Here is a 71,782-nt window from a genome sequence, read left to right as displayed (position 1 = left end):
AGAGGTTTGCTTGTCCTCAAGCAAAAGAAAAGAAAGGAGAGGGATAGAAGGAGAGTTAGTGTCGAATGGTGGATGAGAGGAAGGAGGCCGAAGGTGGATTTAAAGGGAGGGGGTGGGTTTTCAAAAATATTGAAGAAAGATAAGATAGAAGATATGATTTATAAAAGATAAATATGATAAGAAAAATATATAATTTAAAATTAAAAAATTGTGAATGATATTTGAAAAAGATAAATATGAATTTTTATTTTGAACAAGATTTTAAAAGATAATTGAGTTTTGAAAATTTTGAAAAAGAGTTGGATTGGATTGGAAAAAGATTTGTGTTTATGGATTAAGATACATTTGATATTTTTGAAAAAGGGTTTTTAGAAATTAGGATTAAAATTTTTGGAATTAAAGGATGAGAATTTGTAACATGTTTATGCAAGAAATCATGAATTAGAACATAAAAATTAAAAAAAATTGAAGTAAAAACGAATTTACCTCCTCCCCACCATCCTGGCGTTAAACGCCCAAACGCTGCATGTTTTGGGCGTTTAACGCCCATGTGCAACTTCTCCTGGGCGTTCAACGCCCAGCTGTTGCTTCTTTCTGGCGTTGAACGCCAGGAACTCCTTTGTCACTGGGTGTTTTTCTGAACGCCCAAGACGCTGTAAATCTGGCGTTGAACGCCCAGAAGGTGCTTCTTTCTGGCGTTCAACGCCCAGAAGATGCTCCTTTTTGGCGTTTAACGCCCAGATGGCTATCCTTACTGGCGTTGAACACCCAGTAGGTGCTTCTTTTGGGCGTTCAATGCCCAAAACAGCTTTCACTTGCTTTTTCGCACCAGTGATCTTCCTTTTTGCTGTTTTATCCTCTGGATCCTTCTGTAACTCTGTGAACTCAAGCAATTGCTATTTTACCTTGAAGATAATTGACATAAACCTGTAAAAATCAATTAATTAACAAATAAGCCCTATAAATGGCTGGGTTGCCTCCTAGCAAGCGCTTCTTTATTGTCTTTAGCTGGACTATTACTGAGCTTTAGTCAAGTCTCAGTTTTGAGCATTCTTGCGCAAAATTACTTTCAAAATAATGTTTGACTCTCTGTCCATTAACAATGAACTTTTTGTTAGAATCATTATCCTGAAGCTCTACGTATCCATATGGTGACACACTTGTAATCACATATGGACCTCTCCACCGGGACTTCAATTTTTCGGGGTATAATTTGAGCCTAGAATTAAATAGCAGAACTTTCTGCCCTGACTCAAAGACTCTGGATGACAATTTCTTATCATGCCATCTTTTTGCTTTCTTATAATAATTAATTTATTATCACACGTGTATAATCTTAATAAGAATTATTACTACAATAAATCTATTAATAACAATTAATATTAATTATTTTATTATCATACCTACACATTTTAATAACAATTATTACTACAATCTATTAATAACAATAATTAATTTATTATCATACATTCATATTCTTAATAAAAATTAATATTACATTTATCTCTAACATTATCACTATAATTTATTACTACTAATCCCTAAAATTATCATTATTATTTTAATTAAATTAAAATATTTAAAAATTATTACCACACTAATCTCTAATATCATCACAATAATAAATAACTAATCTCTAACATTATCACTATTATTTTAGTTAATCTTTAACATTATAACTATTATTTTAATTAAATCAAAATGTTTAAAATAAAAAACTTACATAATTAGAATGATCCAGATAATTAGTAATGTAGAACTCTGGACGATTGACGTCTTTTATTCTCTTTCTTGGCATTATTAAAGACTAGTGGTCTAATTTTTTTTCTTCAAAAGTCCAATTTCATTTCATCAATGGAGGAGAATGAAAGTGAAGGTGAGGTTGGAGTATGAAGGTTGGAACGAAAGTGAAAGGTTGGAGAATAGGGTATTTAGATTGGAGTGTATACAAGCAAGAGGGGTTCGGCAGCATGCATGCTTAACGCGTCGCTGGGGGCGCAAATTGGACGGTCCGATTTGTGTACCTGCCCAGTATCTAATCGGACCGTCCGATTATTGTGCTTCAAATCGGATCGTCCGATTTCTTGATCACAGCCATCACATCCGCGTGAAAGCCCTCTACACTTTCATAACCCGGTTATACTCTATGTTTCTCCCAATATCAAAAATAAAAAAGTATATTCTCAAATTTGTATTTTAGTATTAAAAAAAATTTAAATGTGCAAATCGAACTCCTTAATTTATTTTATAATGAAAAAAATTATTTCAACACAAATCAAACACTCCAATTTGTGTAACATAAAATATAATTCTCAAATTTCTTTACAAAATTTATTATTCTTTAAATTTGAGATGTTTGATTTGTTATTTAAAATTAAAAAAAAATAAATTCCATATCAAAGAAAACTACACTAATTAACCATTATAAAGAATTACACATCATCTTCTTCCATTTCTAAAAAAAAATTAGTAATAGAATGTTGTGATATACATATATAAAAAATCGGATATAATGAAATCCTCTAGTTTATAAAATGACCAAATATACCTTTCATTTTCGTAAATTTTATTGGTCTAAATGTTATTAGCCGATTTAATATTATTGATATGTGCAGTTAAGTGTTAACTTAGCTACTTACTGAAAACTGACATAAACAAACAAAAAATTTAACTCAGATTAGTATCCTAAATTTATTTAAAATATCCAAATTAATCCATACACAATTATAAAATCCCAACTCTCAAATCCTCATCATTTGTTCTTTCTCCCCTGTTCTACGTTGTCTTTCTGGAAGGGCTTTCTTCCTCTCTGATCCAATCGAGAGCGGAAGGGAGAGGACCCACCTTCGGCACGGGTGTTCCTTTCTTGGCGTCGCTGGACGGGTTATACGTGAAGAAGTGGAAGAAGGGGATCCTTGGACTTAGGAAGGAGTTCCATCGGAGAAGCCTCTCGGAGATGAAGCGGCCTTGGATGATGCCCGTGCTGAACTTCGTCTGGAGGAAGGAAGATCCGTCGGAGATTGAAGGAGGGAGCGTGGCTGCAGCAGCGGAGGTGAGGAAGGGCGAGAGTAATGTGCAGAGGGCGCTGGAGAGGGCAGGGGAGGATCGTGTGCACGTGGTGGTGTCAGAGGAGCGGGGTTGGTTGTTTGTGACGATCTACAATGGCTTCAACGGCTCCGACGCACCGGAGTTCTTGATGGGTCATCTCTACCGTTGCTATTCACAATGAGCTTTAGGGGTTGTTTTGGGAAGTCGAATTTCTTGCCTTAAATTTTGTTCTTGATTCTGTACACAAGAGTGTCGCCTTTAATAGTAATAATACAACCACTACACAAGTCAGCAACCATTTCAATGTTGTTTAAGTTAGCCCTTTGCTACCAATTTCTACATGCAAACTTTCTTCTGAACAAGGTTGGTTTGAACTATGGACCTTGTTCCCCAAAGAACCATGGAAAAGTGAATGCTCTATCTATGCTTGAAATCCTTGAAAGAGACAAAAAAAAGAACAAGTTTGATGGTGTTGAGGCAATGCTATAGCAAGAACCAAGTTCAATTCAGGTGATGAAAATGAGGAAAAGGACAACATGGAACAAGAGAGGAAGAACAAATAAGAAAGATGAAAATTTGAGAGTTGGAGTTTTATAATTGTGGACGGACCAATTTGGATATTTTAAACAAATTTGGGACACCAATCTGAGTTAAAACATTTAGACCTTAAAACAGCTAATAACATTTAGACTAACTGGAAACTCACGTTTTTAAGAGTGCAAAATACATTTGGTCATTTTATAAAGTAGAAGACCATTTAGGGCATTACCTCTATTATATATATAGCATGCAACTAAATTAGCTACCAAACTAACTCCAAGTGTCATCCAGCTCTAACGAACTTCTTACCCCTCTAACTGCTATACTATCTTAACCTGTGATACACATAGCTTACTAACAAGGTCACAATATAACCCATGAATAGATGAAAGGCAAAAGGGGCTAACCAGTGAAGGCCATCTTTCAATTGATAAATTATCAGGCAAACAATGTTCCGTAAATCAAAATGTAAATGTAAAAATGGTTCCAAAGTTGGTTACCATTTCAAAACAATCATCACAAGTTTTCCTAACTACATCTTCGATCTCTCACTATGGATACATGGGTGCCTTATGATAACAAAATAAGACAAAAAAGCTATAAATTTGTGGAGCACCAAGAGCATTCTTGTTCTCCAAAAGGAACCCAAATTAACAGGGAAATAGCAATTACTAATAACCCATGCCACCCATTCCCCCCATTCCACCCATGCCACCAGCCATTGGAGGAGCCTCATCTTCCTTTGGGAGTTCAGCAATAACAGCCTCAGTCGTTGTCATCAAAGAGGATACACTGCATAAAATTGTGATGAGCATGTGTTTATAAAATAAACATATACACTATATCAAATAGATTTATATCCTAGGCGATTTTATTAATATCCTTTACCTGGCTGCATCAACCAAGGCGGTTCTGATCACCTTCAATGGATCAATAATTCCGGATTTAACCATATCAACATATTCACCTGATCATTGAGGTGAGGAAAAAAATGATGGTGGAATAAGTTAATGATCTCGGAGGGGCTTATCTTTCAACCTGTAAGCAGCGCTTATAAGAAAGCAATCAACACTGACCTTTTGCTGCATCATATCCAAGATCAGGATTGTCCTGTTCCAATAGTTTTCCAACGACGACAGCACCCTCAACTCCAGCATTTGATGCAATTGTGTGGACAGGTGTCTGGATAGAAAAACTGTTAGTCATAAAGTGATCAAATAAAAGTGAAATTCATGGTTTTTTTTTTGGATTTAAAAAAGTGAAATTCCTGTTGGAGCAAATTCATGTTAAATTCATCTCTTGTCTAGGCAGCGAGTGGCGTTCGAATTGCTGTGGATGAAGAATGATACAAACCAAAAAAATAAGCGCAAAAGCTGGGGAAAATAATTCATACCTTCAAGGCATTTTGGATAATTTGTACACCTATCTTTTGATCGAAGTTGGCAGTTGGAAGCTTATCTAATTCGTTTGATGCATAAAGAAGAGCAACACCACCACCTGTGGGAACATAAACGTATTGTAATGTAAGTCTAATTTAGGTTGTAAAATTGAGCAAATCAGCAAGTGCTATTGTGCTAATAACTTACCAGGTACTATGCCCTCCTCTACAGCAGCCTTGGTTGCATTCAAGGCATCTGTTACTCTGTCCTTCTTCTCACCAACTTCAGCCTCACTGGCTCCTCCAATCTATAAAATGCAAGTTTGTTATAGTAATCTTATCATTATAGAAATTCAACACGTTCACCAATATAATGAAATCACTCCAAAACAAGATCAACAAAAAATAAACTTACCTTGAGCACTGCAACACCCCCAGAAAGTTTGGCCAGGCGTTCCTGCAACTTTTCCTTGTCATAATCTGAAGTGCTATTTTCAATTGCTGACCTAATCTGCAAGTCGAAGCTCATTACACAAAACAAGTCAGAAAAAGATAAGCTAGTATTAACAAAGAAAGGTAAAGCCAAATTTATGAGGAAATTCACTCAGACCTGATCACATCTTTCCTCAATTGCTTTCTTGTCACCAGCGCCATCAAGAATGACAGTGTCATCTTTAGAAATTGTTACCTAAAACATTAAGAACCTTAGTTATTAACATCAACTAAAATTGGCCCAAGGAAAATTTATTTTGAGTAAACACTAGTTTTAGAATGTGTGTAAATTCACCGCCAAAAAACTATCATGTATATTAAATTTATATCACAAGTACAGCTAAAATGTTACCTTTTTACACGTGCCAAGCATCTCCAAATCCACTTTTTCAAGATTCAAGCCTAGCTCTTCAGTGATAAGCTAAATGATAGATAAATGTATCATTCAGATGTTTGTAACGTAAGATTTTTAGTCTATGTTAATAATATTCACAACACAATCCACTTACATCACCTCCCGTAAGAACAGCAAGATCCTGAAGTCCAGATTTCCTGTTTTCACCAAAACCAGGGGCTTTGATGGCACATACCTGAGGCAATCCAACAAACCCACATTAGCAAAAACAGGGATCAAATAATTGAGGTAAATAACAAAAGTTTAATTTATAGAATGAAACAAACCTTGATTCCAGCACGAAGTTTATTTAGAATAAGAGTTGCAAGGGCGTCACTTTCCACATCTTCAGCAACAATCAACAAAGGTCGTTGTCTCTGATGACAGAAATGTCAATCGTATGAACATTTTAAAAGTCAATCCAAAAATAAATACGATTAAAAAAAGCTAATGATATTGCACACCTTTAAAGCCAACTCTAATACTTTGACTATAGCATTTATACTTGAGATTTTCTTCTCATGGATTAGAATGAGTGGATCCTCAAGTTCCTGTAGCCACAATAACACTACAATGTTACAAATAACATTAAAAAGGGCATATTTTAGTAGCTATAAAGTAAAGAGGTAGAGAGGGAACATACACATTTCTGGTTCTTCTGGTTAGTTATGAAATATGGAGAAATGTAGCCCCTATCAAGCTTCATTCCTTCAACAACTTCTAACTCGTTATACAGTGTCTTACCATCCTGGAACAATTTAAATTTAGAGCTGATCAGATGCAGAAAATTATGGACACTAAAAATTTGGAGGCTCCCCTCGTGAAGAAACTAAAACCCAAGCAAAAAAAGGAAAAAAATTTACAAGTTGGAAACAAAAAAACTTACTGAGATAGTGATTACACCCTCTTTGCCAACTTTCTCCATAGCCTTTGCAATTAACTCACCAATTTCTCTTTCCCCATTAGCTGATATTGTCCCAACCTATCATCCCAAATGTAGAAATAGGTTCAGTTTAATGTCAAAATCTTCTTGCAGCTGAGATAATATCCCATCATAAGCTCTAACAGAACCTGAAACACAAACCTGAGCTATTTCTTCAGAAGTACTAATCATCCTTGCTCTGCTTTTCAGGTTTGTCACCACAGCATCAACAGCCATATTTATACCTCGCCTCAGGTCCATTGCATTCATTCCAGCAGCAACTGACTTGCACCCTTCCGTGAAAATTGCTCGAGTAAGAACTGTCGCACATGTAGTACCTGCAAAAATTCACTACATCATTATTAGGTTCTGTAACAATATTAAGATAATAACTGAACAACAACAGTATAGCAATTGTAACAGTATTTAGCGGTCAAACATAGAGAAACCGATTTCCAACCACCAGCGAACCACAAAATCACACATTCCTTAAAAACAAAAGAGTAGCCAATAGTGAAGAATTAACAACTTACCATCACCAGCGACATCATTGGTTGCATTTGCAACCTGCTTTACAAGACTAGCACCTACATTTTTTACTTTATCCTTGAATTCAATGCTCTTGGCTACAGTGACACCATCTTTTGTCACTTTAGGGGCACCAAAACTTTGCTCAATCACCACATTACGCCCCTAATAACAGAAGATATTTTGCATCAACAATCAAGACCAATGAACCAATAAATCTGTTGGACTCAAACTGATATCTTCAATTCATGCTTCATTGTGGTAACCATAGATTCATATGAAAAGTTTCACTTGCTCTACCAACCTATATCAATCACAGTTTGATAGAACATAAGTTATGTAATTACCTTAGGACCCATTGTAACTTTCACAGCATCAGCAAGCTCTTCAACACCCTTAAGCATCGCAGCCCGAGCCTCCACACCAAATCGAATATCCTTGGCCGCATAATTCCTGCTCCAACTCAACCTACTTCCAATCTGTATCACACAACATTAAACAATAACAATTATCAGAGGAACAAAGGGATCATTTTTAGTCAATACATTTTCTCCATTAACGAAGATAATTCACCTGTTGACTGCTGTTCCTGGCAATCCTGCAACCAATAAAAATAACAAAAATTCAGCGACAATGAATCAAAAGCAGTGAAACATTGCATCAAAATACGACACGATACTCATACTTAAAATATGAAAAAAGAAATGAGAATATGCACGAGGAGACACTGCCATGGGTGATGTACCTGGCTTTAGAAGCTAGGGAAGTGGCAAAGCGATACATGGCGGCTGATGATTGAATTGAGCAAAGAAATTGCAGAGACTAGTGGTGAAGATGAAGATTGAAGCAGGGTTGCTTTTGAAGTGGTGTGAGAAGGCTCTAGAAGAAGTAGCTACCACTACTAGGGTTTATGGGTTTATGTCTTGTGTTTTCATGAGAACTTTTTTTTATTTTTCTTCATTTTCATTTTTTTCAATATTTAGTTTTATTTATTTATTTATGTCCTGTGTTTAAAGATAAGCTACTACCTTCCTTGTTTTGCGGCTATTTCGGATTTAGTCCCTGCATTTATAAGTTTTGGCACTTTAACCCCTTTAATTTGGATAACTGAGACTGCTACGATAAAACTCTGAAACAATAATCGTCAAGAATGACATCATCACATCAACAAGGAATTCAGATTAAAAAAAATAAATAAATCACTTGAGACTTGATAGTTGAGAACATGCAATTTGCTTCACATGTCTAGGAAAAGGAAAAGGAAAAGTAAAAAGAAATCTCTTAATTAAAACAAATTATTATTATTATTATTATAAATAGAATAAATAATAATAATAATAATAATAATAATAATAATAATAACAAAACCCTAAACCCTGCTGGTAGCTGCTGCTTCTAGAGGCTTCTGTTACCATCTCAAAAGGAAGTGTGCTCCATTGTTCATCTCAACCATTAAGCCCTTCAATTTCTCGGTGCATTTCTCAGTTTTACTTTGCTAAATTCAATCCACCACCATGTACCGCTTTGCCGCTTCTCTTGCCTCAAAAGCTAAGTAAGACACCAATGACAGTCTCCTTTTTCAACTCACAAAGCTTTTGAATCTTGCTAGTTGCTACATTCATGTGTTTTCTATTTTCATTTCTTGAGTATTGTTCACAGATAGATCCTGCAATGTTAATTACTGTGTATATGTATTTTGATTTGATGTAATGTCTCACTGTTTTTGAATGATTATTCTGTTGCAGGATTGCTAGGAGCAGCAGTCAACAGGTGATTTTCTTTACTTTAATGGAATTTCAAATTTTTTTTTTCGTGATTTTTTTTCTTTTTTTTTGCTGATTGGTGTTGTGTACCGTTGTGTGATACAGATTGGAAGTAGGTGGAACTGGAACAGGAACTATGCGGCAAAGGACATTAGATTCGGTGTGGAAGCTCGCGCTGTGATGCTTAAGGGTGTTGAAGAGCTTGCCGACGCTGTCAAAGTTACAATGGGTCCTAAGGTAATTTACAAGCGGATTATTTCTTTGATTGTTACAATGGTATTAGTATAGATTGGTAGAATCAGTGGAAGGGGTTTGGAATTAAACTTAAACATGTATGAATGAATGCTGATCCGGGACTTTTTATTCAATCAATATTTGTTCTCTTGCAAAGGAACTGCTTTTTGAAGTAGGAATGGAAAATATCAATTGTCGTCTCTTCATTTTATATGATTACAAGCTATGATTCATGGTCATGGATACTTCAACGTTGCTATATGTACCTATACTAATATTTGTATTATGCTCTGCATTCTTATTTGTTTTTATCTCTCTAAAGGTTTTGTTTTTATTAAATATTCTTACAATGGAAGTTCATTAGTTGAAGTATTTAAGATAAATTTGTCTAGACTACTTATTTTCTTTAATTGTATCTTTATTTCATTTTTATGTTTTTATGAATATGCCGTGAAAGTTTATCTTTTCGTACGTAGTTATAACATTTTTATTTAATGTATATTTCTGTTCTGTAACTCAAATTTATTTAAATTGTCGTATTTGTATTTATTGTTTTCAATATTCATATTGATTGTTGATATGAAGTATCTTCTGATGTTAGGGGCGTAATGTGGTGATTGAGCAAAGTTTTGGTGCCCCAAAAGTAACAAAAGACGGAGTAACCGTTGCAAAGAGCATTGAATTCAAGGATAAGGTCAAGAATATTGGTGCTAGTCTTGTGAAACAGGTTGCAAATGCAACTAATGATGTTGCTGGTGATGGTAAGTGAAGTCTTCATTCATGGTTATGCATGGATTTTTGACAGTTGGTAACTGGTTTGTCTTTATTCCTAGGACATGGCACATTTTCAAAATACTGTCATATTTCTTATGCTGATGTTGTGCAGTTATTTTGGTAATGTTGCTAGTGTAACATAATAACAAGGGCCTATTCCTTTTGGCAGGAACCACATGTGCTACTGTTCTTACTCGAGCCATTTTTATGGAAGGGTGCAAGTCAGTTGCAGCTGGAATGAATGCAATGGACCTGAGGCGAGGTATAAATATGGCTGTTGATGCTGTGGTGACAAACCTGAAAAGCAGAGCAAGGATGATTAGTACTTCTGAAGAAATAGCCCAGGTTTGTGTTTCAGGTTTCGTTAGAACTTATGATGGGTATATTGTTGCAGCAGCAGCAAATATTTTGAGACTGAACGTTCCATTTTAAAATTTATAATGATAGGTTGGGACAATATCAGCAAATGGGGAGAGAGAAATTGGTGAGCTAATTGCAAAAGCTATGGAGAAAGTTGGCAAAGAGGGTGTAATCACAATCTCAGTAAGTTTTTATGTTTGCAACTTGGGTACTTTATTTTTTCTTTGGTTTCTAGTTTCTTTTTGTCTGATGGTTTTGGATATTTATGCCCATGATACTGCATCTGTTCAGCTCTAACTTTAACCTGTTTCAGGATGGCAAGACTTTGTACAATGAGTTAGAAGTTGTTGAAGGAATGAAGCTTGACAGGGGATACATATCTCCATATTTCATAACTAACCAGAAGAACCAGAAATGTGTATGTTCCCTCTCTACCTCTTTTACTTTTAAGTTTATAGAATAGCCTCTTTTTAACATGTTATATGTAAATTACGACTACAGGAACTTGAGGATCCACTGATTCTAATCCATGAGAAGAAAATCTCGAGTATTAATGCTATAGTCAAAGTATTAGAGTTGGCTTTAAAGGTAAGCAACAACAATTTCCTTTTGGTATTCCTTTTTTTTAGTATCAGCTTTTATAGTATGTAATTGGTTGACATTTCTTTGTTATCAGAAACAAAGACCTCTGTTGATTGTTGCGGAGGATGTGGAAAGTGATGCCCTTGCAACTCTCATTCTAAACAAGCTTCGTGCTGGAATAAAGGTTTGTTACACTAGCCGAGAGATTTACCTTTTGCGTTCAAGTCAGATTTAGGATCCTTTTATGCTTATCTTGTGTGGTATTTGCTGCATTGGCTCAGGTATGTGCCATCAAAGCACCTGGTTTTGGTGAAAATAGGAAGTCAGGCCTCCATGATCTTGCTGTTCTTACAGGAGGTGAAGTAAGTGTTCTGTTATTGAGGTTATTACTTATTATTATAAAGTAAAATCCTATGTTAAAAAGCTTATGAATGATACACTTTTTATATCCTTTTAGCTTATCACTGAAGAGCTTGGCATGAATCTTGAAAAAGTGCATTCGGAAATGCTTGGCACTTGCAAAAAGGTAACCTTTCTTTCTTGCTGGATTTGTTATATAATTTTAATGGACAATAAAGTTTTGTTAGAGCATGTACACCATAATTCAGAAGGTAGTGTTTAAGCTCAAAATAAAGTCTTTGGCTTAATTTTAATTGATTTTGACAACTAAAGTTCTTAATAATCTAGGTGACAATTTCTAAAGATGATACTGTCATTCTTGATGGAGCTGGTGACAAGAAAGCAATTGAGGAAAGATGTGATCAGGTTTGAGTGGATCTCTTCTTAAATTTGGTGCTACCTTTAATGGTGTTTACATTACTCGCATTGTATTTTTTTTTTTTTCCTGACTTGATTCTTATGATCTTATCAACAAGCAGATTAGGTCAGCAATTGAAAATAGCACTTCAGATTATGACAAGGAAAAGTTGCAGGAAAGACTGGCCAAGCTTTCTGGGGGTGTTGCAGTTCTTAAGGTGGGCTTATTAAGTTGATCCAGATTCTCAGTGGTCTCTTACCTGGTAACATGTTAAGGTTCTACACTGATAATATTAGTTATTAACATAAGAAACTTGCCTTTCACAGATTGGAGGAGCTAGTGAGGCTGAAGTTGGTGAGAAGAAGGATAGAGTGACAGATGCCTTGAATGCAACCAAGGCCGCCGTAGAGGAGGGCATAGTACCTGGTAAGTTATTAGCACTTGCAGTTGTATACTCAGTTTCACATCCTAAATCAGACCTGACATAACTACATATTATGTTCTGCACAGGTGGTGGTGTTGCTCTTCTTTATGCATCAAGTGAGTTAGATAAGCTTCCAACTGCCAACTTTGATCAAAAGATAGGTGTACAAATTATCCAAAATGCTTTAAAGGTTAGATCAACCCCAACCCCTCCCCCCCCCCCTCTTTCTTCCCCTTTTTCTCTTTTTCTGCTGCACTTTGTCCTTAAACAAATTGCTCGTCTTTATCGTAACTTACTGTTTCGTTTGAGGCCTCCTCCTCCATTACTTTGGGATGTAGTATGTTTTATCACAAGTTCCACTCTTATTTACTTGCTATACTATTAACTGAATTGAAAAACATTCCAGACTCCTGTGCACACAATTGCGACCAATGCGGGAGTTGAGGGTGCTGTTGTTGTTGGCAAACTTTTGGAACAGAACAACCCTGATCTTGGGTATGATGCAGCAAAAGGTTAGTGTTCCTTGCTTTATTTTTAATTAATGTTTACATGTCAAAAGATAAGGCCAAGCAGCATCACTGATTTTCCTATTAATTTCTTTTTCTCATGATCAGGTGAATACGTTGATATGGTTAAAGCTGGAATTATTGATCCACTGAAGGTTATTAGAACCGCCTTGGTTGACGCAGCCAGGTAAAAGATGCTAGGAAATCCGACCTGGATATAAATCTGTTTTTGTTTATGTTGAATTGTTTATTATATAGTTTTGCTTATCAAAATTTGTGTGCAGTGTATCATCTTTGATGACAACAACTGAGGCTGTTGTTTCTGAACTCTCAAAGGATGACGAGGCTCCTTCAATGGCTGGTGGCATGGGTGGTATGGGTGGCATGGATTATTAGTTTGGCTTCCTTTTGATTATTAATACTTGAAAAAGAATGGTGCTTCACTAATTTATAGCCTGTGTCTTATTTGTTATCACAAAGCATCCGTGTGTATTCATAGTGAGAGATCAAATAGATAGTTAGGAAGGGTTTTTTTTTTTTGTTGTTGCAATGATAACAAATAAGATAGTTGGGACATTTTTACAGTGTGATCTACAGAACGTTGTTTCCCTGTGAAATTGTCAATTGAAAGAGGTCTCTACTAATTTGACGGTTAAAGTTAACCCCTTTAGCTTTACATGTACTAAATAATTGTTTTTACCATGAATTTAAATAATTTGAGATGTCCAAAAGTGACAAATTTTGTAATAATGTTTCTTCTATTCTTTTCGTATTCATCATGTTTTTGCTAATACAAATGTTCTTCCTTAGTAAAATTGTTTCTTACAAAATATTTTGTAGTCAGATTGCTTACATCTCTTCCACTAGTGTATACAATATAGGGATTTTTTTATAAAATAAATAAATTAATTACTGATGTATGTTCTTTAAAGATATTTAGAGGTTTTTTTTTTGGGTTAACAAGATATTTACTCATATTTTTTGTCACGGTCAACAAGACATATAAAAAATTAAGCGTATTATTTTTAATGCTTTACAAGTTATTTTTAGTTAGTGCAAGTATTGATTTTTAAATGAAATATTAACGTAATCTTTTCACATTAATTCTGAGAGCACACTAATAAGAAAACCAATCTCACAGGTTGAAAGGAAATATAAGGAGAGGATATCGTTAGAAAATCAACAAGAAAAGAAAAACATTTTACAGCACTTAAATTTAATGTTATACAACATAATAGGCAGCAAAACCAATCAAGCTATACCAATATTTCAATATTATATTCAATACCAAGCTGGTTTATATACATGATATGATGATATGATATTATGATATAAGTAAAGAATTATACCTTGAGATAAATGGTAACAAGATGCAATGTTAAGTTTTTTTTTATGGCGTTTAATCTAATGATATAATCTTTGTTAGATTATGATGATTTATATAGTGTAAACTAGTAATTAATTTTTTGTGATACTTAAATATATATTATTTTATTAGTTATTCATCTCAAAATCATAATTTTTCATTTTATCCAGGTATAAAATTTTATTAATATTTAAGTATATACATTTAGTATTTATTCACGGAAATCTTATGTATTTGGATTTTTTTTTTTGAGGTCCAAATCAATATCGATAAAATCGGACTTTATTTGATTGATCATTTTGGAATGTTTATTCCGATTTAAAATGTTCTAAAGAATTAATATAAACAATACTGAAATATAAAATTATTTATAAATTATTTTATGACAAAATAGATCCAATTAAATATAAGTTAAACCATTTCTAATAATAATAATAATTATCTTTATTATTATTTGTTCATACCCTGGCCCAATGCAAAGGCCCAGGTCCAACTAAAAGGCCTAACTTGAAGGATTAGAGCCTAGCTAAGTACCGACCTTCACATAAGAAGTCGGTATCAACCACGACTTGGTCTGAAGAAGTCGGATATGAGATTAAACTGGCAGATAAATACTCAAATGAGTAACCGCCCCTAAAATCTCTCTAACCGCTTCATAAAGCCATATCTTAACCTCCCCAAGATAATAGGGACGGTTAGCACCCTAAAGATACGGCACTACTCCAACGGTGGTTATTGGCTCACCACTATAAATACACTGACACCCCTCAGGTATCTCTAAGCCCAATACTCTCTAGACCTGCTCACACTCTTGCTAACTTAGGCATCGGAGTGTCTTTGCAGGTACCACCCCCCATTCACTCGCGAGTACAAGTCGGACGGAGCCTCCCGAGTTGCAGGTCACCCGGAGTTCTCCTCCTTCACGCACTTGGGCCGCCAAACGCCATCTACCTATTTAATCTCCGGTTACCTACCGTAACATTGGCGCCGTTGCCGGGGACCCGAGAGATCATCCATCGATGGCGGATAGATCCCACGAAGAAGGCCATGTGGAAACAAATTCTGAACAAGAGAATCTAGACATGGGTAATGACAATGAAGACATGGCCCAACAACAAGATAACGACCAACACAGAGAGGGTACCTCCGGAGTGAAGAATCCGAAGGTAAATTCCTCAGATGGACGTGAGTCAGAAAAGGGCAGACCATCCCACATAACTGAATTAATGGGATTAGTCCATAGCCGCCTGGAACAATTGGAGCAAGAGCAGGAGAAACAGAAGGAAACCGAAAGGTACCTTAAAGAGGAGATGGAACGGCGAAAAGAGTTAGAAAGAAAACTTTTACAGCTAGAGTCCTCCCTCAAGAACTCCCGCGATGAACAAGAAGACCAACTCCCGGGCGGAGAAGATCCTTTCAGTGAGGACATAATGAGGGCAAAAGTTCCGAGGAACTTCAAAAGCCCTGATATGGACCTCTACGATGGAACCACGGATCCGAAGCATCATCTAAGCAACTTCAAAAGTCGGATGTATCTAGCTGATGCCTCCGACGCTACGAGATGCAAGGCTTTCCCGACCACTTTATCGAAAGCAGCAATGAAGTGGTTTGATAGCCTGCCCCCGAGATCCATCACCAGCTTTGAAGACCTCTCGAGGAAATTCTTGATGAGGTTCTCAATCCAAAAGGACAAGGTAAAACATGCACCGAGCCTCCTGGGAATAAAACAGGAGGTCGGAGAGCCTTTACGAGCCTATATGGAAAGGTTCAATAAAGCATGTTTGGAGATCCAAGACCTGCCCACAGAGGCAGTCATAATGGGGTTAGTCAATGGGCTTAGAGAAGGTCCCTTCTCCCAGTCCATATCTAAAAGACATCCCGTTTCTCTAAGTGATGTACAGGAAAGGACCGAAAAGTACATCAACATGGAAGAGAATGCAAAATTAAGAGACCTGAGTTGGCGACCTGGACCCACTTCCTCATCTAAGGAGAGGGAAAGGGAAGTCAAGAAGAAGGAAGAACTCGGTCTCGAGAGGCCCAGGAAATATCACTCTTATACTCCTCTAAAAACCTCTATAGTGGACGTATACAGAGAGATTTGCCACACTGAAAGGCTGCCACCCCCTAGACCTATTAAAAATAAAAAAGGGGGAAGCCGCGGCGATTATTGCGAGTACCATAAGATATATGGTCACTCCACTAACGACTGCTACGACCTTAAGAATGTGATAGAAAAGCTGGCTAGAGAAGGTCGGCTTGATAGATATCTCATGGAAAGGTCGGACGGTCACGGAAAGAGAAAGCGAGATGACATGGATAGAAGAGATCCACCACCACAGACCCCAGAGAGACATATCCATATGATCTCAGGAGGGTTTGCGGGAGGTGGAATCACCAAATCTTCTCGCAAAAGACATCTCAAAAGAGTCTATCAGGTCGAAGAAGAGACACCCGACCTCCCCACTATCTCATTCACAAAAGAAGATGGGCAAGGAGTAATCCCCGGGCACGATGACCCCGTGGTGATAACCATGATCCTAGCCAATGCCCATCTCCACAGAACCCTAGTAGACCAAGGAAGCTCGGCGGACATCCTTTTCAAGCCCGCCTTCGACAAGCTAGGGTTAGATGAAAAAGAGTTGAGAGCCTACCCCGACACCCTATATGGGTTAGGGGATACGCCAATAAAACCACTGGGATTTTTACCCCTTCACACCACTTTTGGAAGAGGGGAAAAATCAAGGACTCTGAGTATAGACTTCATAGTCATCGACGAAGGGTCAGCCTACAATGCCTTAATCGGCAGGACTACCCTTAATCGCCTCGGAGCAGTGGTATCCACTCCCCACCTTTGCATGAAATTCCCGACTCCAGGAGGAATAGCAACGGTGAGGGGAGACCAAAAATTGGCGAGAAAGTGCTATAATGAAAGCCTAAATCTGAGAGGAAAGGGCAAAGAAGTCCACACCATAGAGCTAGGCGGCACAAGGACTAGAGAAGAGTTGCGACCCCAGCCGAGAGGAAAAACCGAGGAGATACAAGTCGGTGAGGAGGAAGGAAAAAATACTTACATAGGAGCCCACCTAGGGGAAACCCTAAAACAAAGGTTGGGTGAACTCCTAAGAGCTAATTCCGACCTCTTCGCATGGAAGGCTTCCGACATGCCCGGGATTGATCCCGAGCTAATGTCCCACAAACTTTCGGTTTACCCAGGGTCCCGACCTGTACAGCAAAGAAGACGCAAGCTCGGCCCAGAACGAGCCTCAATAGTAGAAGAATAAGTACAGGCACTTCTGGAAGCCGGCTTTATTAGGGAGGTCAAATACCCAACGTGGCTAGCCAATGTAGTGCTAGTCAAGAAACAAAATGGTAAATGGAGAATGTGCGTCGACTATACCGACTTGAATAAGGCATGTCCTAAGGACCCTTATCCCCTACCGAGTATTGATACCCTGGTGGACTCCAGCTCGGGGTACCAATACTTATCATTCATGGACGCCTACTCGGGATATAACCAAATCCCGATGCATGAATCCGACCAGGAGAAAACATCGTTCATCACGCCAAAAGCCAACTATTGCTACGTGGTCATGCCATTCGGACTAAAGAATGCAGGAGCCACGTATCAAAGGCTGATGAACAAAGTGTTTTCCCCCCATCTAGGGAGCCTAATGGAGGTATACGTCGACGACATGTTAGTAAAAACCAAGCAAGAAGTCGACCTCCTAACCGACCTCTCCCAAGTCTTCAACACTATAAGGTCGCATGGGATGAGATTAAATCCCGCAAAATGCGCCTTCGCGGTAGAAGCAGGAAAATTTCTAGGATTTATGCTAACACAAATAGGGATTGAGGCCAATCCCGACAAATGCAGAGCCATCCTAGAAATGAAAAGCCCGACTTGTTTGAGAGAGGTTCAACAGCTCAGTGGCCGACTTGCAGCCCTCTCCAGATTTTTGGCGGGATCGGCACTGAAATCCCTTCCACTATTTTCTTTATTGAGAAAGGGATGCCAATTTGAATGGACTTCGGAATGCGAGGAGGCGTTCCAAGAGTTCAAAAGATTCCTAAGCCAACCTCCTATCTTAACCCGACCAGTACCGGGAAAAGACCTCGTCCTGTACCTATCCGTGGCAAACAGGGCTGTCTCATCAGCCCTGGTCAGAAAAGACGAGGTCGGGCAACACCCGGTCTACTTTATCAGTAAGGTCCTACAAGGCCCTGAGCTAAGGTATCACAAACTAGAGAAGTTTGCCTACTCCTTAGTGATAGCCTCACGAAGGCTACGACCTTACTTTCAGGCTCACACAATAAGAGTCCGTACGAACCAACCCATGAAGCAAATCCTCCAAAAGACGGATGTTGCAGGGAGAATGGTTCAATGGGCAATAGAGCTCTCCGAGTTTGATCTGAGATATGAAACTCGGACAGCAATTAAAGCCCAATGCCTCGCCGACTTCATCGCAGAATATGCAGGAGAGCAAGAGGAAAAATCGACTACCTGGGAACTCTACGTGGACGGATCCTCCAACAAGACAGGGAGCGGCGCAGGCATAATATTGGTAGATGGAAAAGGAACCCAGATAGAGGTCTCCTTAAAATTTGAATTTCCGGCTTCAAATAATCAGGCAGAATATGAAGCCTTGATTGCCGGATTAAAGTTAGCAGAAGACGTTGGCGCTACAAAGGTGATGGTCTACAGCGACTCACAAGTGGTGACTTCCCAAATAAGTGGAGAGTATCAGGCAAAGGACCCCAACATGAAGAGATACTTGGAGAAAACCTTGGAGCACCTTGGGCGCTTTGCGGAAACCAAGGTTAAACACATAACTCGGGATCTAAATAGCAGAGCAGATGCCCTATCCAAGTTAGCAAGTACCAAACCAGGAGGAAACAATAGAAGCCTGATCCAAGAAACTCTTCGAGAGCCCTCGGTATCGAAAACATAAGATGAACAAGAGGTACTTGAAGTAGCTGGTCTAAACCTCGGATGGATGAATCCCTTAGTCGAATACCTGAAATTCGACATCCTCCCCAAGGAGGAGAAAGAAGCTAAAAGGATCCGAAGGGTAGCACAACATTATACTTTGGTGAGAAATGTCCTTTACAGAAGAGGGATATCAACACCATTGCTGAAGTGCGTACCGACCTCAAGAACCACCGAGGTGTTGGAGGAAGTGCATAGTGGAATCTACGGAAACCATCTCGGAGCCAGGTCGCTGGCCAGGAAAGTAATCCGAGCAGGATTCTATTGGCCGACCTTGCAGAAAGATGCCACAGACTTTGTGAAAAAATGCCAACCATGCCAGATGCATGCAAATTTCCACGTAGCTCCACCAGAAGAGCTCATTAGTATAACTTCCCCCTGGCCTTTCGCAAAATGGGGAATGGATTTGTTAGGTCCTTTTCCCCAAGCGCCAGGACAAGTCAGATACTTGATCGTGGGAATAGATTACTTCACAAAGTGGATAGAAGCAGAACCATTAGCCACCATCACCGCTCAAAGAAGTCGCAGGTTCCTCTACAAAAACATCATCACGAGATATGGAATACCTTATTCCATTACCACAGACAATGGAACCCAATTCACCGACGCCACCTTCAGAAGTTTGGTAGCCAGTATGAAAATCAAGCATCAGTTCACCTCGGTGGAACACCCACAAGCCAATGGGCAAGCCGAGGCAGCTAACAAGGTCATACTGGCAGGATTAAAGAAGAGACTACAAGAAGCAAACGGAGCTTGGGCTGAAGAGCTCCCTCAAGTGCTGTGGGCTTATAGGACAACCCCCCAATCCGCCACAGGAGAAACACCCTTCCGACTAGTCTACGGCGTAGAAGCCATGATTCCAATAGAAATCAATGAGCAAAGCCCAAGGGTAATTCTCCATGATGAGGTCGGAAATATACAGGGGCACAAAGAGGAGCTCGACTTGCTCCCCGAGGTCCGAGAAGGTGCCCAAATAAGAGAAGCGGCATTAAAGCAAAGGATGACTACTAGATACAACAAGAAAGTCATTCGAAGAGCTTTTGTCCTGGATGACCTGGTCCTCATCAGAAACGACATTGGAGTCAACAAATCAGGAGAAAGAAAGCTCGCCGCAAATTGGAAGGGGCCATACAAAATCAAGGAAGTGTTAGGGAAAGGTTATTATAAAGTAACCGACCTGAATGGCACTGAGCTACCAAGGTCGTGGCATGCTTGTAATATGAAAAGGTACTACAGTTAAAAGCGAACTCTACTCCCTGATGTACTCTTTTCCCAACTTCATGATTTTTTCCCAAAAAGGGTTTTTTCTGGAGAAGGGTTTTTAACGAGGCATCATAGTAGAGGCTAAGGGAAAATAAGCTATCAAGACCCTTAGTAGCAAAAAGGTACCTTCACAATCAATAAAGATCTTTTTCATTTACAATATCTCTCTTAAATATCCTCCTTTATTTTTTATAAGTCTTTCTACGAAACGCGCCGACTTAAGCTCGACAAAACATGAAAATCCCATGAACCGACCTAACATGGTCGTCAGGATGAAACGACGAGGCACAAGTCGGCGTAAAGAGGTTGTATAAGTTGATCGTATTAAACTCGGGAACAGTCCGACTTGTAAGTCGAGACAAGAGCCCGAGTAGACAAACTCGGGAACACTCCGAGTAGATGAAAAACGCATCACAAAAATAACCTAAGTCATAAAAACTCACTAAAGCAAAGTTGAGTATGAAGGATAACAAAAGAAATAGGAAAACTTGGAAAAAAAGGCTGCACAAAAGCACTTAAACGAAAAAGGCTTGAGAAAGCGATGCAGGCCAACAAAAAGGTTTTCCCGAAAAGATCAAACATATCAAAAATAGAAAAGCATGCACGCACAAGGTAACTTAAACCCTTATCCAAAAAAGGGCATTTACTTTGTTTAAAAACCCTTATCCAAGAAAGGGCACAGATCAGAATATTTTGTTTACGGCCTTAAAAGGCCAAGAAGAAATTGTTCACAACCACCAACAAATAAATAAAGTTTAAAAAAGGGGGGACCCACAGGCCGGGCCCCCATATAGCCATAAAAATAATAAGAGTCATTTCTTCAAAGGAGTAGAGGAATCATCACCCCCAGACTCGGGAGGAGCGCCACCAGGACCAGGAGGAGGAGCTGTAGAGGAAGTCGGATGAGCAGCTGAAGAACTCGGAGCATCTCGGGAATGAGGAGGAGACTCAATAATCCTCTGTCCCCGAGTCTTCAGGTCTGACTCGGAAATGACCTCGGGGACAGGAGGATCAACGATGGCGCCATCAATAACTACTTTGTCAGGATGTAGTGGAGAAAGATCCAAGTCGGGGGCTATAACCCTGACCTGCTCCAAGAAAATTCTCCAAGACTCCTCGGCGCCCTCGGCGACAGAGTCCTCCAACTCAGTATAAGCATTCCAAGAGTTCAGCAAATCCTTCCTCACAGCCACCATATCTTTAAATAAGCTTTGATAACTCTCCTGGGCTGCCTTCCTCAGATTTGCCTCCATGGTACATTGGGCTTGCAGCTGGCTCTCCTTCTCCCGGAGGTTATCTCTCTCCTTCCTCAATTTATCTCTTTCCTCCTTCAACTCCCTCTCATGTTTTTCAAACATAAGAAGCCTCTCCTCCAACTCCTCAACCTTCGAGGAAGTTCCCAAGGAGCTGAGGGGAGTCTTCTCAAAAATGTCCAAAAGTTTACCATAAACTCCCACCGCCCTAAAACTCTCTTCGGCCAGAGCGGTAAGGTGGTTCCGAACAGAAACATCATCCATACTTATAAAAGGATAAATGTTCTTTCGGACGAATGCAAGAGCATCCGCCTTAACCCCACCATCCAAAGAAGAGCTAGACTCGGAAGTCTTGCGCTTCTTCTTCTCTGGCTCGGAGAGAAGCTGGGCAGAAGGGAGTGGTCGAGACAAACTGGAGGAAGAAATAATAATTGGTTGAGAGGGAGTACCGACATTCTTAGGGGGAGGAGGAGGAGGAGGAGAGATGACTGCCTTGGCACCTCCGGCCCTAGCCCGGGACTTTGCTTTGGCCTCCTGCACCCTTTGAATGCAAGTCGGCAGAAGCAACTCGGAAATAAAGAATGCATGCACTACCTAGTTGAGATTGAACAAAAGTCGGCGTCCCCTGGAGGATTTTCCTCGTATCCAAGTATGGGGCTCTCCCCCATGCTTCTCGGAAAAACCCCACAACGGCCGCCTCCACCTCATCTAGGTCATCAAGACCATACTTTTCGGGAGAGGAGGCCGCCAGCCAATAAAGGGGGAAGCGGGGGAAAGAGTGCTCATCAAGGAAGAAGTTTTTGAAGTCATGAAAAGATTCGTCGAAAAGGGTAAAAATCCTCCGACCTTGTATGGCTCGGAAGGATACCCATTGTTGCTTGTTGTTTAGCCCACTAAAGGGCTTAGTCATATGAAAAAGGAAAAAGAAAATCCTCAAAGAGGTCGGGAAGTCCAGAGCGTGGCTGATAAACTGATAGATCTTCAAAAAACCCCAAGAGTTGGGGTGAAGTTGAGTAGGGGCAACTCTACAGTGTTGCAAAACAGATATCTCGAAATCTGAGAAAGGAAGAAAAACACCCAAGCGGGTGATCATGCATTCGTACATAAAGAAAAAATGAGGGGCCGCCTCATTTTCTCTCCCAAAACAAACCCGGTCTTCCGGACCCGGGATAATCAGTTCATATTTTGGCTCGTCCTCCTCCGAAGTACAGAGCCTGTGATGAGTACGAAGATGAGTGATGAACTCAGCGTCGACCAACGGTTCCTCCCCAAGGACCGTAACATCTACCCACTGAGAAAGAACGTCTACGGAAGCCATTTTTTATATAAAGAAAAGTGGCAGAAACCTACAAAAGGGAAAAAGAAAAAGAAAAATCAAAAAACACGGCCCCTAAAGAGGAGAGATGCGAAGCTAGAATCTATAGGTCAACCTACCCACTCACAAAACATGCAAACATAAAGGATGATATGGAAGAAACAAAACTAACCTTTATCCGAGAAATGAAGGTCGGAGAAGAACAGAAATCTTCGAACACAAGAATGCAACACGAACAAGGAAGGAAGAAATTTGAAAGATTGCAGAAACGGAAAAATGAAAGAGAGGGAAAGTATTTATAAATACGCTAAGGGGCATAATGGTAAAAGCGGAGCAGTCATTAATGAGGTTGCACCGTTACCAAAGCCCTTAACGCTTCCCCAACGGACACGACGCTTGAATTGACGTAACTGTCAGAAACAAAAGGTCGCGAAAATCACGTCGGTTTCTAAGACCCGTGTTTCCCTCGAGCAAGTCGACTACGAACCCGAGTTAATACTTGAACCCAAACTTTAAAGAAAATTTGGGCTCAAGTAGGGGCACTGTTCATACCCTGGCCCAATGCAAAGGCCCAGGTCCAACTAAAAGGCCTAACCTGAAGGATTAGAGCCTAGCTAAGTACCGACCTTCACATAAGAAGTCGGTATCAACCACGACTTGGTCTGAAGAAGTCGGATATGAGATTAAACTGGCAGATAAATACTCAAATGAGTAACCGCCCCTAAAATCTCTCTAACCGCTTCATAAAGCCATATCTTAACCTCCCCAAGATAATAGGGACGGTTAGCACCCTAAAGATACGGCACTACTCCAACGGTGGTTATTGGCTCACCACTATAAATACACTGACACCCCTCAGGTATCTCTAAGCCCAATACTCTCTAGACCTGCTCACACTCTTGCTAACTTAGGCATCGGAGTGTCTTTGCAGGTACCACCCCCCATTCACTCGCGAGTACAAGTCGGACGGAGCCTCCCGAGTTGCAGATCACCCGGAGTTCTCCTCCTTCACGCACTTGGGCCGCCAAACGCCATCTACCTATTTAATCTCCGGTTACCTACCGTAACATTATTGTTGTGACATTTTGATTGCTACCTATACTTTGCCTTGCATTCATGCTATCTTATTGATTTATACGAGGTAAGCATTAAAGTAGTCTCTAAAGTTACCCTCGAGCCTCAAAGTAATCCCTGAAGTTAAAAATTAGTCGTAATCGTCTCTGAAGTTGATCTCCGGTACTCATAGTGGTCCTTCCGGTAAATTTCGTCCAACTGGCGCAACCGGAAAACTGACCTGGCGTCGTTGGTGACACGTTAGCAGCGCAATGGGTAGCTGACGTGGCGCAGTAAGCATTTTGGACTCAATTTGGTCCCTAATTTTAGGTTAAAAACTCTAACCCCAATTGACTCTCTTCTCCTTTCTTCTCCATCGCACACGTTGTTCTCCTCTACTCTCCGTCACACCAGAGGTGAGTCTTCAGTGTCTTCTTCATCTTCGAAAACCACACGTTATGGCTAGCGCTAGCAATGCAGTTGGGAGCTCCAACAACCCACGATCATTTGAAAGCATCATGAGGACACATTTGTATGATATATCTATGAATGTTACAATCTGAAAGTTTCACCTTTTTTCACAAATTGCTTCTCCTCCCGTATAACAGTGCAGATAGTACCCAAGGATAGCACCAGAATACTCAGACAGTATTGCTCTGAATTAGTAAGAAAGAGAATAACTATGTTAAGTTCATAAATAAAAAATTAAAAATCTGATTTCAAACATCACTCAACATGCGCAATACTAATATAATGAAGAAATAACTATATAATGATGGCAGCTGCAACAATTGGTCAATGACAAACTGTAAATCAGTTATCCGGGTTCTATGCAAATGAATTTCATTCAAGATGCTGCATGAGTAAAAAGACATAGTTAAAGACTAATAATATGGCACACTAATCTTACAAACTAAAATTTTCTACAAGCATACTAAAACCAACCTAACTGGTCCACATGATCTCAGTCCCTTTTCCCGCAAGACAAAATACAGTGCTGTTATAGCACCATTTATTATAGATAGCACAACCTGAAAAACAAATGGTACTAGTCAAGAACTGTTTATATCACTAAAATCTTTAGATATGAATGTATTGGTTTGTATATAGCACTCTGCCCTAAGATGAAAATAGTTAAATTTACCTGTGTATTAGAAAGTGGCTTGCCCTTTCAAGGCTTTTGCAAAATCAAAAAAAGGATTGCTGCAGGAGCTATGCAGGCAAACAAGAAAAGAACAACTGAAGCTCCACTTTGGGTTAAGTAGCGATACATGAAGTATATCGACCATATCCTCATGAAATTTGCAGTAACATGAATAATTTGCAATGGTGTTTATCTACAAACGGAAGATTATCATCAGCACGCTAAGAACAAACCCAGTCACTAATCAGTATGGCATAGTAGAATGTCACGAGACTCAGAAATTCCTGAGTACAATAAATCTTTTCCCTACTGCACCACATCAACTACATAAATCAAACAATATCTTTGTATCTTACCAGAAACCATATCCACAAACACTGAAACAAATCATCTAAATCTAAGCTCTTACTAATTTTGTCTACAAGTTAGAACCGCCCATTTTTAAATATTTTCCTACCAAACATCCAATATAATCTTCTTAATCTAGCATCCACTATCTTGTTCTCTCAAGACCAGACCACCCAAGACTTTCTTATATTATCATTATTAATTGATAAGTCACATAAAACTAGATAGTCATGTTTTTCCTACAGTAAATGATACACCAAATTTGTCCACAATACACACTGATTCCTAATATTATCTTGTCTACTATGTCAATGTGTCACAGTAACATACTAGCACTGAGCCAACTACAAACACAAATCAAACTAATTTAATACATATTAGACAGCATGGTAAGGTAGGAAAATCATCATAAAAAATTTGAACCAGTGGCTACAACCGAGTTCTTAAAACAACTCAAATACTAAAACATTGGCGCACTAAAAACACCATAAAGCAGAAATCTCCTATTCCATTGTCACAGGATAAAACCCAATAATAATAAATATTGCCACAAATTAGAAATAACAGTTTAATAATGTGCATATCCAAAAGGAAAATATTAGAAAAATGGGGAGAATTTTAAGTTTTTCTCTTGAGATACAATTTTACCTTAGAGGTTGAGGAGGAGAGCCTCGATCCGCCGAAAATTTGTTCGAGGACATCATCGTTTATAGAATCCAATAGACGTAGAGAAAGATGATTATCGAAGGGAGAAATGAAGAGTGAAGAGTGTGACGAAGAGTAGAGGAGAACAACGTGTGCGATGGAGAAGAAAGGAGAAGAGAGTCAATTGGGGGTTAGGGTTTTTAACCTAAAATTAGGGACCAAATTGAGTCCAAAATGTTTACTGCGCCATGTCAGCTAGCCGTTGCGCTGCTAACGTGTCACCAACGACGCCAGGTCAGCTTTCCGGTTGCGCCAGCTGGACGAAATTTATCGGAAGGACCACTATGAGTACCGGAGATCAACTTCAGGGACGATCTCGACAAATTTTTAAGTTCAGGGATTACTTTGAACCTCGAAGGTAACTTCAGGGACCACTTTGATGCTTACCTCGATTTATACATATCAACCAAACTTTGGATACTGGGGTTAAATTAGTCCGTAATCCGTGAGAACTTTCAGGGAGAAAAAAATATTTTTTTTAATTTTTGAGGTTGTAACACAAGCTCTAATTTATAGAGGAAAACTATTTAGAGTTGTTTAGTTTAGCGTTGGAGCATCAAACATGTTTATTCTTTTTGAAAGCTCTTCCGGCTTTTGTTTTGTTATTTTTTTCTTCTTCTAAATGCAAACGTAATTCTACTTTTTAATCTATATCTATCTAAAACAAAAAATTCTAACTTTTGCATTCACTTTTTTTCCTTAGATCAAAATTTATTTTTTACCTACTAATTTTGTTTTTTATTGTTCATATGATAAATTTTGTTTTTTTTATAATGTTCTCTTATACATATTATTATTTTTGATAGAATTCTTATTATTTTTTGTTTATAAAGGTCCATGGAGGTGGTAGACACCATGACAAGGAGGAAGATTAACATTATGTGTCTACAAGAAACAAAATGGGTTGGTGCGAAGACTAGGAAGTTGGATACTTCTGATTTCAAACTTTGGTATACAAGAAAGGTGAAGAATAGAAATGGTGTTGGAATTATTATGGATAAGCAGTGAAAGAAAGACGTAATGGATGTAAGAGGGTGGGAGATCAGATCATCTCTATCAAACTTGTGGTGGAGGGAGGTGTTTTCCATGTGATTAGTATCTATGCACTGCAAGTGGGTTTGGACGAACAACACAAGATAAGGTTTTGGGAGGATCTAGAGAGTTTGGTTCAAAACATACCTTTGGGAGATAAGATTTTCTTAGGAGGGAATTTAAATGACCATGTTGGGAAAGAAGTGACTGGATATGGGAGTATTCACAGAAGCCATGGTTTCGGGGTGATCAATGGCATGGGTAAAACTATTTTGGACTTTTCCTTAACCTTTGATCTTCTCATCACAAATACATGTTTTAAAAAGAGAGACGAACATCTTATAACCTATAAAAGTGGCATGACAAACTCTCAAATCGACTTTTTGTTGAGGAGAGTCAACCGAAAATTTTGCATTAATTGTAAAATTATCCCGAGAGAGAGTTTGACAACACAACATAGGGCGCTTGTCATGGATTTTCGCATTGAGCATAAGTTGAGAAAAAGACATTATACGAAGAACCCAAGGACGAGGTGGTGACGGATGAAATGTGAGGAATAAAGAAGCTTCCTAAGACAGGTAGGAGAAGATGCAAAGTGAGATGGGAATGGAAGCGCGGAAGAGATGTGGAGGGAGATGGCAGAAGTTATTAGAAGAACAGCAAAAGAAAGCTTTGGTGAATCTAAAAGAATAAGACTAAGAGACAAGGAGTCCTGGTAGTAGAATGCGAGTGTACAAGAAAATATAAAGATAAAAAGGGAGTGCTTTAAAGAGTGGTCTTTATGCCACAACGCAGATAAGTGGGAAAAATATAAGACGGCTAAGAAAGAGACAAAAGTGGCTGTAAGTGAAGCAAGAACAATAGCATATGAGGGTCTCTACCAATCTTTGGGCACGGAAGAAAGAGAAAAAGGTATATATAGAATCGCAAAGAGCCGTGAAAGAAGAACAAGAGATTTGGATAAGGTTAAGTGCATAAAGGATAAGGATGGAGAGGTGTTGGCTCAAGAGGAGAAGATTAATAAAAGGTGGAAGAGCTACTTCTACGAATTATTTAATGAGGGACAAAAGACTCTTCTGAGCCTTGGTCGGTTATGCACAAGGGAAGAAGATCAAACTATCAAAGGATTCGAGACTTCGAGGTAAAAGAGGTTCTAAAGCAGATGAAAAATGGTAGGATAGTAGGACCTGATAATATTCTGATTGAGGTTTGGAAGGGCTTTGGAGAAAAAGACATCAACTGGTTAACCAATTTTTTTAGTGAGATTTTAAGGTCAAAGAAGATGCCTGATGAGTGGAGAAAGAACACATTTGGTACCTATCTACAAGAATAAGGGGGATATATAAAGTTACGAAAACTATAGAGAGATCAAACTCATGAGTAACAGAGAAAAGAGACACAAGTAACAGAAAATCAATTTGGATTTATGCCAAACAGATCTACCACTGAAGTGATATACCTATTAAGAAGGATGATGGAGAGGTATCGTAGTAATAAAAGGTATCTACATATGGTGTTTATTGATTTGGAAAAAGCATATGATAGGGTGCCAAGGAAGATCTTATGGAAGGTTTTAGAAAAAAGGAGAGTAAGGATCGCATATATTCGTGCAATTAAAGACATGTATGATGGGTCACAACTAGTGTGAAGACTCAAGGTGGTGTGACAAAAGAATTTTCTATTGGTATAGGATTACACCAAGGATCATCGTTAAGTCCATACTTTTTCACATTAGTCTTAGAAGTACTCACAGAGCACATCCAAGAGCATGTGCCATGGTGCATGCTTTTTGCCGATAATATCGTCCTTATGAGAGAGTCAAGGAAAGACTTAAATAAGATGTTGACTTATGGAGAGAAGCTCTAAAAGTGTATGGTCTACGCATAAGTCGTAGTAAGACGGAATATAAGGAATGTAAGTTCAGTCTGAGAAGGAAAAACACTAATATAGAGGTGAAGATTGGAGAAAACATCCTATGAAAGTTAAAAGTTTTAAGTATCTTGAGTGCATCATACAGGATAATGGAGAGATTGAATAGCATGTAAATCATAGGATCCAAGCAGGTTGGTCAAAATGGCGGAGTGCATCTAGTTTTATATGCGACAAAAAGTGTCTTTAAAACTTAAAGGTAAATTCTATCGCACTGCTATAAGACCGGCTATGCTTTATGGTACGAAGTGTTGGGCGGCCAAAGGAGAACACGAACATAAGTTGAGTATGGCAGAGATGATGTTGAGATGGATGAGTGGTCATACGTGATTGGATAAAATAAGAAACGAAGATATAAGGGAGAAAGTTGGAATAACACCCATTATAGAAAAGATGGTTGAATCGCGTCTCAGGTGATTTGGACATGTGAGAAGAAGACCGATAGAACACCCAGGAGGGTGGATGAGATGAAAGATGGACAAGGGGCGAAAGGCAGAAGAAGACCTAAAAAGACCTTCCATGAGGTGGTCAAACGAGATCTACATGTAAACGGTCTCTCTTTAGACATGATATATAATATAACACAATGTCGTCGTTTGATTCATGTAGCCGATCCCACCTAGTAGGACAAGACTTTGTTGTTGTTATTATTTTTGTATTACGAAGTACTCAGAACACTAAAGAATACCGAAAATACTAGAAAAAAGTATTAAAATTTATTTAAATATTTAAAATAAAATTATAAAATAATATAAAATAATTATTCAAATTTATATCTTTTTTAATAATTTCTCATCTAAAGATGATTTTTGAATAATATAATCCAAACAACATTTAGTTTATTATAATATATTTTAATATAAAAATTATCAAACATAAACCACTTTAATATCAACTCACTTTTAATTAAAATCAATTTTACAAAACAATTTTATACAAATTTCTGTTTACAAACTTTAATTCAAGCACCCACTTAGTTGAATACATGAATACAAAATTTTTCTCATACTATATTTGTACACCTTCGGGTCCACCAAGCCAAGCCACCTGTCACGACCTTAGACACACTCCAACGCTACCGTGTCGGCACTCGAACTTACTCAACCTCTTGAGCTAAGACCAAGTCAGTCTAACCCTCAATACTTAGCAAGAAAGCTAGGAACACAAGAGAAAGGAAGCTTGGTGGAAAGAACACTTTATTACTCAAGTGTTGGTTACAAATGATTCACACACCTTACACTAACTCTCACCTCCTGTTTATAGCCATCCACCTCCTCAATGGATGGTTAAGATTAAATCTAATCAACGGTCCAGATTAATCATCCAGAACCTTCTTTACAAATATCTATCCTACCACAACTTTTCAAATGTTTTTAGATTATTCCATACCACTCTTTATACTTCTATATACATCTACACTCTTCTAGAATACTCTATGACCTTTCAGAGTCTTCTAGAACCTTCTAGGATATTCCGGGACCTTCTAGGACATTCTAGAATGTTCCGGAACCATCTAGAGTATTCTCAAACACTCCAAAAAACTATATAAACACTGTTAAATCTAACCTTCTAAAATTTACAGTGACATTCTCCCCCACCTAATGCGCAGACGTCTTCGTCGCGTTCTGATCATGATAGCGCCGTAGGTGTTCTTGAAATTGCCACAAATCTTCATGAGTTTCCCAGCTAGCTTCAGTTATCGGGAATCCTTTTCACTTGATCAAGTATTGGATACTTGGTGGTACTCCTCTTCGTCGCACGGTGCGATTAGCTAAGATCTCTTCGATTTCTTTATCAAAGGATCTAATCACCACGGGTGGAGCACGACTCGAGTTACCTCTACTCGGTTCGTCTTGGTCTTCATGATATGGTTTAAGCATACTCACATGGAAGACCGGGTGGATCTTCATATAGGGAGGGAGTTGTACTTTGTAAGCAACCTCCCAGACACGTCCAATGATCTCAAATGACCCTTCGTATTTGCGGATTAAACCCTTATAAACTTTGCGAAAGGCTTTGAATTGTTGTGGAAGAAGTTTGATCATTACCTTGTCTCCCACTTGATAGCTTGCATGCCTCCTCTTCTTATCTGTCCATTTCTTCATCCTCTTGGCAGCTTTGTCGAGGTAAGAACGAGTGTGACATCTGCTTGTTCTTCCCATGACTTAATCATATGATAAGCTCCGGGACTTTTTCCTGAGTAAGAGGAAGAAAGAGAGTAAGGTGAAAGCGGCTGTTGTCCAATCACAATCTCGAATGGACTCTTCCTTGTGGACTCGCTTCTTTGCAAATTATATGAGAACTGAACAATGTCGAGGAATTTTGTCCAGTCCTTCTAATTAGCGCTTACAAAATGCCTCAAGTAACACTCGAGTAAGACATTCACTCTCTCAGTTTGCCCATCGGTTTGAGGATGGAAGTTTGTTGAAAAATGAAGCTCCGACCCAAGGAGTTTGAACAACTCTGTCCATATTCGTCCTTTGAAGCGTGTATCTCGATCACTAATGATGCTCTTAGGCAATCCCCAATACTTCACCACATTCTTGAAGAATAGTCGTGCTGTTTTCTCTGCAGTGCAATCAGTAGGGGCAGGTATAAAGGTAGCATACTTCGAAAATCGATCCACTACCACGAGAATAGATCCAAACCCCTCGAACTTCGGTAAGGCAGAGATGAAATCTAGAGAGACACTTTTCCACGGTCGCTCTAATGGAGGCAGAGGTTCCGACAACCCACTTGGTGTCTTGTTTTCAATCTTATCTTGTTGGCACACAAGACAAGTCTTCACATAGCTCTCCATTTCATCTCTCATTTGAGGCCAATAATAAGAAGATTCGATGAGTGCTAAGGTCCTTCGCTGACCTTGGTGACCAGCCCACTTGGTGTCGTGGCATTCTCTTACCAACTTCCTTTTCAGATTTTCCCATTTAGGAACGTATAATCTTCTCCCTTTTGTGTAGAGAAGGTCGTTTTCTAACCAAAATCTTTTGGTCTTACCTTCTCTAGCCAACTCCACCAACTTCTTGGCTAATGGATCATGATACAACCCTTCCTTGATGGTATGCATAATATCTCCTTCTACCATAGAAATGGCTGCCAACTCAGCCTTGCGACTCAGTGCATCTGCTACCACATTAGTCTTGCCTGACTTGTATTCGAATTCGAAATCAAACTCAGCCAAGAAGTCTTGCCACCTAGCTTGTTTGGGGCTTAACTTCTTTTGAGTTTGGTAGCCACATTGTCTGTCTTGACGATGAAGTGTGAACTAAGCAAGTAGTGACGCCAAGTTCTAAGATAATGCACCACCGCGGTCATCTCCTTCTCTTGGACAGTGTATCGCCTCTCTGTATCATTCAACTTGCGACTCTCAAAGGCAATAGGATGTCCTTCTTGCATTAAAACTCCTCCAATAGCGTAGTCAGAAGCATCAGTGTGGACTTCAAACACCTTTAAGTAATCGGGTAGTGCTAGTACTGGTCCTTCTGTGATAGCAGCATTCAACTCATCAAAAGTCTGACACTCCTTTGACCATTCCCAAGAGTGATTCTTCTTGAGAATATCAGTTAATGGTGCAGCCTTGGCGGAGTATCCCTTGATAAACCTCCGATAGTAATTAGCCAACTCAAGGAATGACCTCAATCCAGATATCTTGTTTGGTGGCTCCCACTCTTTGATAGCCTTCACCTTTCCTTGATCCATACAGAGAGTTCCACCTTTAATTATGTGTCCCAAGAAGTGGACTTCGTCCCTTGCAAAGGAACACTTTTCCTTCTTCACATATAGGTTATTCTTTCGCAAGATCTTGAACACGATTCGTAAGTGTTCTACATATTCCTCCAAAGTATTGCTATAGACAACGTCATCCAAGTAGACCACTACAAACCGATCAAGGTAAGGTCGAAAGATCTCGTTCATCAAGGTACAGAAGGTCGCAGGAACATTGGTCAAGCCAAAAGGCATCACCAACCACTCATACGATCCATACCTCGTGACACATGTGGTCTTAAGCTCATCACTATCAGCAATTCTCACTTGGTGATATCCTAACCTCGAATCTAGCTTTGAAAACCACTTGGCCCTACCAAGTTGATCAAACAAATCGGCTATCAAAGGAATGGGGTATTTGTTCTTGATGGTTACCTTGTTCAGTGCTCGATAGTCGATGCATAGTCTCAATGAATCATCATGCTTCTTTTGAAACAAGACTGGTGCGCCATAAAGTGCCTTTGATGGACGGATGAACCCAGCATCTAGCAAATCCTTGAGTTGCTTCTTCAACTCCTCGAGTTCTGGCGGTGCTATCCTATAAGGTGTTGAGGCGGGCGGCTTTGCTTCTGTCTCCAATTCAATCTTGTGGTTCACCTTCTTCCTAGGTGGTAGTTGTTTTGGCAACTCGGGAGGCATCACATCCTTATTTTCTTCAAGGACTTCTTTGATTTTGGGAGGAACGTCTTCTCTTTCGGATGTTGACTCCTCTTGTAATAGAGCCAAATCTGTAATCTCTCCCTTCTTAAACCCTTTCTTGAGTTGCATAGCAGACAATATCGGTGGTCCGCCAACTTTAGAGACTGTAGGGACCATGCATGGAGACCCGTTCTCCATGACGCATACCACGTCGTAGTATGGCATAGGTATTATATTTGCTTTCCTTTGCAAATCGAGCCCGATGACTATTTTAAAATCGTCCATGGGTGCTACTGAGAAATCCACAAGGCCCTTCCAAGAACCAAGAGTTATCTCAACCCCTTTTGCTACTCCTTTAAGGGGTTCACCCTTGGTATTTACGGGTTTGAACCAACCATTCTTTTCGGTGATCTTCAACCCAAGCCTCTTTGCTTCATCAGGCGTGATGAAGTTGTGTGCGGCACCAGTGTCGATCATAACCATGACAGGTTTTTCATTGATAAAGACTTTTGACATAAATCAAGCCTTTCTTTTCTGCAGTGCTTGCCTCTTTGCCCTTCACAGCATTTATGTGTTGGATAGATCCAACACACTCGGTCACTTGAGTTTGGACCTCTCGTTCCTCGGCGATAGATGCCAAAGTCCCTAACTTGAGATAGTCCTTCATTTGGTGTGATCCCTTGCACACGAAACATCCTCCTTTAAGCACGAAAGCCTTCTTCTTTTTTTCGTACTCTTTCTCTGAAGAGTATTTTTCTTCTTTTTTGGTTGAGAAACTCTTCCCCTTGTCTCCCCCACCTTTAGCAGAATTAGGCTTGGAGGAAGACTTGGGTTTAGAGTCTCCTTTATGATACTCAGTGAGTGATTCGGCCACCACGATGGCCTTATCGACATCCTTAACATTCCTTCTTTGTAGTTCTTACTTTGCCCAAGATTGGAGTCCAACAATGAAGAAGAACAATGCATCCTCTGATGTTAAGTTGGAGATTTGAAGTATGAGAGTAGTGAACTCCTTTATGTAGTCGCTAATCGTACTCTTGTGCTTCAACTCCCTCAACTTCTTCCTTGCTTCATAAACCACATTCTCAGGGAAGAATTGTCTTTTCAACTCCCTTTTGAAATCTTCCCATGTGATTATGTTGCAAGTACCCTTCTCCATATCTACGCACTTTCTCCTCCACCACAAAGTAGCATTATCAGAAAGATAGAGAGCTACAGTGCGTACCTTTATTGCTTCTTCGACCACCTCTTGGCCTTCAAAGTACCTCTCCATTTGTCATAGGAAGTTCTCCACCTCTCGAGCGTCCCTCACGCCCTTGAACTCCTTTGGCTTTGGGAGATCAATCTTTGTCGTCTCCCTTATAATGGTTGGTCGAGATTTTGCCTCCTTGAATCAAACTCGAACTTCCTCAAATAGCTTCAAGGAATTCTCAAGATTTTCTTCGATTTGGAGCAAGCTTTCTTTGAAAGCATCTAGTTCTACCAACACGTGAACCTCGAGGGTCTCCTTGTCATGTTCTATCCTTTGAAAACGCTCATCCATAGAGGATAGAACATTTTCCGACACAGAAACTCTCTTTTAAGAAGTTAGAGTCCTTGCCTCTAGGCTCACTTGAAGAACGAACCTTCTTGCCTCCCCATTGAGAAGGAATAGCATCCCTTCCCCTTTGAGACTCAACATGCTTCATGGTGATATTAGAAGCCATACCCACAAACCACTTGTGCTCTCTCTCGAATCTTGCTCGAATACCAAATTGTTACGTCCTTAGACACACTCCAACGCTACCGTGCCGGCACTCGGACTTACTCAACCTCTTGAGCTAAAACCAAGTCAGCCTAACCCTCAATACTTAGCAAGAAAGCTAGGAACACAAGAGAACACAAGAGAAATGAAGCTTGGTGGAAAGAACACTTTATTACTCAAGTGTTGGTTACAAATGATTCACACACTTTACACTAACTCTCACCTCCTATTTATAGTCATCCACCTCTTTATGGATGGTGAAGATTAAATCTAATCAACGGTCCAGATTAATCATCCAGAACCTTCTTTACAAATATCTATCCTACCACAACTTTCCAAATGTTTCTAGATTATTTCATACCACTCTTTATACTTCTATATACATCTACACTCTTCTAGAATACTCTATGACCTTCCAGAGTCTTCTAGAACCTTTTAGAATATTCCGGGACCTTCTAGGACATTCTAGAACGTTCCAGAACCATCTAGAGTATTCTCAAACACTCCAGAAAACTATATAAACACTGTTAAATCTAACCTTTTAAAATTTACCATGACACACCGCATACTGCATGTATTAAAATATACAGTTGATGCACCATTAACCTTTTCTCCAGTAATCTATCTCCGTTCAAGCACCACCAACTCTGGTTTTATTTCTACAAAAATAAATAAATAAATAATTCATGCTATGACAAATAGCGACACCAAGTGTTTAGATCTTAAGGTTTATTTTCAACAATTATGTGGCAGCACCAGTTCAATTTATATCAATTTTGCTGATAGTGCACTTCAAAGTAGCAACAAGAATTAATAAAATGGAGGGTTTCCTATTACAAACCCATGTCTGTAGTCTTGTTTTGATCACATCAAAAGGAGTTGTGAACAAAGCAGCAGTAGATCCAGCTAATCCTCCACAGATTAACTACAAAAATTTGTAAAATGATCATAAACACATGCATCTTAGTGAGACAAAATGAAAGACTATGAAAGCACAAGTAACACAAGAACTTACAGTCTGAAATGCGTTAGGTTGAATAGTAGATGACAACGATGGCATCACTTTTTTCAAGCTTTCATATCCATAAAACTATAACTGTTCACAGAAAATAGCCATAAACAAAACCTTATCCCAAAGAACTCAGAAAAGCAATATTGCAGAAGAATACTAACAGCAGAGTTTAGAAATGAAAAATCAACAATCATACGAAGCTTCCTCTACACTCATATTAAGACATGAAAATGTCCAGGGTCAAAGTTGGCAACAAATATAGAAAATAGCAAACCACCAATTCCTGACACCTGATACTACAGACAACATGTAATGAAAGTTGAAATGCCTATTATTAACCTTGATAATTGAAGGTGGAACATTTCGCCACAGTATAGCTCCCCAACCTGCATAAATGGATGGAAAACCACCATTTCTGAATATTCCAACCAAAGCATCCCTGCATAGATTATATTCATAAGCAGGGAGACATAAAATCAATACAATATATCTTTTGTAACAGTGAATATAGATTGCAATGATTGAATAGATTCAGAAAACACAAAAAGCCAAGGCATCCTCAATCAGATCAAGAAGTGATGACAAGTAGAGATGATAAAAAGGGCTGAGGCATACCAACAGCTGCGATAATGACACCCAACTTGCATCTGCTGCTTAATTGGTTCACTAGGAGTGAAAATGAAAGAGGTGGCAATACTTGCAGAACCACCACCCACACAATGAAAAAAAGAATAATACTCTTGCAGATAATAACCACCACTCACTCATTCACATGGATTTCTCTTCAAACAGCTGTTTATAAAATATGTATATATGTCTGGTCATTGCCAGAGTTGTATTAGCTTTATGTTTTTGATGATTACTTAATCAATTCAAACCCCGTCGCTCTCTTCATCATCTAGATTCCTTCTTCCCTGGTAATTTCTTTTATAAAATACAAATTGTCCGATTCTCTAGTTAAATAGCATTGTTCTTACAAATAGCAAAAATAGGATGATTTTACAACTGAAGAGCTTTTTACCATGCTTGTTCAGTAAGTCTGATTTACAACTCTATATTCAGAGGAAGTAAGAAACTGAGAAAATATTTTTTATCGTAGTTCTAAAATACCTGAAGGGTAATGGCAAAGTGCCAAATGATATACATGTAGTCACGGACAAAGGATGTGTCCATTCTGTAAAGGCCCTTCAAAACTTTCTTTTGCTCATTGTTCTGGTAAGCAAACATAACAAGATCAAAATCAATAAATAACAGAATTTCTCTATGATGGATGGGGAATCAAATAATACCAACAAACTAAAAATTATGGTTAAGGCCCTACAGCTTTAGCTTAATAGCTGTACATTTAACTTGGCTTTGAAAAAAGTTTTGGAGGATCCTCATCCTGAGTTTCTGGCCCATACCCTGATTTCAAGAAAGAGAAAAGGTTTAATGTCCGAAGTGAAGGATGCCAGAAAGCATTTGCCATAAGAAATTTCATACTCTATCCAAGTGCAGCCTCTACTGGCATTTCCATTTCACAATTCAAGTTTAAAAGTTCAGAATCACTTTCTTCCTCACACATCTCTTCATCGACTTCTGGCATGTAGCCATCTTGCTTCATCTGTTCTGTAAGAATTTTCAGAACTAAATAGATGTCCTTCCTTCGAGGGTGACGTTTATCTTTCACCATGAAAACATTCATGCAACTCTGAATTTCGATCCAACTGCAACCAGGTTGCTTAATCACTCCCCGTTGCCTCATCTGTTTCCTGATCCTCACCACATCTTTCCATCTACCAAGTTCAGCACATATATTTGAAAGTAAAACATAAGGTCCAGAGTTCAAGGGATCGATTTCTATGAGCTTTCCCGCCACATATTTTCCTAATGAAATGTTTCGATGAACCTTGCAGGCCCCAAGTAACGATCCCCAGACAACAGAATCAGGCTGCATTGGCATTTCTTCTATCAATTTTATCGCTTCATCAAGGCAACCAGCCCGACCAAGCAAGTCAACCATGCATGTATAATGGTCCTTTAATGGTGCTAAACCAAACTCAATCCTCATTGAATGGAAGTAATGACGTCCTTCTTTAACAAGTCCTGCATGGCTACATGCAGATAGAACCCCAATCATAGTTACATGATCTGGTTTTTCTCCTGATACCAGCATTTTCTTGAAAATTTCAAGGGCCTCTATACCATAACCATTTTGTGCATATCCGACTATCATCGCATTCCATGAAACATTATCCCTTTCCATCATATGTTCAAAAACTAGGCATCCTTCTTCAACCAATCCACATTTCATGTACATGTCAATGAGAGAATTTCCGACAAAAATATCAGATTCATCTACGGACTTGAACCAAAATCCGTGCTTCAAAATGTGAGTATGAGCCTGTCTGCCAAGCTTCAGATCAGAAAGATTTGCACATGCATTGAGCAGGTTCCCAAAGGTGTAATGAGTTGGCCAAATGGATTCCCTCTTGAGGAGGAGAAAAAGTTTAACAGCCTCCTCATTCTCTCCATTTTGTGTATAACCCGCTATAAGGGCATTCCAGGACACCACATTCCTCTCCATCATGGTAGAAAACATCAACCTCGCCGCTTTCACGCTTGCCATCCTTGCATATCCACTAACCATAGAGGTTTCAGACACCACATCCCTAAATGGCATCCTATCAAAAACCGTTCTAGCTTCATTCACTTTCTTGCACTTTGCATACATATCAACCAATGCATTGTTTAACACAAGATCACTCCGGAATTTGTCCTGTTTCATAACACGAGCATGAATTTGCAATCCTTCCCTAATTGCTGACAAGCTCGCACAAGCACTTACTACACTGGCTAGAGTAACTTCATCAGGTTCAATCCCACTATTCATCATTCTTACAAAAACCTCTAGAGCTTTTTCAACAGGACCATTTTGCTCATAGCATGTAATCAAGCTGTTCCAAGAGACAATGTTCCTTGTGCTCATGCCATCAAAAGCTCTCTGAGCAGAGGCCACAACCCCACACTTAGAGTACATATCAACAAGAGCAGAATCCATATAAACATCTGATGAGTAATGATTCTTTGACATCAAAGCGTGGATTTGAATCCCCAAATTCAAATCAGTTAACCCTGCACAAGCACTTAGCGCACTCCCAAATGAGTACTCGTTAAGCACAAAATTCTCACGGTGCATGCCAACAAAGAATCTCAAAGCTTCCTGGAAGCAACCGTGTTGGGAAAAACCTGACACCATAGCATTCCACGAGCACTGGTCAGGTTGCGGCATTGAGTTAAACATGTTCAAAGCCTCATCAAGACAACCGGGCTTCGCCAACGTGCTTAAAATTGCATTCCAACTGAAAGTGTTCCTCTGGGGCATATGGTCAAACACTTTGCGCGCGTCCTCCAAACAACCGCATTTTCCATAAGCATCTATGAGCCTGTTCAGAATGAAGATCTCCGACGAAAACTGCGACTTAGTAATTCGAGCATGAATGCGACGCACGTCATTAACGAACTTTGATCGAACGCACGAGTCTAATAGCTTCGCGAAGGGAGTAGAGTCAAGGAAATTGGCGTCACCCACCAACTTTCTGGCCCAACCCATCTCTGCCCATTCGAGAACCTTCCACAAAGACCTTTATTTTGGCAAAGGGGGTCCTATTATCCGAACCTGTGGCACTTGCACCCTCCTCTTTCTTCCTTCAAATAAAGCTCCGTACTTCGTAACTAAGTTCACAAGACAAGAACAAAAAGAGTCAGAAACAAGTTTACATCTTGTAAGCAATTTACCTATTAATATACAACTAGAAAATGGGAAAGTGGTAAGCATGAAATGGTCACGGAGCACATCCCTGTCTTTGGTTATTGGGTAATCTAATTCATCAGCAACTATCAGCCTATTACCACAAAGACATATACATGTCAAACTTTGCGGACATCAAATATATACACAACAAACAGAAATACAAAGTCATCTATATTACGCCCACCATTTATTGCCACCAAGGGAGGTACATATTAGCAAAGTCTAGAACAAGAATTACCCTCAAATCATATTCTTGGTAAAAGTTTCTAACTTTCTATGAATACATGTTTTGTAATTTGAGGCGTTATGCATTATTTAATGTAATGCCTTTTGAAAAAAACTAAGACTTTGGACACATAATAGCTACTCATAAGCATTCTTTAATCTTGACACATTTCAAGAAAAGCAAACAGTTAGAATGGAAACATTAGCGGAGGGGGCTGAAAGTCTGACAGAGTTAGTAATTAGGAGCCGCAATGTCATTTTCTAATTGATGAGAGACAGAATGGAAATTCATAAAATGGTTAAGGATTGGGGTGGGGTTTTCCTCTTAAAATTATAAACTTTTAATTTAAATGTTGTAACGGTAGTTGAATTTTAAATTTTGACAACTAAAGTTCTTAATGATCAAGGTGATTGACAATGTCTAAAGATGATGCCATCATTCTTGATGGAGCTGGGGACAAGAAAGCAACCGCAAAAAGATGTGATAACGATTGAGAGGATCTCCTCTTAAATTTTGGTGCTACCTTTCTTGGTGTTTACATTACTCACATTGTGATTTTTTTTCTGATTCTTGTGATATTTTCAACAAGCAAATTAGGTCAGCAATTGAAAATAAATAGCGAGCCTTTTCCTCTAAATACAAAGAAATCCTATGACCCATTTCTTAAAAGCAAAATGATTTTACATTTTTACAGCACTCACAAATTTAATGTTATACAACATAATATGCAGCAAAACCAATCAAGCTACACCAAGAATTCCAATATTATATTTCATACCTAGCTAGCTGGTTTATATACATGATATGACATAATATGCAGCAAAACCAATCAAGCTACACCAACAAACAACAACAAAGCCTTGTCCCACTAAGTGGGGTCGGCAATCAAGCTACACCAAGAATTCCAATATTATATTTCATACCTAGCTAGCTGGTTTATATACATGATATGATGATATGATTTAAGTAAACAAAATTCTGCAAAATCTATCAAGGTCTTTGCAGATGACATATCTATTCACTATCACAATCAGAATCAGAATCATCATCTACTTCAAGAACACTTGAAAGTGCTGAAGTCCATGCCTGAAGACCATGGGAAGAATCCTTTTTCATCAACATTTCATATTTTCTAACACTTTCCCTTGACACTCCATATCTCACCAAAAGATTTCCAAGTGATCTAAAACTACAATCATCAGGTTTAATGGCAGCTCTTACCATTTCCCTGAAGGTATCTATCGTATCCTTGGCTCTCCCAGCAATGATATACAAATCAAGCACACTATTGTAACTTTTCGGATCCTTCAAGAGCTGCAATTTTCTCATCTGCATTGCAATTTCAATGGCTTCATCAAGCCTCTCAAGTTTCTTGTACAAACTTAGCATCATTGCAAATGTGAATTCGTTTGCAGCTCTCTTTCTCTTCAATGTCTCGAATATCCCCTTCGCTTGGTCGATCATAGATTGCTTAGCATAAAGATCAATCATACAATTACAAGACCATACAGCAGCACCTCCTTCTGATGATTGAAGCAACTTGAATGTTTCTTCTGCTTGTTTTAGGTTGCCAACTTTTGTGTACAACTTGATCAAAGAATTGTAAATGACAGTATTTCCTGGCAACCCGACTCTTTTCATTTCATCGGCATAAGCAATGGCTTCTTTAACCCTTCCAACATCAACAAAAGCATTGATTAACACCCCATAAATTATGACGTCTGGCTGCACACCGTACCTAATCATTTCCTTATATGTATCATCTGCCATTTCCAATTGCCCTAGTTTTGCAAAGCTGGAAATCACAGCACTATATTGGACGCAATTTCTCACTAATCCTGCCTCCTGCATTTTTTTCAGATATGACTTAGCAATCTGCGGCTTGTCGGCAGTGACTAAAATATGTATGAGAGAGCTATAGCTGCATGTGTCTGCAACTACCCCATGTCTCTGCATGCTATCAAACAATTCACATGCTTTATCATAGCGTTTCCCTATGCCATAAGCTTTAATCATCACATTAAACTCAAGAACACTTGGACTCTTCCTTTCTTGGGATCGAATGAAGACTTCCTCGGCTTCTAAAGTATGTCCATGCTCTCCATATGCATCAATGTTGGCAGCATAACACTCGGATATCATATTGCCAGCGAGATGAAACCTCCAAAACCAAAACATGGACCTTTCAAGCATTCCTGCTTCTATGTACATCCTAGTCAACGCAGATTGGGTGAATTCATCTATTTCAAGGCCCCTCTTATCCATATCTGATATAAGCTCTTCAGCTTCATGAACCATTTTCCTTATTGAGTATGCATATAAGAGGGTACGATAACTCACACGATCTGGCTCAAGGCAAGCCTCCTTCATCCTTTTGAAATATTTCGTTGCACCAGTTATATCATTATGTTTGGCATGGATGGAGACAAGAATATTGTACGTCCTTGTGTTAGGTGAGCATCGAAGTTCTTCCATTTTTCGCAGGAGTAAGCTTACTTCCTCTAGTTGTCCATGGTTTCCACAAATGTGAATCATTGTATTGAATGTCACAATGGTTGGTGCTATGCCTTGTTTAAGCATCTTAACAAAAGTTTCTGATGCTTCTTTAAGCCGGCCAGACTTTCCGTATGTGTCAATCAAGGCATTATAGGTATGTGAGCTCAAAGAAGTATTAGAATATGCCACCCTCTCTGTTTCCGGTGCAGCCACTGCATTCTTATTATTTGGCCTCAAAGGTTTACCTAATGACCATTTCTTGAAAAACTCTTCAGCTTTCCGAAACTCTCCCGCCTTCTTGTATAATTGGACTACAGTTACCATAGTGACCTCATCAGGTTCCATTCCTTGACCAAGCATCCTCTCAAGCCAAAAAAGTGCGTCCTCTTTTAGCCCACCTTTGCTATATACATCAATCAAAGTTCCATAAGTAGAATTCGTTGCTGTGATCCCCCTCGCATTCATCTCATTCCACAAAATCTCCACACGGCTCCACTTCAGCGCCTTGCCAAGGGTCCTAATCATGATGTTGTAGTGAATCACATTCAATTCATGGCCATTCTCCTTGAACCACTTGAAAATCTCTAATGCTCTGTCCCACCTCCGTTGCTCCTTCAAGATTATGCTCCTCTCCTTGTTGTTGATCCTCTCCTCCCACGGACTCAATGCCTCACCCACATCCCGGAAAGTATCCAAAGCATCCAGAATGTCAGGGATACATCCACCATAAGAAGCCCATTTCGTTGAACACTTGGTGTGCCCCTTCAAATTCCCACCACCACTACCACTCAGCTCATCGCATATTTTTCTCTTTTCGAGAGCCCCATCATTGGAATTCTTCTCCAAACCTTGTTTCCTCAACTGGGTCTCGCAATTCACACGTCCTGGAGAATAGCGCTTGACAAAGGTGGTTCCTTTGCTGCCATTATTGCTTCTATGAGGAACTTTTTCAGCTTTCTCTGGTGGAGAAACCAAAACAGCGTTTGAGTTTGGAAAGATGGGTCCATGGAAACAGAGGTTGGTGGTGTATAATAGTTGCAGCTTCATGAACATTGCTGCAAACAGAGAAAAAAGAACACAATGGTGAAAGGTGTAAGGCTGGTGCTGGCGAAGTAAGAACTAAAGCATCAATTAACTGATGGAGTAAGCACAACAGATTCAACAATTGTTGAACAAATTGTAATCTACGTTTACCTGCGAGTGGATGACTGGGTTGACGGCGTAGTGAGAGCAGAACCGAATATTGATGTGTGGGTGGATGACGGCAATCATAGGCGGTGAACTGTGGTGGACCGGTGACAGAAGAACCGCGAAGGCGGAGACAAAGCCACAACCCACAAAGAAGAATGGCAATTGGGGGGGGGGGGGGGGGTGAGTCACTGAGTATAGCACCAAGAAGTGGAGAGACCGTGAGTGAATGTAGCTCTGTTATTTTGTTCAGTATTCACTTTTCAGTGATTTGTGAGAATGTGCGACTGTGGGGGGATTTTTGTCTAAACGGCTGCGTTTGTTTAGATTGCTTTTGTTTTGCTGTACATGTCCATCAAGACATGGATACTATGGTACATGTCTAACGTTTGTTTCCTGAGAGACAAAATTATGAAGGACATGGTTACACACAATCACCCGTAAAAAAACATGTATTTTGTGAAGGACACGGTTACAACTTTATCCCTTAATATTTCAATAATTCCAACCATGCCCCTTTCATCTTCCATCTAATTTCTCCTCCAGCCTTTCTTCAGCATCTTCTCTCTCACAGGTAGCTTTCTCTGCTTTCTACCACCGCTCGCTTCAGGCATCGACGCCGCTACCCTCCAACCTCTCTCTTGCTGTTCGTCTTCTCCAAGGAGAACGTCCCCTCTACTTCGCCCTATCTCATGCGTCTCTGTAGTTCTTGTCCTCTTTAAGATCTTCGCGATGATGGGAACACCCACTAATTCAGCGCCAAGGAACCACCACAGATCTATGGCAACAAAGAAGAGGACTCGATGCCACCAGAGGTAGATCTATACCGTATGCATCTGCTTCGTCTTCCTTCCACATCACGTCTGCCTCTCTTTCTCTCTGTGCATCTTCGTTGTCTCCTCCAGTCCTCCTTCCCTCAACCTGTAGTGCGCATCTCATCCTTGTGCTCTGATGTGGTCTTCTCTGCCTTCTTCTGCCTCCTGATTCACTTTACATTTGTTTGAATTTTTTATTTTGATTTTTTATTAAAAAAATTAAATCTGTATTTTTTTTATTTGAGATAAGATTGAAAAGTTTTTGTTGATTTTATACATATTGAATTTAATTTGAATTTGTGTATTTTTTTTCATTTGGGATGAGATTGAAATTTCTTTTTGTTGATTTTATAATATTGAATTTAGTTTGGATTTGGGTTTTTGTTAATTCTGGATCAGTGTTTTAAAATATCGGTTATGGCGGCGCCATGGCGGTATGGCGTGGCGGAATTTGGCCTCGCCGCCATACAAAGGCCACCGCAACGTGGTTTTCACGGCAGATGAAAAGGCGGCCGCAATTGCGGTGGCGCCATAGCGGAACGCCATTGAAATGGCGGAAATGGCGGTGTTTTTCGGATTTTTTGAAAAAAAAATTGGGGGTAATTGGGTAATTTAGGAAACCCTAAGTGATACCTGTAACCCTAAGTAGCCTCTGTTATTCAAAAACTTCTCTTCCTCTCTTATTCACGTCAAAAACGGCTCTCCGTCTCTGTTCTCTCTTCTCTGTGCCTGCCGTCGGCGCCGATCATCGCTGCTGCCCGTCGCTGCCCATTGTCGCTGGTGGTCGCCCCCGTCGCCGCTGGTGGTTGCCGCCGCTCATCACCACAGTTCCCTCTCTTCCTGGTTCGTAGTTACATACATTCCCTTTTTTTTTCTTCGTTCGTTCAGTTCGTCTCCTTCACTTCCCTCATAAACCTCTCTTCCTCCAATTTTTTCCCATTCAGTTTAGTTCACTATGTCAACTTGCAGACCAGCCCCTGATTCTAATACCCCTGCCCCTGTCCCTGCCCCTGTCTCTGCCTCTGCTGGTCATGCTGCTGGCACTGCTCCTGCTCATCCTGCAGCTGCTGTCCGTTCCAGTAGAATTGAACCAATGGGGGGAAATGAGCCTACGGCAAATACTAGAAGACAACAAAATAGAAAAAGGAAACAACCTGCAGCTCCAAAGGGGGAACCAAGTTGATGAGAGCTAGAATTTAGATAGTTTATTTCATCATTCTTTAGTTTAAAGACATGATGAGACAATAGCTTTGGTCTTTCTTTTAAGTTTTTAGCTTTTATGTTCTATGTCTTATGTTTATTTGCTGAATTTTCTATTATATTTGCTGCATTAATTGGATGTCTTATGACTAGAAAAATGATTATATAGGTTAGATTTTATAGTTGATTATTTTTGCAATTTTTCTGCATGTTTTTTTTGTACATATATATACAATTTTTAGGTAATCCGCCATTTCCGCCATTTTCCGCAACGCCATCCGCCATTATTTTATGGCGGATTTTTGGCTCACTGCCATGAGCCGCCATCCGCAATCAAAAACTATGTTCTGGATTTGATTTGAAGATGGTGGTAGTTTTTGATAACTCTGAAAGAAGAGTGAGAAAGGTAGAAGTGGTGGTAGTGGTGGTGCTGCTGCTGAAATGATGAGGGTAAAATTGACATTTTAGTATAAGTATGAAAAGTGTGATCTGTTTTGTCTAAGGTACCAAACAAGATGTAAAATTAAGTGTCTTTTTGTGTCTATGTACTTTTGTGTATTTATTTGTATGTCTCTGTTATGTTGAGACAACAGCCAAACACAACCTTAGGCACCGGACACTGAGATGACAAGGACACAAACACAAAATTATGTTTGAACGAATGAAACATGGACAGAGACTAAAGAGATATTGAATTAGTATATTTTGTGTATAGTCAGAACCAACCCGGTGATCGAACTGGTCAGACTTATGAGTTAAACTAGTTAACCCAGTCTTATTTACAGAATGTTTTCCCCAGATTCAACTACTTGTTTACAATGGCCCCGTGCAGGATCAGTTTTTCCTCTATTGTTATTTTTTTGGGTTACAATTGTTGTATCAAGAGTTGATCCTTGTTCTTGGGATGATGGTGTTTCTGATGAAGCCATCTTAAAATCCCATAAAAAAAATCAATCAACTAAGTAACTATTAGCAAAACCAACTAGCATCTTTACAACAGCAACAATCAACAAAATTCATAATCAGTAAAACCGATTCATAAACCAATTCAACAATTAACATAACCACTGCATATTCAACAATTAAACCCTATTCATAATCAGCAAAAAATTAATAATAAAATTCATCACAGCAATAAACCAATCAACAATAAAATTCAACCTTTCTTCAATTCAATCACTGTCATATTCATTTCTAAACAGCATCCTAAACCAATCAACAATAAAATTCATAGCAATAACATCAATGAATCAACATGGAAAAAAACTGGAAGAAAAAAAATAAATGTTCACCTGTTGTTCACAGAAGGTGGACGTCAAGCAGCAGTTCAGGCAGCAACAACCACGGAAGAGAGGCGAGGGAGGGACAGAGGCGGGGCGAGACGCGAGCACTCACCAGGAAGCACAGCTTCACAGCAGGAAGAGAGGCAAGACGCGAGCAGTGGAGCACACCAGGCGTTGGGTGCAGTGATGGCGGACGACGACGATAAGCTGCACGGCTGCAGGAAGCACAGCTCGAGCACTCACCGGCGGAGGCGCGGCGAGACGCGAGCTTCCGAGCACACAGCACAGTCGGAGGAGAGAGGCGAGACGCAATTCGCGAGCACACGATGCGGAGGATCGGGCCAGAGGCGCGGCGACGGCGGTGACAGCGGCGAGCGTGCGGTGGCGATGAACCGAGGTGAGCTGAGGTGAGTGCCGTTTTCGAGAGTGAAAGTGAGAGTGAGATAGCTGGGCGTGGTGTGGGTTCCGAAACAAGGTTCTGAGAACCGAACCGGTCATCAAACCGCTGGAGTCACTGGTTCATTGGTTTACTGGTCCAATCGGTCTAACCAATGGTTCAACCAAAAAAATCGTTTTAGAATAAAATAATAAATAAATTATAAATATGCAAGTATTAAGTTGAGGGTATAAGGTAATATGAAGTTTTTCCAATGGAGTGGTGAACTACTCTTTTAGGATTTTCCTTTTTTATGCAAAATTGCCAGATGAAAGTATGATACCAAGCAAGTACAATTCCTCATCAATACACAAAATGTTAAAAGAAATATCTGACAAGAATAGGAAGAATATCAAATGAATTATCATAAATCCAACTGAAAAATAAACATAGTACTTGGATAAATAAATTTGATAACATTATTAATAAAAAAGTTGGTAGTGGACTAGTGCTAGAAAGGCTTCACCAAATGAAGGTGCATTCAGCACCAAACATTACAAAACATTAACCAATAATCACACTAAACCTACAACCAGCAATTACAAAACAGCAACAAATATTAGTACATTATAAAACATTCCAAAACAGTGATGGCACTAAACCTGCATAGTAAATAATCTCAAAAGTCAATGATCACCAATATCCAGCAAATAAACAATAAATACACAACAACAATTTAGCAAATAAACAAGAACAAGACCTAAATAGAAAATCCAACAAATTAAGTCGCAGCAACCTAACAATTTGGCAAATTAAAACAACAGCAGCCCAACAATTTGGCAAATTATCAACTTAACAAGTTCAAGAACAGAAAATCACAACAACAACAACAACAACAAAGCCTTGTCCCACTAAGTGGGGTCGGCTACATGAATCAAACGACGCCATTGTGCTCTGTCATGTATCAGAAAATTAGCAAATTAACAAGTTCACAATAACAGTTAAAATTTACCAGAAGAACACTAATGCAAGTGGAATCATCATGCTAATATGTTTTCTGCAAAGATGCTATTTATGCAGCTAAAATTTCCTAATTATTATGATCCAATTATTCTAATTTCACATGCAATCAATTTACTAAGTTTCTAAAAGCTAGAAATTATAAAACCAACCAGAAATATAGTTAAAGCATTTCATCAAACATGTTGAGTGTGGTAAAATTATAACGAAATAAGAGAATTCAAAGCTTAATTTCAATGTGATAGAGAAGAGAACATAACTATGTAACTTTAATTCAGTCTATGAAAAAATCCAAAGCACTACCAAATCAAATAATTACTTATTGTAATAGAAATCAGAAGTTGCAGAGTTTGAAGCATAGTATTGGTGTTGTGTGAGTGTATTGTATGGTGGCGGGTTTAGGGAACTCACGGCGGCGACAAAAGAGAGCAGTTCGACGGCTGGGTGGAGCGCCCGGTTTGGTCGCAGAGTTTGAAGCAGAGCAACGTGGCTTCCAGACGAACGCGAACTCGAACGGTGAACAGCGAGTGAACGCGAACGGTGAACGCCGAGTGAACGTGAACGGCGAAGAACACGAACGAAGACGACAGCTGAACGAAGACGCGAACGTGAACGGCAAACAAACGGCGACGGAAGCGCGGCTGAGCAGACAAAGACGACGGACGCCGAGCTCGAGGAAGCAGCCGCGATCGGTGACAGAGAACAGGGGTTGAAGAATCGGAGCACGATGGAAGCTAGATGACGGATGGCGAACTTTGAGTGCGACGGACGGCGGCAGTGTGCCACTCCTTGCGGCGGCAGTGTGCCACTCCTTGCGGCGGTGGGGTAGGCTTACGGTGCTAGGGTTTTGTGGTTGGGTTTGTGGGATTTCTTTCTGAATGAAAGAAAAAGAAAGGGAGAAGGAAAAAAAAAACGAAAGAGCTTCCCTGTTTGTGTAAACCGGCCGGGTTCGGTTCGATCCAACCAGCCGATCTTTTGTCCGGTTCGACGGTTTTTCACCGGTTTTTTATGACCGATTTTACATGTCTGATCGGATCGTTAATGTTGTTGGTTCGTGGTTGAAGCGGACCAATTGGCCGGTCCGATTCGGTTTTCGAAACAACGTCAAACTGCCTTTTTTAATATTTTGAAACTGGTCCGGGTATCTCAAGCCCGTCAGCTCATTGGTTTTCGCAAAAATTCGGCCAAGTCAAATCGTTTCTCAAACCTGCCGGTTCATTGTCCAGTCCAACGTTCAATTCGAACCGGACTAAAGGCCAGGTGGTCGGTTGTTTGGTCCAACTGCCCAAACGATCCCGTTTTTTAACTATAATTTTTGTGTCCAAAAACATTAATAAAAAATGCAACTTATTTTTTATTTTTTTATTTTTTATTTTTTTATCTATTTTTTATAATTATATTTTTTATCGTTAAATTTTTCTTCTTAAAATTTATGAAAAATATAATAAATTAGACTTTTATAATTTTTTTATATTTAACACATCATTAAACAAAATACAATAACATTAATTTTTGTGTCTCACCTAGATTGTGTAGACTAGGTCCAATGAGAGTGCTGATCCAGGAAGGCTAGCTCAATATGTAGATAAATCGAGTGAAAAAGCTACAAACTAGTAGCAAATCGGGATAGTATTTTGGACCCACATATAGTTAGCATTATCAATTCTAATAATCTAATAAATAAGTCATTATTACTTTTGATTTAGAATTAAATGAGAATAAAATCAGAGATATTATTTTATTTGGCCTTTTGGATTTAATGGGTTTTGGTCTCCAACACATCAAAGCCACCTTCGTAACTCTTTTTCCATAAAAGGAATTGCAATTCAACTCTATCAAGGATACAGAAGGTTTTTAAAGAACAAGGGAATGGTCTGAATTTACACGAATTCTAAATATTCGAATTGAACTTACGATGTTGTTTCAGTCGGTTGTCGTTACGACAATGACTCTAATCTATACACATATAAGGACTAGAATAGATTAAATGTTATTTAAGTAATTTATTTCTAATATTGGTATTTGATTAAATTAGTTTTAGAGAAATTTAAATTGTTGACTTAATTTATATATTACGACTATTCTTTTTTAATATATTATTTTTATATTTTTTAATATAAAAATTCTTTTTTTCTGATTTTTAAGTTTTTTTTTCCTTGGATATATGTATCACTTTTTTTTATTTTATATTTCAGATTAATAATGTAATTATTAAGAAAAATGTATTTAAAAAAAGAAAAAAATATTAAAACATCACTATTTAAGAATAAAAAGAAAGATACGTGAAAAAAGGATAACGAAAAATTAAAACATCACTATTATAAAAAAAACTGTTAATTATGAATGGGACTGGAATTGAGGAATATATAGGAATATAAAAAATAAAAAAATATTGCACGATTGTAGAATAAAAAATAATCATATATATAAAATAAAATAATTATAACAAAAAAATAATTAATACATGTGATTTAAATGTTTTTAATAACCAGTAACATAGAATTTATCAAAATATAATTCATATATTTTTTATTTATTATATGTATAGAATTATTTATATATATATATATATATATATATATATATATATATATATATATATATATATAGAGAGAGAGAGAGAGAGAGAATTATTCAATAAAATTAATATATAAGATTATGAAAAGTAGTTCCATTTAAATTTGACAAGAACAATACGACTTACATAGAAATGGTTCTCATGGATAATAAGGTAAGTTTATTATTTTCTATAATTCTTTCAAGTGATACTAGGTCCATTTTTAAGTTTATTTGATAAGTAAACCCTTGCATGAATTAAAGACAGTGCGATTTTATGGATTTATAAGTGCTAATAACATTTATATTTAAATTTGTTTTATAGTGAGATAATAGCTAATATATTTGTTGGTGAATTTAACTATTACTATATTATTTATGATCATATTCAGTATATATATCTGATTTATTAAAAAAAGTAGATTATTAAAACTGATTAATAGCTATTTTAAAGTTAATCCAATTAATACTAAATTAAAAAAACAAACAATGCATAACATGTTATTTTTTTATTAATCAAATTATTATAATTCAAAATAATTTTTAAAAAAATTTAAAATTATAATTTCAATCTTATCACGTGCATGGCACGGATAATTATACTTGTTAATTCTAATAATCAAGTATCGCTTGATTTGATATGGAGTAGGGTAGATCGAGAATTTGACCCGATCATAGTGTGATCCAAGAGCGGAGTCTTGTGCAGCCTAAAGATGTCCTCTCCCAAATTAATTACATGTGAAATTTTTTATTTTTACCCCCTTAATCTTAGTTTTTGACCTCTTATTTAGTTATGTTTTTTTTATGTTGACTCTTTCCAATAAAAAAGTATAGCTCTATCCCTAGTGTGATCCTTCTTATAAATGTAAGAAAATTTTCACTTGTTCCTAACATCACGTTTAACTTTCACTCCTCTCTCTCTCGCTTTTAAGTCATTTCACTCGCTACTTGTCGTCAAAAGGTAAGTTCTAATTCTTTGTCTTGTTTTATCTTTTATTTTTATTTAAGATAAACTACTATTTTTACTTATGAATGTTTAGAATGCTAATAAATTTACTTATATAAAAAAAAAACTAATTTTATACCTATAAAAGATTGACTTTTTTTTTCGATAAAATTATTCCAATTCTAAAAAATTATTCAAAATTCTTAACTTACCCTCTAACATAACCTAACCTAACATAATCCCAATTCTATCCCTATTCCACAGCTAACACCTTCTCTACTTCTTGTTGTCCTTCTCCGTCTCCATTTTTTTTTTTGGATTTTTCTAATCCTTCTTCTTCACATAATCAATGCTTTCTCCTTCTACCAAATCCATTTAGTATGGCTACTATGCCTCCTTCTTATGACCTTATTTTCTTTTATGACCCTCATCACCATCATCATACATTGGAAGAATTAGGTTCTTATGATGACCTTACTTTCTTCCATGATCCTCATCGTTATCACATCTTAGAGGAATTAGGTTCTTGTTCTTCTTATAAAAAGGTTGTAGCAGCAACGCCATTGTTCTTCAATAGATATAAAGTTTTAAGATTTTTTTTATAATTCTCAGCCTTTATCTGAGACACAACCAACACTAATTTAAAAGAGACGCGCACAATAAAAACATCATCATGGCATCATCATCCTCATTACACCAACAAGAAAAATAAGTTAGTAGTATTTTTTTGAAAAAGTGAATAATAATAATAAAAAAATCCTCTAAAAGTAATAATATTAATAAAATAATAAAATAATATTTTAATCATTTTTAAATTTATAATATTTATTATTTATAAGTTCTACTATCTTATTCCAAAAATGATTAGTAATGTATTTTTTTTAAATGATAATATAACTTTAAGAAAGACAAATCCAATAATAATAATAATAATAATAATAATAATTTGAAGAGAAAAGTGATGGAGATGGAAGATAATGGAACCTTTAAGAGTCATCTGGTGTATTCAACTATGATTCATGTGATGACTTTATTGAAACCTACAAGAAGAAGATAGAGGAAGATTGGAAATTGAAAGTGAAATATGATTAGATTAGGTTAGGTTCAGTTAAAGGGTAGTTTAAAATTTTTTAATATTTTTTAAAATTTGGGTAGTTTTGTTGAGAGAAATACATTTTTTATGGATATAAAATTTGTTTTGTCTTTTGGTGGATAAATTTATCAATGTTATGAAAATTTGTGGATAAAAAATGTTAGTTTATTCTTTTATTTATTTTAATTTATTTTATTAATTTTGTTCTTATATTTTTATGTCATTTATATTTGTATTTTATTGTAAAATTAGTACAGAAATTTATATTTTACATTAATATATGCAAAATCAAAAACATAAGAGTACATTTCATATAGTATTTTTTGTATACATATAAACAAAGGTTTTCACGTATAGAAAGTCTAAGAGATTAGCATTTTTATTAAAATTTTAACATCATTTAACTAATAAAAAAAAAGTAAATAATCTCATATTATTAGATATAATTTTATATTATTAAAAATACTAATAATAAGTAATTATTAACTACAAATCATAAAATTTATGAGATTTTAACACTTTTTTTGACATAGATGCATAATAGCGTACATTTCACAATGTTATACTGTAGTTAAACGATTCAAAGCATTTTACGAGCTGTAGTTAAACAATTCAAAACATTTCACGAGGCCTTGTTACAAAATGAAATGTGTATATATAGATAATCACTCGCATCAAAGTGTTACAAATATAATTATGTAAGTGAATTTTTTTTTCAAATTCTCAAGTAATTTGAACCAGATTATTAGAATTTGAGGCATATAGAAGTTACCCAATTTTTCATAGAAGCGTTGTAAAATGTATGTATTTTCTAACTCACCATTGCAAAATATTTGAGAAAAATATGTAATTAATTCTCAATGCTCACCATTGTATATAGGACAAGATGTTCATCACTTGGAACTCATGAAAAAATAATGGCCAGATAAATTTATGTTAAAAAATTATTTAATTTCTTAATTTATTTGTGAACAATATATATATATTAATTATAATTACAAATTATGTTATTTTAAATTAAATAATTTATATAATGGTAATTTCATTTATTGTTATAAATGCTAAATTAAATAAATTATAATTACTTTTGATTTAGAATTAAATGAGAATAAAACCAGATATTATCTTTTGTTCTTTGGATAATTATCTTTTGGATTTTAGATATATTATCTTTTGGACTTTAAATACTATTTTATTTGGACTTTAGAGTTTAATAGGTGCCATGCTCAAATATAAATAGTGCCTTCAGGGTTTCGGTCCTCAATATACCAAAGCTGCTTTTGTGCTCTTTTTCATGAGTTGCAATTCAGCCGCTTAGAATATAGAATGTTTTGGTTGAAGAAGATTGAAAGAACTACAAAATCCAAACTCTCCCGATGGTATGATTCATGTTTATGAATTCAGGTACACTTCCGCATTCAAATATTTTATTTGTTAATGATTTAATATGGATAATCTTTGGGTTAGAGAATTTTGTGAAAATTTCAACAAGTGGTATCAGAGTCATCTATGATTAAATCATTAAAAAATTATAAATTTTTTTATTTGAATTTGAATCTTGATTTGAGTTTGTGAAATTAGATTCAAATATGTGCTGCTTTTGAATTGTGTAAGACGTGTTAATAAAACTGAAAGAGTACACAAAGAATACATAAAGAATACACAAATAATATATGAAGAGCATACTTGCTGTAAAGTTTTTTTTATATGCAATATGATTTAAATTCAATTTTTTTTAAGAAAAAGGAAGGTTTTTCGTTTGTTTATCTTTTTTCTATACCAGTGTATATGAATTCATTCTTTTGGCAAAATTATGTTTTTTTTATGTTTTGCATATATTGAATTATAATTATTGATTTTGATTTTAACGGATCAAAAATTTTTAGCACATGAATTATAATCATGCTTTTCTTTAAGGTCTCAAAAGACACCATTAGATTTAATTTTTTTTGGAATTTAAGTATTTTTTGTTGTTACATAAGGAAATTGGTAACAATTTGAATTATTATACCATCTATTTTATAAAGATTTGATTTTGAAATAAATTAATTGAACATTATGCTGTCAAAGTAGTCTCTTTTGTAAAAATTGATTTATTTACAACATTAGGAACATGTTGATATGTAATTCATGCGAATATTGGTCTGCCCAAAGAAAGGTCTATATTTGGCCGAATTACATACACATATTGATGGTAAATACATGTTTGGGTAACAAATAAAGAATAAATTAATGCTTATTATTTATGCGGACAATAATCGACCTAAACAAAGTTTATTGTTTGGCCAAATAATAACTATTGAACACTTTTGTTTATTTTTTATTAATTATGCAGTCAATAATCGGCCCAAAGAAAGGTTATTGTTTGGCCAATTAATAGAAAATATATGTGGTAATAAATAGGTTACAAAGTTTAAGTTTTCATGTGCGTATTAAGTCGGTCTAAAGAAAAGCTTAATGTGTGACAAGAATTTTGACAATATTTGATTACTGCAATGAGAGTATCACTTACAGTTAATTTTTCTATCCAAAGATTGAAAATTAATGTTGTTTTAGATATTTCAATCTGAATTTTTTTCCCATTATTTAACTAATGTTTACTGCATATTTTTTATTCTAATCTAGAAACTATGGCTTTAGCTACCAATGTTTCTGCACGAATTAGCAGTATTCCTATGCTGAATGGTTCAAACTTTAAAGTTTGGAAGGATACCGTGGAGATTGTCCTCGGTTGTATGGATCTAGATATAGCTCTTCGAGAGGAGAAACCCACCTCCACTTCGAAAAACCTCAACGAGGTTAAAATAGAGAAGTGGGAGAGATCCAATCGAATGAGTATTATGATCATGAAATGTTCAATTCCTGAGACGTTTCGGGGCTCAATTACTGAGGATAAAGATGCCAAACAGTTCTTAAAGAATGTTGAAAAAATTCTTTACTAAGAATGAAAAGGCGGAGGCAAGTAGTCTTTTGAGCAATCTTGTCTCTGTGAGGTATAAAGGTAAAGGGAACATAAGGGAGTACATTATGGAAATGTCTCATCTTGCTTCAAAATTGAAAGCACTAAAGTTAGAGTTGTCTGAAGATTTACTCGTGCATTTCATTTTGATTTCCTTTTCTGTACACTTTGGGCAATTCAAAGTGAGTTATAACACTCTAAAAGACACTTGGTCCTTAAATGAGCTTATATCTCACTGTATGCAAGAAGAAGAGAGGCTACAGCAAGATAAGACTGAAAGTGCTCACATGGCTTTATCTTCTCAGTATAAAAGAAAGCGTGATACTACTGCGGATGTGTCTTTTCAGCAGAAAAATGCTAAGAAACAGGATCAAGTTTCAACCCGTTTCTTCTGAGGCTAGTTTACGTTATGCACCTATTGATACTTGGTGGGTAGACTCTGCTGCTACTACTCATGTAAGTGTTACTATGCAAGGTTGCCTATGGAGCCAATCGCCAAGTGATGTTGAAAGATACATCTATGTGGCAGATGGCAATATAGTTGCAATCAAAGCTATAGGAACCTTTAGATTATGTTCCACGAGTGGATTTTACTTGGATTTATTAGAGACATTTTATGTACCGTCATTTAGACGGAATTTGGTTTCTGTTTCTTGTTTGGACAAATCAGGTTATTTTTGTTCGTTCGGAGACAATAAAGTCAGTCTTTTCTATAATTCAAATAATATTTGCTCTGGTCATTTGGTGGATAATCTATATAGACTTGATTTAAATTCCTATAATAATAAAATACTGCAAATGGGTAAAAACGAAAACTAAATAAGAATTCGGAACTATTATGGCACAAACGCCTATGTCACATCTCTAAACAGAGAATTCAGAGGCTCGTGTCAGATAGAATTCTTGAAGTCTTCATTGAGTGCATAAAATGGAAAAAAGACAAACGAAAGAAAATTAGGTGCCGATAGAGCTAAAGATGTCTTAGAACTGATACATACAGATATATGTGGCTCATTCCCTACTGTCTCTTGGAATGGACAATGGTACTTTATTACGTTCATAGATGATTACTCTCGTTACGGGTATCTATATTTAATTCATGAAAAGTCTCAAGCCTTGGATGTTTTTAAGTCTTTCAAAGCTGAAGTTGAACTTCAACTTGGAAAGAAAATTAAAGCTGTCAAATCTGATCGTGGTGGTAAATACTATGGAAGATATGACGGTTCAGGTGAGCAACGTCTCGGGCCTTTTGCTCTTTTCCTAGAAGGGTGTGGTATTGTTCCGCAATACACCATGCTAGGAAAACCTAGCATGAATAGTATTGCAGAGCGAAGGAACCGAACTCTTAAGGACATGGTAAGAAGTATGATTAGTCATTCTTCCTTGCCTGAATCACTCTGGGGAGAAGCCTTAAAGACCGCAGTATACATCCTTAATAGGGTGCCAAGCAAAGCAGTCAATAAAACCCTTAATGAAATTCGGACTGGAAAAAGGCCCAGTATAAAGCTTTTGCATATTTGGGGATGTCCAGCTAAGGCACAATCTTATAGGTCACATGAAAGAAAATTGGACTCAAGAACAATTAGTTGCTACTTTGTTGGTTACGCTAAGCATTCACGGGGTACAAGTTTTACAATCCTGCATCAAGGTCTGATTTTGAAATGGAAAATGCGAGATTTCTTGAGGATGTTGAGTTTGGAGGAAAGAAAATATTAGGAATATTACTTTTGATGAGGATTCTATAACTGATAATGATAAGGTCTTTGCACCTATTATTGTTCAAGATACGGTTATAGCACAAGAGCACAATGAAAATCCTATTGTAGATCTAGTTACAGTACAAGAGAACAATGAGAATATCATTATTGCTCAAGATACTGCTACAGCACAGGAAAATAATAAGAATCTTCCTCAATCCCAATCCATACAACAAGCTCAACAACCTCAAGAAGTGTCATTAAGGAGATCCAACAGAGAAAGGAGAAAATCCATCTATGGTCTCAAACAAGCTTCCTGTTAATGGTATCACAAGTTTAATCAAGTCATTATCTCATATGATTTTGAGGTAAATATTATAGATGAGTGTGTATACCGCAAGTTCAGTGGGAGTAAATACATATTTTTAGTTTTATATGTTGATGACATTCTACTTGCCAGTAACGATATAGGCTTGTCGCATAAAACTAAGAAATTCCTATTGAACAAATTCGAAATGAAAATTCTTGATGATGTCTCTTTTGTATTAGGAATCAAGATACTAAAAGATTGCTCTCAAGGTATTCTTGGATTATCACAAAAGGATTATATCAAAAAGATTTTAAGTAGATATGGCATGGAAAATTATAGACCAATGGACACACCCGTAGCTAAAGGAAACAAGTTTAGTCTCAAGCAATGCCCTAAAAATGATCTTGAGAAGATAGCAATGCATGATAAACCTTATGCATTAGCACTAGGAAATTTAATGTATGCTCAAGTCTGCACATATTCTGATTTATCATTTATAGTGGGAGTGTTGGGTAGATACTTGAGCAATCTAGGCATAGACCATTGAATAGCTGTTAAACGCGTAATGCGTTATCTAAAGAGAACAAAGGATTACATACTTACTTATCGGAGATCAGAAAATTTGGAGATCATTGGGTACTCTGATTCCAATTTTATGGCATATGGTTGCGAAACTTTGTCATTGAGCTTCATATAGTAGATGGCATTGAAAAATCATTAAAGATATTTTGTGAGTCAGCAGTACTGTACTCTAATAACAATAAGAGTTTGACAAAATCGAAACATACAGACATCAAGTTCTTAGTTGTCAAGGAGAAAGTTTAAGAAAAATAGATTTCTATAGGACATATAGGAACAAAGTATATGCTAGCAGACTCATTAACCAAGGAATTGATCCCTAAAGTCTTTCATGAGGACACTGCTCGGATGGATGTCAATATTTGTGATGCGTTGGTTTAGTGTGAGTTTATTTTATGCTATATGTCCTATGACAGATATTGAGTTATTTTTTCTGTAGAATTAAGTTTATGGTTTATTTCATGTTATGAGAAATGTTCATTTTGCAACATTTCTTTTGTGTTTGATCTCAATAAAGTTTTAACATTGGACTAGTTGGAAATAGACATGCATGAAATCACTTGGCATGTAATTTCCATATTACTCAACCAAATTTGATTTATGTCATTAAGTATATTAGGATGGTGATTGTCGTGGTTCAATCACGACATTAATGTGATAAAAGCTGCAGTAGTTCCATATCTAATGTATGAGACGGACCAGATTGTTAAAGTAATAAGGGAAATAGCATTCAAATGCGCGCATAAAGTTTATAAGATGTGATTATGTCAAGAAAGAATATATGTATTGCCCAAGTGGGAGATTGTTAGGAAATTATTTAATTTTCTAATTTGTTTGTGGGCAATACATCTATTAATTATAATCACAAATTATGCTATTTCAAATTAAATGACTTATATAATGGTGATCTCATTTATTATTATAAATGCTAAATTGAATAAGTCACAATTACTTTTGATTTAGAATTAAATGAGAATAAAACCAGATATTATCTTTTGTTCTTTAGATAATTATCTTTTGAATTTTAGATATATTATCTTTTGGACTTTAGATACTGTTTTATTTGGGCTTCAGGGTTTAATGGGAGCCATGCTCAAATATAAATAGTGCCTTCAGGGTTTCGGTCCCCAATATACCAAAGCCGCTTTTGTGCTCTTTTCCCATCAGAAGAGTTGCAATTCAGCCGCCTAGGAAAACAGAAGGTTTTGGTTGAAGAAGATCGAAAGAACCACAAGATCCAAACTCTTCCAATTGTATGATTCATGTTTATGAATTCAAGTACGCTTCCGCATTCAAGTATTTTATTTCTTAATGATTTAATATGGATAATCTCGAATTATGTGAAAATTCCAACAATTTATTTATATGTTTTGTATCCAAATACCTGAATCGATGAAAGTTCTATTGATGGAGTAACATTTATATGTGACAGACTAGTTGGATGAGTTTGTTATACAAAATAGTGTTAGTAAGTTAAAATTTTGTACTTTAGTGAATTTGGATCATTTTAGGAGTAAGTGAATATCTCTAATGGCCTACAAATGTCTAGTAGAATTGACATGTGAAGATTTGTTACCTAATTTTTTAGGTTTATGCTTGTTTTCAATGATGTTTAACTATCATTGCCAAAATCCGAAGTAGCAACATATAAAGTTATAGAAAAAATTTCAAGTGTACCTGGAATACCCGTATTTCATTTGTTTTAACCGTTGATTTCAATTAATATATATTATATATATTTTTTATAATTCAGATTAACGGTTAAAACAATTAAAATACCGGTGTTTCAGGTACACTTGACATTCTTCTAAAGTTATATATCAAAGTTGAAGATGTAGTGGATAGCTCCAGTCTAAGACAAATACAAAAGAGCGAGTTGTAATCTTGCATCCAGAATTTTAAACTATACTTTTATATTTTGTATGTAATTTTTTTACTATATAATATATTTATGTCATAATTATTTTATTCACTAATATTTTTTGCATAACTAATTTAATATCATGCACTCAAGTATTTGTAAGTAATTTTTACATACTTACATTTATATCCATTTTTAAAAAATTTGTTTGATTTTTAATAATAAATTAAATCACACAGTTAATTTCTATACTTTAATAAAATTACAATTTTATCCCTATACTTTAAAAATTTATAATTAAATTCTTAAAACCAAATATAATTTTATAATTAAACTTTTACTATTCAAAATATGTTAGAATTAACAAAATATTTTTCAATATATTCTTAAATTTGATTATGTGAGTTGTATTGGCTCATAATAAATAGCAAATGTTGATACATTTTAAAGACAAATATTGATACTTTCAAAGTCCCAAATTTAAGAATGACAAAAAAAAAACCCACAAACACCCTCTTCGCCTTCTTTGTTCTCTTTGAACTCTCTCTCCCTCAAGCTCCTTTGCTTGCTTTGCTTCCATTACTCCATCTCCTTAACAAAATTGTCGGTCTTAGCAAAATTAAATTTGTCATTTTCGTCAATAAGCTGAATTAGATTACATGGATAAGCCAATGCCCCGACAATAAAATGGGATACTAGTGATCTCGCAGAGTGGAGTTCATTTCCCAATGAGCATTCCTCCTGTTGGAGATGATATTAAGCTGGTATCTAATGGCCCACAAAAGCAAGCTGTAACTGATTATGGTTGAATAATTTTTTGATAGTATTCATTTTTGTAACTTTAGTTAGAATGATAGAAAAGCTTGTTTTGGTTAGAGGTTAAAGCTAGCAATAGTAATAACCTCATAACCATAGTTAATTTATTTACCATATTGAGTTAGGTTTTAGTAAGGTTAACTTTCTAATAGCTATAAATAGTAGATAACAGTATGTACTCTCGTGGTTTTTCTTTCAATTTTAGATTTTATATTTGTTCATATGACAAATTCACTTTCTCTGAGTTTGTTTCTTCCACTTCAGTCTTATTTTCTTCAATAAAATCAGATCTAGATCACGATTTTATCATGGTGTGGTGAGCGTGGAGGATCGTGAAAGAGGTGCAATTTTTGGATACAAATAGAGCATTGAATTAGCATCAATGGCTAACACTCCTTCTAACCTAATGTCGAGGGACGACTCACATGAGAGCTTTCAGGTTTGAAATCTAGCTCGCATTATAAGCCAACTATCGAGTTTGCAGCCACAATCGAGTACCAATCTACTTGCAGATTCAGCAAGTGTTTACTTCCTACACCCAGCTTTGGACAATTCAGTTCATAATTTCAACAATAATCTAAGCAATGTTTTTAGAGAAAGAGGACGAGGAACTCGTGGAAGCAGAGGTGGAAGGAATTCAGCACCTAAGACCTGTTCTTATTTTTACAAGGCAAGGCATCTTGTGGATACTTGTTACCACAAACATAGATTTTCACCTCATCTACAAAGGCAAAAATGACCATGAGAGACTAGCAACGGAGTTATGGCTAATCATATTGCTGCTGGAATTGAAGAGAGCAGCACTCACAATGTCAAGTAGGACAAGGAATGGTCAATCCCAATTCAATCAGAGTTTGAGAGATGCACTGCTTACCTTTTTTTGGCAAGAGTGTGCACAGTTTTTTCAAGGAGCAAATGTGAGAGATGTCAGTCAATCAAATGCAGGGAGTGGAGGTATATCTTTAGAGATTTATAAACTTTTTATGAGCTCTCAAATTGCACGATTTTTGTCAGTAAAAAGTTTTTTCTCAAATTCTTTGGTGCTTGATACAGGAGCTACTGATTATGTATCACATTCATTGCATTTTTTTACAAATTTTAGACATATTAAATCAATTCTAGTAAAATTACCAGATGGAACACACACAACTGCAACTATAAGTAGAACTGTGGTATTTTCAGCTATATTCTATCTCACAGATGTGCTGTAGATACCAAGTTTTAACTTTAATCTTTTATCTATTTCCCAAATTACAAAAGGCCTGCATTGCAAATGTGTCTTTACTGACAAACTTTGTGAGATATAGAATCGGGCCTCTTTAAAGATGATTGGTACAGCTAGAGCAAAGCATGGATTATACATGCTAGATTTTCCTGTATTAGAGTTAGCACATAAAGACAACATGGAAAATACAACATATAATAGGAGTACTAGGATTCTAGACATGCAAAGTCATAGTAACAAGATTTTACTTTCTTCTAATCTTAGGACAGCAAATTTGGTTACACAAACTTCAAATTTGTCTATTGAGAATTTATGGCATTTTAGATTGGGTCATGTACCCCAAAGCAAATTTGATATTATCAAACAAATATATCCTTGTGTGTAGTTTCCTGTATCTTCTTGCTCTAAACCATGTGTTTTTTGCCATTATGCCAAGCAGAAACGGTTACATATACCCTTAGTGAAATAACAAGTTTAAACAGTTTTGATTTAATACATATCGATATCTGTGAGCCAATGTCACTTCTTTCTCTACAAGGTTATAAATATTTTTTAACTGTAGTAGATAATAAAACTATATTTGTATGGATTTATTTCATGAAATTAAAGTCAGAGGCCAGCAGTTTGATCCAGAATTTTGTTGCCTATATGAAAACACATTTTAGTTCTCAAGTAAAGATTATTCGAACTAACAATGGTCCTAAGTTTAAACTTGATCTTTTTTGTGATTCACAGGGTATAGTGCATCAAACATCATGTATTGAGACATCACAACAAAATGGTATTGTTGAGCGGAAACACCAACATATTCTTAACATTGCAAGAACATTAATGTTTCAATCGTCCTTGACAAAAACTTTTTGGAATTTCGCTATTGGTTTCGCTATTCATTTAATTAATAGACTTCCAACTCCAGTTTTAAAAAATAAAACCCCTTATGCTACCTTATTTGGTAAGGATGCGAACATTAGTCACCTTAAAGTATTTGGATGCTTGGCTTTTGCTTCAACATTAACTCATGGAAGAAAGAAATTTGATAAACGAGCAAGAAAGAATATTTTTCTTGGCTACCCAGCTGGCACAAAAGGATATATTTTGTTTGATATTCACACTAGAAAACTATTTTTGTCTCGAAATGTGAATTTTTATGAACATTATTTTCCTTATAAATTTTTTCATGATGACATGCTCACAAACATAAATGCCTCTTCTCTAATTATTGCTGATTCTAATTTTAATGGATTTGATCTTTTTACTTATGATTATTTAAATGTATTTCATCCATCTCATGCAACTACTGATTTTTTTATGAGCCTAGTGACCATACATTACTCACTGATTCACATGTAGCTTCTACTTGTCTACCAAATAGTGCATCATCTAATTCTCATTCAAATGATAACATGCATAATTAGGATCTTAGACGATCAACTCGTACACATAAACTACCTTCTTATCTTCAAGATTATCATTGTATGTTACTTAGAACAGGAAGCTCTAGTAACCAATCATGTTCCAAATGGTACGATTTATCTCATATGGTGGATTATAGGAAGTTGTCCCCTATCCATAGAGCCTTTTTCATAGCAATAACCATAACGGTTGAGACAAAGACTTATGAAATGAATGCTGGAGAAATACAATTAGTGCGGAATTGTTCGCTCTTGAGAAGAATAGTTCACTCTTGAGAAGAATAAGACTTGGTCTATTACTTCTTTGCCTATTGGAAAGCGCATCATTGGATTCAAGTAGATTTTTAAAGTGAAGTTTAATCCAGATGGTAGTGTTGAACGCCACAAAGCACATCCGGTGGCTCAAGATTTTCGTCAATGAGTTGGCTATGATTACTTTGATACATTCAGTCCGGTTGTAAAAATCACCACTTTACGACTTATTCTTACTCTTGCTGCTGTCCATGGCTGGAAACTTCACCAATTAGACGTTAATACAGCATTTTTGCATGGTGAGTTGCAAGAAAAGGTTTATATAAAACCTCCCCAAGGTCTCGATGTTCCAAATGGTGCTATTTTGTAAGTTGAATTGTTCTTTATATGGCTTGAAACAGGCAAGCCGTCAATGGAATTTAAGATTAAGTGGTTTTCTTCAATAACATGGTTTTATCAAATCTCCTCATGATCATTCTCTGTTCATCAAGCACACTAAGTTTGGCTATTATTATTGTTTATGTTGATGATCTTGTTTTATCTGGAGATAATCTATTTGAAATCGAAGCTATTAAAAGGGCTCTTGATGCTGAATGTAGTATTAAGGACTTAGGCCGGTTGAAATATTTTTTTGGAATGAAAGTTGCTCGTAGTTCCAAAGGAATTACTTTGTATCAACGTAAGTACACTCTTGATTTGCTTGAGGAATATGGTATGTTAGAAGCTAAACCTGCTTCAGTTCCTATGCTATATAATGGGAAACTTTCTAAGGAGAGTGGCACAAGATTACCAGATCCATTACAGTATAGAAGACTACTTGGACAACTCCTATATCTCACCAATACTCGTCCAGACATTACTTTTGCAGTTGAGAAGCTCAGCCAATTTTTAGATTGTGCAACTGATGACTATTACAAGGCACCACTACATATTCTTCGATACATCAAAAAATTTCCTTCTAAGGGCCTTTTCTTCTCTTCAAATAATGATCTCAAATTGACTGGTTATTTTGATTTGGATTGGGCAACTTGTTCCGGTACTCATCGATCAATAACTGGGTATTGTTTTTTCCTAGGTTCTTCATTAGTGTCTTGGAAGAGTAAGAAGCAAACAACTGTAGCATATTCTTCCTTAGAAGCTGAATATCGTGCCATGGCACAAGCAACTCGGAAAGGTCAATGGCTTCTTTATCTTCTTAATGACTGCCATGTATCTCATCTTCAGCCAATTAATCTCTATTGTGACAATCAATCTGCGCTGTATATTTCAGCTAATCCGGTCTTTCACGAAAGAACCAAGCACATTGAAGTATATTGTCACATTGTTCGTGAGAAGTCTCAAACAGGGGTGCTAAAATTGCTACCTATTAAATCAGCTAATCTAACGGCTGATTTACTTACTAAAGCGTTATCACCGGGTGTCTTTGAACCTTTACTTTTCAAATTGGGCATGCTTGACCTACACGCCCCACTTGAGGGAGGATATTCTGTGGATGATAAAAAGTTAAAGGTTTCAACAAGTCTTAATTCAAGGGAGGATGATAATAATGTTGCTGAACTCGCAACTAATTCAATCAGTTTCAACTTGAAGGAGGATGTTGGAGATGATATTAAGCTGGTATCTAATGGCTCACAAAAGCAAGCTGTAATTGATTATGGTTGAATAATTTTTTGATAGTATTTATTTTTGTAACTTTAGTTAGAATGATAGAAAAATTTGTTTTGGTTAGAGGTTAAAGCTAGCAATAGTAATTACCTCATAACCATAGTTAATTTATTTACCATATTGAGTTAGGTTTTAGTAAGGTTAATTTTCTAATAGCTATAAATAGTGAATAACAATATGTATTTTCGTGTACTCTGTGGTTTTTCTTTTATTTTTAGGTTTTGTATTTGTTCATATGACAAATTCACTTTTTCTGAGTCTTCTTTTTCCACTTCAATCTTATTTTTTTTAATAAAATCAGATCCAGATCACAATTTTATCACCTCCCATCTCCTGAAAAAATAAACTGGGATAAAAACTGCTAAAAAATTCAATCAACAGCATCATCATTACAAATATATTCTTGCTGTATTGCTTACGACACTTCTACAAATCATAGTAGTAAATGTTTTATCTTTTCATATGTAAGACTAATCCATGGATCAATAAAAAAGGAAGAGTAAGTGATAATTACATCCTCAAAGATTTCGACTTTAGACTAGTTAACTCTTAAGAAAAAAAAAAGTACTAATTAGATCCTCCACAATAGCAAATAGTGGACATGTATATCCTTCCGTCAATAGATAGTGCAAAACGAAATTAAGTTGCTTATGTATTTCCTTATCTAGAGTAGTGTGTATCTTATTGTCATGTATTTCCTTATCTACAGTAGTGTGTGTCTTATTGTTGCAACATGAATATAAAAATAATGTAATTTTAAATAATAAAATATTCATTATCTTTTGAGTTTCTATATAACCTTAATCAATTGTTTTTTATTTACCACAAATTCTACCAAAATAGGTGAAGTTTCACTTCAAAAATTATTATCTTCCAAAAGACATTTCGAAAAGAGAACTGTTTCAGCTATTAAGTAAAGTAATTAATACTCTAATTATCAAACTTTAACTTAATAATCTAATTATCAAACTTGGATAGTTAATAACTAAATTAATAAATTAAGAAACATGTAACCAAAAAACTAACTTCAACGGTTGAAAAATAATAATTATGTAGTTAACAACTTAATTACAGAAAAACGATAACCACATTTCTAGAATTATACCATATCAGTGACCTGTTGATAAAGATACAAATTATGTTCTAGTTCTTGACAAGTATCCTAACCATTGCTATACATATATGGGATAAAATAAACGTCAATATAATAAAACTAACCACAAAATTGGCTGCCCCTGCGTAGTGCCATGTTGCGTTCAGCCTATTGATATTCAGATCACGTGTATCTGTGTGTGTCATCTTCGTCTTACTCAATAATATGGTCAGAAAGGGATAGAAGAAACGAGAAAGTGGTGGATATGTTGGAAATGGGGCCCAGAACATCGCTGTAAACGATATCTATATATAGGCGTTACCTAGTATTATCTCGTTTGCAGTGTAAACGAAATAAGTTTGCACGTATTTCGTTTACACTATAAACGAGATATATACGTATCATGTGCACTGTCTTATCTCATTTATACTGTAAACGAAATAAGTAATCCTATGCATTTTCGTAATAATTTTAAAATTATTTATTTTTGTAAATAAAATATTTATTTAATTTGTTTAAATTAAAAATCCTAAAATAAATAGATACAATACTAACAATAATTGTCAAATCACAATTCAAATTCTGTACCACAGGCAAACTTGTGAATCATTCATCATTTTGGATCCTTAAATTGAGAAAAGAAAGAACCTACACAACTGGAATTAATTTTAGCATATAAGCATGCTAAACAAATTAAATTATAAAAACACAAATTAAAATTATAATTTACATATACAAATAAAAAGACAAATTAAAAATCAATATTTTAATCGGTGTATATATGATTACATAATTTTAGTTGACATACAATTACTTATTAAATATTTATTATATATAAAGCTAAAATTTTTGGGATAATTTAGCTATATTTTGAGATGATCAATTAGATCTTTATTTTTAAATAGTTAATTGTCACTTTAATATTAATTACTATTAGCTAGAAGTGGTATATATTTTATGGTTGAAAATTATAGCTAATAGTACATTATGAATAATATCTTCTATTACTGATAAAAGGATCAAAATAATTAAAAAATTAAATAAAAAATTTGGATAATTAATTTTTTATTTGAAATATTTTATTATTATATAAATATTAGGTATAAAAGTAAAGCAAATGTGTAAAGGAAATCTAAAACCTATCAGTAAGTCAATAAACACAAGATATTTAAGAGAAAAGTGGACTAAATATTAACAATTTTAATAAATTCTTGAAATATTAAAGCATAATGAATAAAATAAAGGTTTAATTATTTTGTTGGTCTCTATAGTTTTGCAAAATTTTTAATTAGGTCTTTATATTTTTTTCTTTCAATTGAGTTCTTTTACCAATTTTTTTTAATTGGACCCCTATATTTTTTTTTTCTTTTTATTTGGGTCCCTACACCAATTTTTTTTTTTAAATGGGTCCATATACATTATACAATTAACCCAATTATTGTCAAGAGGGGCCTAATTGAAAAAAAATTAGTGTAGGAACCCAATTAAAAGGAAAAAAAATTTACGGACCTAATTAAAAAATTTACAAAACTATAGAAACCAATAAAATAATTAAACCTAAAATAAATCAAACATAACACAATTAACGAAGAGAAAAAGATAAAGAAATTGCAAATAGAAAATTTTATTTTGGTTTAGTTACTTCAATAGGAATGGCAATAGATTTTCATGAGAGGGGATCATGTCTATTGCTCCCCATTACCTGTCGCCGTCCTCGCCCCCGTCTTATCCTGCCACAGTAATGAGAATCCCATATTTATCAGCAATTTGGATACCCATAGATATTCCCAAAATTTTAAAATAAAATCGAAAAATTGAAAAAAAAACATAGAAAAATTAAAAAAAATCCTTAATTATCGTTACAAATATAACTACGAGTCTTCAAAAGAATTAAATAACAATTACCAACAAACATTATCTCCATTCAAATAACCAAACATTCATAACATAACTAAACATATCCAAATATTAAACATATTCATCACATTCTATGAACATAATTATCAAGCCTTCTTTCATTATGTAATGGTAGTGATAGTAGATTTCAATTTGTGTGGAATCCTACATCGAAAAGAAAAAAATAATTAAAAATTAAAATCATATAATAAATCAACAATAATATCCCAAGATTCATAAAAGTAAAATTCCAGTAATCATAGAAAATTCTAAGAATCACAGAAATAAAATCACAATTGTCACAGAAAATCCCAAGAATTAAGAAATAAAATCGTAGAAATAAGAAAATCACATAAATCCTATAAATAGAATCACAGAAATCAAAAAATCACAGAAATTACAGAAATAAATTAGCAGAATCATAGAAAATTCTAGGATTCAAGAAATAAAATAGCAAAAATAAGAAATCACATAAATAGAATTAACAGAAATCAGAAAATAACAAGAATCACATAACTCAGAGAAATAAAATCTCAAAAATCACAAAAAATTCCAAAAATCATAGAAATAAAAGAAGCATAAATCACAAAATGCCCAAGGAATCAAGAAATTAGAAGTTGAGTTACCAATGAAAAGGCTCCGACGCGACGGAGATGGCGACGCTTCTGCCTCGGCTGGGTCTGGCGGCGGCAACGACTTCACTTCGGCTGGGTGGGGGCAGCGACGACGACTTCACTTTGGATGAGTGGGCGGCAACGATGACTTCTCTTCGGCTGGGTGAGGCGGCGATGACGACGTTGTCTTTCGTTGGGTCAAGCAGCAAAGATGACGCTCTCTTCGTCTGGGAACAGGTGCGCTGAGTGGTGAGGAGGAGCTACTGATTTCAAGAGGTGAGGAGAGGAGGGTGCGGACGGTGGTGGTGAGGTGGCAGGAGGTGGTGGATGGTGGTGGTGACTGGTGAAAGGAGAGGTTCTGAATTTCAGAGAAGTGAGAAGAGAGAGCAGTGAGTGAGAAGAACAATAGTTAGGGATTATGATTTTTAAATCAGGTGAAGCACTGAAACTCATATATATATATATAACAGAGTATTTAGGTCATTTCATATATATGGGGATTCAACGGGTCCTTATGGGACGGAGACCTCTAGCCCTACCTCCTCCCTGTATAATAAACGAGTCTCTATCCTTTGTCCCGCAGGTACAAAACTATTTCTATATTCACTTTTCGACGGGTAAATTTCTGCGGATATTCACTCCGCTGAAAATTTTTGCCATCCCTAAAAGTCATTTTGAAATTAAGTGAAATATTAAAACTCATATATATATATCACAACTCACAAAGTATTTAAGTCATTTCATATATATAGAGACTAAACGGATTCTACAGAGTAAAGATCTCTATTCCTGTCTTTGTCTCGTATAATAAACGAATTGCTATCTTCATCTCCACAAGTATAAAATTATTTCTATATTCACTTCTCTATAAATAAATTTTTATAAATATCCATCCCGCTAAGAATTTTGCCATCCTTACACTTCACTCGTTACTATACTTTTGTCAAAAAATTATTTACAACCTTCAAGTTATATGTTATGTATGATTTTGGATTAGATGTCATTAACTAAAGAAATTAAATATAGTTATTATAATATATTATTGAAATTTAAAATTATTAATTATTTTCTTTAATCGGATTCCATAAATTAAAAAACAGTAGAACAATAAATGAGTTAAATATTTAGAAAACATAGATATATATAATGCTTAATATTGTTGACGATGACAACAACAACAACAATATTTTATTAATTCAACTATTAAGTATTTTTCGAAATTAATGTATTAAAAATATTATTACGTAATATAAAATTATATAAATATTATTAAAAATATTTTTTTATTTAAAAGATAACAACATATACTTATATAGGAGGGTTGATCTTTTTATAGAAATCAAATAATTTCTGTGTACAAAATGGTTAAGCACTAATTAGCTGGAATATCAATCACGGTATTAACTTAAGTAAACTAGGAATTATAATGTAAAAATTTATTTCAATATGTAGTATATTTTTTGTTTTCTATTTTTTAAAGAAATTGATAAGAGTTTAAAGTATAGGAAGTGTTTCACGTGTGCCATGGTACGGTACTGGAGTTTCAGAACTCCATGTACGATCAAGTTGTTTGTAAAATTTTATTTTTTAGCAATTATTGAATTATCAATTCACCCCACATCTAAAATAGAAAAGACTACGTTGGGTAGCTTGTAGCTTTGAGAGAAAAGGCGGGGAGCTGATCGGCGCACGGTGAGTTTCGAAGGTACTCCGTGGTTGAATCACGCTTTCAACGCTAATTAACAAAAATTGCGTTTTGTTACATTTAGAATACTGTTATCCATGCTTATTGTAATTAAATTCTTCAGTGTTTGTCTTTGTTTCAATCTCATTTTCTTCTTAGCAAGAACAACAACGATCTAATTTAGTCAATTTCTGTTTTAACATATATGCTTTTCTATATGAGATGCAGTGTACTTTTGCTAGCATTCCGAAGATAAAAATAACAATCTATACACTTTAATTTAACTTTTACTTCCATTAAATTTATAAAATGAAAAATAAGTTAAACCAGAAAAAGTTTGCGATACAATTTATAAACATCACAATATGATATGTCAATAAATTAATTACATTAAAAATTAAACTAAAACAATCCTTTTTATTTAGTTCTTGTTATATATGAAAACTGAATTAAGTACATCAATTTTATTC

The 71,782-nt window shown here is 36.5% G+C and overlaps 5 protein-coding genes across 19 annotated transcripts; 2 read left to right on the top strand and 3 right to left on the bottom strand.

The window, feature by feature from the left end:
* Positions 1 to 3,991: 3,991 nt before the first annotated feature.
* On the bottom strand, positions 3,992 to 8,342 carry LOC112711411 (chaperonin CPN60-2, mitochondrial). The gene is made up of 18 exons (XM_025764063.3): positions 8,048 to 8,342; positions 7,876 to 7,900; positions 7,650 to 7,781; positions 7,308 to 7,467; positions 6,937 to 7,112; positions 6,739 to 6,834; positions 6,496 to 6,600; positions 6,317 to 6,403; positions 6,140 to 6,229; positions 5,968 to 6,048; positions 5,811 to 5,879; positions 5,577 to 5,654; positions 5,382 to 5,477; positions 5,175 to 5,274; positions 4,982 to 5,085; positions 4,665 to 4,770; positions 4,477 to 4,555; positions 3,992 to 4,380 (listed from the first exon to the last, which is right to left on the bottom strand). Exons 1-18 carry the CDS (start codon positions 8,083 to 8,085, stop codon positions 4,260 to 4,262), a joined length of 1,743 nt encoding a protein of 580 aa, XP_025619848.1. The 5' UTR covers positions 8,086 to 8,342; the 3' UTR covers positions 3,992 to 4,259.
* Positions 8,343 to 8,644: 302 nt separating this feature from the next.
* Positions 8,645 to 13,452, top strand: LOC112711412 (chaperonin CPN60-2, mitochondrial). Its single transcript, XM_025764064.3, has 18 exons — positions 8,645 to 8,854; positions 9,048 to 9,072; positions 9,171 to 9,302; positions 9,901 to 10,060; positions 10,243 to 10,418; positions 10,521 to 10,616; positions 10,747 to 10,851; positions 10,935 to 11,021; positions 11,110 to 11,199; positions 11,297 to 11,377; positions 11,473 to 11,541; positions 11,703 to 11,780; positions 11,894 to 11,989; positions 12,099 to 12,198; positions 12,283 to 12,386; positions 12,603 to 12,708; positions 12,811 to 12,889; positions 12,987 to 13,452. The coding sequence occupies exons 1-18, from the start codon at positions 8,817 to 8,819 to the stop codon at positions 13,096 to 13,098; spliced, it is 1,734 nt and encodes a 577-aa protein (XP_025619849.1). The 5' UTR covers positions 8,645 to 8,816; the 3' UTR covers positions 13,099 to 13,452.
* Positions 13,453 to 24,445: 10,993 nt separating this feature from the next.
* On the bottom strand, positions 24,446 to 47,412 carry LOC112711409 (pentatricopeptide repeat-containing protein At2g13600). 14 transcript variants are annotated; one of them, XM_072203346.1, is made up of 11 exons: positions 47,268 to 47,412; positions 37,740 to 39,971; positions 37,579 to 37,661; positions 36,873 to 37,469; positions 36,597 to 36,696; positions 36,261 to 36,341; positions 36,087 to 36,170; positions 35,852 to 35,904; positions 25,084 to 25,276; positions 24,885 to 24,970; positions 24,446 to 24,595 (listed from the first exon to the last, which is right to left on the bottom strand). In XM_072203346.1, exon 2 carries the CDS (start codon positions 39,847 to 39,849, stop codon positions 37,741 to 37,743), a length of 2,109 nt encoding a protein of 702 aa, XP_072059447.1. In that variant the 5' UTR covers positions 39,850 to 39,971; positions 47,268 to 47,412; the 3' UTR covers positions 24,446 to 24,595; positions 24,885 to 24,970; positions 25,084 to 25,276; positions 35,852 to 35,904; positions 36,087 to 36,170; positions 36,261 to 36,341; positions 36,597 to 36,696; positions 36,873 to 37,469; positions 37,579 to 37,661; position 37,740. The 14 variants fall into 14 exon arrangements, with proteins under 14 accessions (XP_072059447.1, XP_072059449.1, XP_072059446.1 ...); XM_072203348.1 differs by having other exon boundaries at positions 37,368 to 37,469; positions 37,661 to 39,971; XM_072203345.1 differs by lacking the exon at positions 35,852 to 35,904.
* Positions 41,023 to 47,406, bottom strand: LOC112711408 (pentatricopeptide repeat-containing protein At3g23020-like). 2 transcript variants are annotated; one of them, XM_029289174.2, is made up of 3 exons: positions 47,268 to 47,397; positions 43,967 to 44,948; positions 41,023 to 43,827 (listed from the first exon to the last, which is right to left on the bottom strand). In XM_029289174.2, the coding sequence occupies exon 3, from the start codon at positions 43,823 to 43,825 to the stop codon at positions 41,291 to 41,293; it is 2,535 nt and encodes an 844-aa protein (XP_029145007.1). In that variant the 5' UTR covers positions 43,826 to 43,827; positions 43,967 to 44,948; positions 47,268 to 47,397; the 3' UTR covers positions 41,023 to 41,290. The 2 variants fall into 2 exon arrangements, with proteins under 2 accessions (XP_029145007.1, XP_025619835.1); XM_025764050.3 differs by lacking the exon at positions 43,967 to 44,948 and having other exon boundaries at positions 47,268 to 47,406.
* Positions 47,413 to 64,807: 17,395 nt separating the features above from the next.
* Positions 64,808 to 66,022, top strand: LOC140175189 (uncharacterized mitochondrial protein AtMg00810-like). Its single transcript, XM_072202128.1, has one exon. It carries the CDS (start codon positions 64,808 to 64,810, stop codon positions 66,020 to 66,022), a length of 1,215 nt encoding a protein of 404 aa, XP_072058229.1.
* The last annotated feature ends 5,760 nt before the right edge of the window (positions 66,023 to 71,782 follow it).

The sequence above is a fragment of the Arachis hypogaea genome, chromosome 9 (assembly GCF_003086295.3).
Source record: "Arachis hypogaea cultivar Tifrunner chromosome 9, arahy.Tifrunner.gnm2.J5K5, whole genome shotgun sequence".
NCBI lineage: Eukaryota > Viridiplantae > Streptophyta > Magnoliopsida > Fabales > Fabaceae > Arachis > Arachis hypogaea.
The sequence above is the reverse complement of the archived record's forward strand: the minus strand, read 5'-3'. Positions and strand labels throughout refer to the sequence as shown.

Excerpts from the sequence above, each read along its gene's own strand:
- LOC112711411 (XM_025764063.3), bottom strand. The coding sequence starts at position 8,085 with ATGTATCGCTTTGCCACTTCCCTAGCTTCTAAAGCCAG. Across the intron at positions 4,771-4,981 it reads TTATCCAAAATGCCTTGAAG|ACACCTGTCCACACAATTGC; the intron begins GTATGAATTATT and ends TTTTCTATCCAG. Across the intron at positions 4,556-4,664 it reads TGGATATGATGCAGCAAAAG|GTGAATATGTTGATATGGTT; the intron begins GTCAGTGTTGAT and ends CTCAATGATCAG.
- LOC112711412 (XM_025764064.3), top strand. The coding sequence starts at position 8,817 with ATGTACCGCTTTGCCGCTTCTCTTGCCTCAAAAGCTAA. Across the intron at positions 10,419-10,520 it reads CTTCTGAAGAAATAGCCCAG|GTTGGGACAATATCAGCAAA; the intron begins GTTTGTGTTTCA and ends TTATAATGATAG. Across the intron at positions 11,781-11,893 it reads TTGAGGAAAGATGTGATCAG|ATTAGGTCAGCAATTGAAAA; the intron begins GTTTGAGTGGAT and ends ATCAACAAGCAG.
- LOC112711409 (XM_072203348.1), bottom strand. The coding sequence starts at position 39,849 with ATGGGTTGGGCCAGAAAGTTGGTGGGTGACGCCAATTTCCTTGACTCT.
- LOC112711408 (XM_025764050.3), bottom strand. The coding sequence starts at position 43,825 with ATGTTCATGAAGCTGCAACTATTATACACCACCAACCTCTGTTTCCAT.
- LOC140175189 (XM_072202128.1), top strand. The coding sequence starts at position 64,808 with ATGGTTTTATCAAATCTCCTCATGATCATTCTCTGTTCATCAAGCACA.